The sequence below is a fragment of the Muntiacus reevesi genome, chromosome 16, assembly GCF_963930625.1.
Source record: "Muntiacus reevesi chromosome 16, mMunRee1.1, whole genome shotgun sequence".
Taxonomy (NCBI): Eukaryota; Metazoa; Chordata; class Mammalia; order Artiodactyla; family Cervidae; genus Muntiacus; species Muntiacus reevesi.
In genome coordinates, this window is record NC_089264.1 from 4,906,986 (window position 1) to 4,979,074 (window position 72,089).

Below are 72,089 nucleotides of genomic sequence, written 5' to 3' on the forward strand. Positions count from 1 at the left end.
ATTAACCTTGTCCCACAGCAAATAATTACTAGGGTTTAGAATTAAATACAAGTCTGTCTGAGTAAGTAATGCATGTTCTAACTACCACACCCAAATGTCTCAAAACACACTGAGGATACGTATATACATAAACATAAACATATACAATGCCACTGGATTTACCAAGAGCACATATTTAAGACAGCTATATTGATATATGCAAATCCTGATGTTCAAAATCAGAGATATTTGGGGGAATTGTCACAAAAAACATCTTTCACCAAGTTCTTATAGAACTTTCCCTAGAGCCTCGGTCATGGATTGGCTGATTCAATGACAAGTCACTTTAACGTCTTTTGGACTCAGTTCCTTCCCAATGGCAATTTTAAAGCAGTATCTCAACGCCCTGTTTATCGGACCTCCACCAGCACTGTGAGATTCACAGGACAGGCACTGTTGCCATCACCATACTGAGGCAGGGACTGATCCTCAGAGAAACTCACAGACTTTCCCTCTCCATCTGCTTCTCCCTCAGTTTTGTGAAATTCAGAACATGTGTCTCACGCAAGGAAAACAAATGAAAGTACAGCTAGGAAAATACCTTTCTCTCCATCCATTTCTCTCTGTCCCTCCAGGGCCAAAGTACTACAGAAGTGAGCTTCACCCTCTGTCCTCATAATCGCACTTCTCTCCCTGTTATTATCCGGATCCATGGCACACATACAACAGAAACGATCCCTTAGGTCCAGATCTCAGACCTGCTGGCGAGAGCATCAGTATCTTCTCAGCCTGGTTGCATTGTTCCCCCTGCCACCTTTCCCCCTCATCAAACGTCCTTTGCTTCCTCGGCAGAGCATCAGTGTCTTCTCAGCCTGATTGCATTGTTCCCCCTGCCACCTTTCCCCCTCATCAAACGTCCTTTGCTTCCTCGGCTTCATCATCACTGCCCCTCCTGTGTCCTCTTCCTTCTCGGGTCTCCCATCCGGTTCTCTCGAAGGCTGCGCGTACCCATCCAGCCCTAGAACAGCAGTGTTCTGCCCACGTTCCTTCCTCAATCTTCTCTCCTGGACCGCGTTCCTCTGCTCTCAGGCTTCAAGAGATACCTGAACGCTGCTGACTCCTGATGGATGCATCCAGTCTGGACCGTCTGTGCTAGGAATGTTGTTTCTGGCTGCTTATACAGTGTTGCATCCAGACGTCCCCCAGGCCTCCCGAGCTCAACAAGTCTAAGACAACGCATCCCATCCCTCCTCAAACTGCTCCTCTCTACACACTGTCTCTCTTGGCAAAGGGTGCCGTCCCCTGTCCATGTGCCCCCGCCAGAAATCTGGGAGGCAGTCTAGACTCCTCCTCCTTTCCAGGACGCTCCATGTCCAATCAATCACTAGGTCCTGCTACACAGTTTCCTAAACATCTCCTGAGCTGTCCTAATATTCCAACTGGTGCTTCTACTGCCTTAGTTAGGGCCTAAGTTTTTCTCTGGAAATAAACCTCTTCACTGTCATCTACTTGTCTTCCACAGTGATTCCAGTGGTAACTTTTCAAAACTCAGATTTGAGGACATTTGAAAAGCTTAAAATCTGTCCTTGCTTAAAACCCTTAGTAGTTTCCCCAACCATGCACCACCTACAGAAAGTTCTGGCTCTTTGGGCCTAAAGAGTGTGGTGTGGCCTGGCCTTGCTTGCTTCAGCCACACCTAACTTCTCCCACTTTCCAGGACAAGCCACGCACTTTGACACTTTTCTGACTTTTTCACTTAGTTCTCTCAGTTTTGGGGTCGATCTTCAGAACACTACACTAAAATCTCTACTAAGAGAAACTTTTAAAGGGGAGTCAGCTGCTTCTTTTTCCACGTTCCTACGGAAATAGGCACAAACATATCTTATAGAACTATCACAATTTCACTGATGCTTCTGTCCCCCCGCCAGGCTGTGAACTTCCTAAAGGCCACCATTATGTCCTACCTTGAAACATAAGCACCAAGACATATATGGTCCACAGTAGGCCCTTAGCAGCGGCTTCGCTGGTGACTCAGTGGTAAAGAATCTACCTGTCAGTGCAGGAGATGAAAGAGACCAGGGTTTGATCCCTGTGTTAGGAAGATCCCCTGGAGAGGGATTCTGTATTCTTGCCTGGAGAATTCCATGGACAGAGGAGCCTGGCGGGCTATAGTCCATGGGATCGCAATAGTGAGACTTGACTTAGCAGCTAAACCATCACCAACAGGCACTTAATAAAGGTGCTACTGAGTTCTCCAGTGACCTGTTTCGGACCATATCTCATAAGTGCAGAAGTCATTCTTGCAGATCTTCTGAGCAGAGATCCACTTCCTCCATTGTCTCATCTGCTAAAAATATATGTACAATGATCTCAGCTTTCCTTTTAGCCTTTAAAAATTCTAAGACTTTTATAAAGTGATTTTGGAAAGTAAATCAGTTTAATAAATTCACCTACTGCACTGTTCTCATCCAGGAGACAGAGAACTTAAGGAGTTGCATTGGACTGCTCTTTCTGGTGACCAGGTATGTAAGAACAATATGATCTGGGTAAGGCTGATTTTCATCTTATTATTGTGTTTCCGTGGCAATGAGAAGCGGGCAAGTATTTTTCATGGTTTCATTACTGACGCTGTATCTTCACAAACTGTATGTTCTGAGAACTTAAAATCCAAGGGTCTAAAAACCAAGTTTGCTCTAAACTAGGCTCGCAGTTTCGAAAGTGAGATCACTCAATCACCCAGGTTTTTGCACACCACCCCGCTCGCTTCCCCCCTGTTTTCCTGTGCCTGTGCCAGGTTGCTAATTAGGTAACTTCTTATCATAATTGCCTGGTCAGCCTTAATGGCTTCACACACTGCTCTGCCTCTCACTGGTCCCGCAGGGCCACTTTTCAATTGTTAAAACAGCTGCTGAGTTTCCAACCGGAGGAGGCTCGGTGTGCGCCAAGGGGGAAGCGCTCCCCGGCTGAAGACTGTGGTAGGCAGGCGGCCGGGGGAAAAGTGGGACATGCATGCACAGTTTGCACACTCTGCTCTCCGCCTCCAACCTCGATTTTAGCTGGTCTCCCCACCCCGCCCCCAAATCAACACGAGTTCCCCCTTATGGTGCACCCGGGTCTCCCTGACAGCGCGATGCCCTTGGACGCGTCTCTCTGGGTTTCGTAGCTCTGACCCGGCCTCGCGGGCCTCCTTCTGCTTTTCTGCCGCTGGCTGGGAGGTCAGGAGGGAAGTACGTCTCCCGCGATGCCGCCCGCGAGGGTCTCTATCTAAGGAGCGCTGGGTCGCCGGGTGTGTGTGTCTGTGTGTGTGTGTGTCTGTCTGTGTGTGTGAGCGCGCGCGCGCTATGGCGCGCAGCGGGAGGGAGGGAGGAACTGAGCGGGAGACGGTGGGCAGAGGCGGGAGGGGGCGGGCGGGCAGCGGCGGGGCGGGCGGGGAGCGGCTCCGGGCTTCAGCAGTGACACTCGGGAGAGATCAGCACTCCTGGCTCAGCGGCGCGAGAGAGCGGAGCGAGCCCAGCCGCGCCCCCGCCGCCGCCGCCGGGTGCGCCCGACCCTCCCCGCGCCGCGCTCCAGCCTGGCGCCGGCGTCCCGAGCGGCCGTCCGCCGAGCCCGCAGCCGCTCCCAGCTCCGCCGCAGCCGCCTCCGGCCGCCCGGCCCCCCGCACGCCCCCGGCCTTTTAAAAGGACCTCCCGCCACTCGCGCGCTCGGCCCCGGGTTTCCCCCGGCCCCGCGCTTCGCCCCGCTCTACTTCTCAGCAACTTCGGCGGCCGCGCGCCGCCGGTTGTCGCCCGCCTTTGAAGTTTGCAGCGCCGGCCACAAAGTTGGGACACTTCGGGCGATTTCATTTTTCTCCCCCCTCTTTTATCTGCCTCCTCCTCCAAGTCCTTGTGGTTCCTGAGTACCGGTGTTTAGCATCTTGGCTGGAGCAGCCGGGGACGTGGACTTGTTCGCACACCACACCTCAGGGAGGGATCTTTCCTCTTCCCTTCAGAAAAACATGCATTTTGTAAGGTAAGTAGCGAGGAGGAAAAAAAAAAAAGCCGACGTCCCGCCGCCTCGCCCCTCCACTCGAGACCTGGAGCGAGGAGCGCTCATCCGCGCTGGCTGGTCGGGGAGAGGGCGAGGCGCGTCTCCGGCCCCCGCCGGGCGCTCGGTCCCCGCGGGGCGAGGGCGCCGGCTCTCGAGGAGCTGAGGGCAGCAGGGGCGCGGAGCATGTCCCCGCGGGTGCCCCAGGCGGGCTTCGCGGCTGGGCGGCCCCGGAGGTGCAGGGAGAGCGTGCACAGGCCCGGGACGCGGGCGGGTGCCCGGGGTGCAGCGGCGTCCTGGGGGCCGCCGAGCCTTTACCCCCCGACTTGGCCTGGCCGCGCTCTGTGCCCGCCCGCCCGGAGCGCTGCCGCCGCCCGCCCCGGTTCGTGCCCTCCGCCCGCCGCTGCTGGAAGCCTGCGGGACCCGGGGTCTCGCAGGGCGCGTCTCAGTGTGAAGCGAGAAGCAAGGGCTCTGGCCGGTGCGAGGGGCGGGCGCCTGGCGGACCATCCCGGGGTCTCTGCCCGGCCTTGCCCGGGAGGACCTCCCACCGCTCCGGCTCCTCAGGCGTCCTTGGCGGGTTAAGGCGAGCCTCGTTAGAGAAACTTCCTCGAGCCGAGCCGGGTGGCCCGGTGACCCGATCCCACTTTTGCCGGGAAAGCAAAACTGCCACCGAGGGCACGCTTCTTCCCGCCGCAGATGGAGCGCCCCCGCCCCGTCTGTGCGGGAGCCGGGCTTCGCTCTAGTCCGCCCTCCCTTCGGGGCTGCAGTCCGGCGGCCCCGACTCTGGAACCCGAACGGGCGGCTCCAGGTCCCAGCTGTTCTCTTGGAAGGGGGCCACTTGGCTAACTGCTGGTCTGGGGGTACGCTTTCCGTACACTCTGCTCCCTCGGTGCCCCCTTCCTCACCGCACACCTCCTCCCGCGGAGGTCGAGGCGGGAGGGCTCCGCGCAGCCCCCGCGCCCGCTGCGCGCGGGTCCCCGAGGCCGGCGGAGCTCCGCGCGGGCGCCTCTGCGCTCGGCTCGGCTGGCCTTCCGGCGGGTCGCGGGTCCCCTTCGGGGCGCTGCCCATTTCCCGCTCCTGGGTACAAGTCGCTCCCAGAAACCGAGACCTTGAGCGGGAAATGAACCTAAGAAAATGTTTCTGGGTGTGTTTGTTAATTGGTGTGACAGAATTCTCTTTAGCAACTTACTTGGGTTGGAAATTTTTTTTTACTTCTCATCTTTCGATCCCGCTAAATCGCACAAAATACATGTGCACGTATTTTTCGTTGCTGATCTCTCCGAACACACTAAGCTCTCTTTCCCCCCCTCCACCCCTCCTCCTCCCGCCTCGCTTCCTGAACCTTTTTTTCTTTTCTGAAGGAGGGAATCTCCGCACCTCCTCCTCCTCTCCTCCCACCCGATCCCTGAGCGCCTGTGAGAACCAGGGGAGTCGTCAATGGAAATAAATAGGACCCAGCTCCATTCTCCGCCCCCTTCAAACAAGCAAAATCCTCCCCGGGCTCGCAGAAGTAGAGATAAAACATCCCTCCCGAGGGAGCGGTTGTCGGCATTTGATGGGATTGAATTGTTTTATTATCCTGAAAGACGTGACGGATGGATGCGAGAGCAAAGATGCGAACAGACCAGAGTGTACTGAGGGCGATAGGTATTTATTGCTCATTATTGTTTATTAAAAGTGATAATAAGGCCCGTAACCCTAGCTGAAGGCAGTGTTTATAGTTGGTTTTGATTCTATGTCAGTCTCTTATTACAGTGGTTTCAGAAAGTGAAAACACCAAAAGGATATTAATTCCTCACACTCTTTCTGCATATGGAATTAATCAAATGTCAAAAAGATTCTGTCAGTTTACCAAAGTTTTAACCCATGAACTTTTATAAGGTTGCAGTCATATAAATGTCCTCATTTGCCTCAATTTGTCTTCTTAAAGTTCAAAAAACTTGGCAACATAATTAATTATGGTCCCAATTCCCATTTTCAATCTAAACCTATGTTCAGGATTATATTAAAATATCCCATCATTTATCCTTTAAAAGTGACTCTGAAGAGATTAAATTATTGACAGGGTTGGGGGTGGCTGTGGGGAGCTGGGAATGAGGGACCCAGAAATTTTGAGAAATACTATTTCATATTTCTCTCAAAAGCCCTTCACTTCTTCCTTAAAAAAAGAAATGCTTTTTCCTTTGCACAGTTCTTAACTTCAGTGAATGTACTTAATCTTTACCACACACTCGAAACATAACAGCTAGCAGCTTTGTCCCTATTATTGTTTTCCTTTTTTATGTCAGGGCATTTTACTCATTAAACCTGTATGTTGAAGTCGAAGTCACAGGCTCAGCGTGGCAATAGCACTGTTTTAATTAGTAACTATCATAAAAAAGAAGCTAGAACTCTGTAATGGGCCTAAATTGCTGTGAATTATGTGTGGTTTAAATTACACATTTATTTCAGCAGAGATGAAACCATGAATACAAAACATCTTTTAATCGCTTGCAGAGGCAGCTTTTATCTCTTTAAAATGTAGCAAATTATATAATTGAAAAATACCTTTCTGTGAATGAGAGAAGCCCCCTTCCTCAGTTTATTTGTCCTAAGTTTATTGAACATTCACCTAGTAAAGTATGAATGTTAAAGAGTAAAGAATAATGGCATGTAAGGGAATGCTACATTTGAGGTAGCCACAGTGGGTCAGATAACTTAATGTTGCAACTTTTTCAATTGGTTTCATGAGCCTGGTGATTCAGATTTTCATTTTTTCACTTGGATTTACTGACCAGACTGTGATAGCGGGGGAAATGTGTTGTAAAGCTCCATGATTTGAAACGAAGGTGGGGAAAGATAGAAATAAAGTGTATCTGTGTTATGCTCCTATGTTCCTTTTTCTATTCAGTCTGTCTACACATTAGAATTTTTATTTCAAAGCCAATTGTATTTTTGTTGTCATTTTTAGGACAGAATTTATTTTTCATGTTGCTATGATGGATGAGTAGATAGTAGAAATGGAGCAGTTATGCCTGAATTAACAGATAGTATGAGTAGTATGATTTCACATAATTTGCCTTGATTTATTTACTTTAATGCTCTTCCTAGTCTTCCCCATGACTGGGTGGTTGGTTGCATGTAGTAACCAGGTTGTGCCCTCTGAAACAAATCTGCTCCCTGTCTTGTCAGATGTTGCTTTGGGGGCCAGTGCATTCATAGTGGTAGCCTGGTAATGCCTGAAACTTGCCAACATCAGTAGCCGTTAGGTAGACGCCAGCAAGAGAGCAAGCTCTGTGATCTTCTGTACTGAGTCAAAGGCAAGCATAACCTGCAAAGACCGTTCAGGTTATTCATTTGACCTTGAAACAGTATCTGTTACCTCTAAATATTTGTTTTGCACCGATTATTCTGAAAAATGTAATTTATTCTTCCTTGTTGGTTCACAATTATTTAATAGAAGCAACAGTTTAAAAAGTTTTAGTTGGATAGTCAGTCACACCAATCTGTTGAAACAGATTTTAAAATTCAAGTCCTCCAACATTTAAATACTCCATTTAAAAATACTTTGCAATTTAAATCCTGAGTTAGGCTGAGTTCTATTTTATTTTTCCTCAGTATTGCTCCATTTAAAAATACTTTGTAATTTAAATCCTGAATTTGGGCTAAATTCTGCATTATTTTTCCTCTGTATTGCAATGCAAATCAATACCTAAGATACATACAGTTGTGCTTCCACACGTTCATTTCTACCTAGGAAGAAAAGTAAATACTGCTGTTGTTGTCATTGTGGTTAAAGAAAAAAAAAAAGAATCATATAGTATGACATGGAAAAACAGAATTGCTAATATTTTATTGAGCCACACAGTGGTATATTGACCATAAGTTCAGGTTATATTGCTTGGGAAAGCAGCACCATTTTCGTGAAATCTGTGTTTATTTGGATGTGTATATGTATCTATTGCACTTCTGAGTTGACACCTGAAAATCTGTTGTTCTATATCCCACTGATGCCCGTGCCAGTGTCAGAAGCAGGTGGTTTCTTGGCTGCTTACTTCCTAAACACACTTCTTAAACTCAAAGATGCTATATCTATATCTGTCCCCTCCATTTTGATTTTTTTTTTTAACCAAAAACTGCAAACCAACACATCCACACATTTTAAGCTTTTGAAATATTTGGAGCATATGAAATATATAATATTAATTCACCCAAAATAAAAAAGGCGTTGCTTGTTTTACATTTTAAAAAGTAAGAGTAAGGCGTTTGATCAGCACGGAATAAAAGCAAACTAGCAATACGTCTCTGCAGACTTTTCCCTTTGGGTGAAGGAGCAGATTTGACCACAGAACAGCTGGATATTGGGTCCCATTACAGTGTCAATTTTTTAAAGAACTCACCAAGCTAGATTTGGTTTAAACTTTGCTTTAAAGTCTGCAGACTTCAAGTTTGTAAGTATAGAAACTTCCAAGATTACATGTTATTCCTTCAGTAAGTTCCGGATCCTTTGGAAACTGATTTATTTTAGTAAGTTGGTGAATAGATTTTGGCTTTCATTTGTTCATTTTTCCTTGTAGCAAATTTGGAAATGACACATATTTAATGGTTCATATATTTCTCTGAAGTATTTATTTTCAGTTTCACTTATAAAAATTCTGAAATGACTCTTTTGAGAAAGAAAAATGTGGCAGAGTGTATATAGTTAAATTATCAAATGTCTCTTTAAATTATCCTTTTGAAAGAATTTGCTGCCTTTTGCATAGTTATGAGAAAAGAAAAAATATTTTTAGAAATAATGGGGTTATATAAAGTTTAGAAGGAGCATAACAAAAATATGATTATACAGGATTGAAAATCAACTCATTTGAGTGGAACTCATATGACACGCTCAGTCATGTCTGACTCTTTGTGACCTCATGGACTGTAGCCCACCAATGCTCCTGTGTCCATGGGATTCTCCAGGCAAGAATGCTGAAGTGGGTAGCCATTTCCTTCTCCAGGGGATCTTCCCAACCCAGGGACTGAACCCGGATCTCCTGCACTGCATGCAGATTCTTTCCCCTCTGGGCCACTAGGGAAGTCCAACCTTTTCACTTAGACACTGCCTCTGCAGTGTGGAGATCTCATATATAATAACCAAATAACAAAAATCAAGTTAGCAATATGCACTCATGTTTGTTTTCTAGCTGAAATGATTTCAACCAATAGTCTAAATGGTTTCAGCCAGTACTAAAGGAACTGGCCACTGTTGTAAGTTTTTGTCTGTCCATCTTTCTTCTCCCTAACATGAAATGGAGGTCTTCTTCCAGCTGCACACTCAAACAGCAATGTATTCCACAATCAAAAAATATAGCCAAAACACATGGGTTATATTCAAATGGGTGTTTTACTAACAACAAAAGATTTCATAGCTACCTCTTGCTCTTTGTGGCAACATCCATATATATATAGATCTAGACAAAATATGAAAGTTTATCATTTTCTAAAATAAGTAGTAAAAACTGAATCCATAATTAGAAAGATTTGTGAGGCACGATATCTTCTTTTGGGAATCACCATGATTATTTTTAAAGTTACAGAAACTATGAACAAGTGTTTGTATGCGAAGATAGATAATACCATATCTCGAAAGTTGACAAAATGACAAATGCTATGGTACTTACATGGAAATATTATGTTTAAAAGGGGAAAATCTAATGTAAAAGAGCTTGATTTATTTAGGGTTAATTTCTCCAAGGTAGATGCCTCTTGGAGTAGATAGATGGTTACAACTTATAACACATCACAGTGAAAAGTAAACCCTAGCAATGCATGTGAACCTAGGAGATGGCTTTCATTATTTTCTTTTGTTAAAGTCATATGTACTCTAAGGCCATAGGTATTGCCAACTGTAACATTATGCATTTTATTCCAGCAATAAAATGTGTTCCTGATTAAATTATCAGTCATACCAAACATATACCCATGAACATCAATGTACTTGATCCTTCTTAGTTATCTTGTTTAAAATACATTTAAAAGTAAATAATAAATACTAGTATATATATCATGATTTAAATCTAAATGTTGTTCATATGTTGATAGTACTAGTAAATGTTGTAATTTCACGTTAAATTATAACATTCACTAAAGTTCCCTGATATCAAAAACTTCAAATCAGGTTGATTCAGAAGTAACTAGATCCTGTAAGTGACGAGACATTTGTAGCCAGCAGTGGCGACAGAGATCAGAAACAGCAGTGCTGGCTAAAACGCCTGGCAAACTGGGAGGCCACAGCGGTCACTTGAGGCTTGGCCTCTCCAGGTCTCAGCTGGAGAGCATCTCAGTTCTAGCGCTGATCCTAAAATCGCTCTGAAAATATATTACTTTCTGTAGAAAAATAAAATTGCCTCTTTAATGAGAGATACAAATTTAGCACTCTAACCTCTGCAGTAGCAGAATTAACTGTATAAACCAACAGACCGGTCCGCCAAGACGTGGCCTGAGAGGTATTGGGACCCTGCCTCAAGGAGGTCTCTCGTGGTAATAAAGCATCACCGGAAAAAAATTTGATTTGTTCATTTTTAAAGTAATTTTGTTTTTCACTGCCCCCTATAAATATGAAAATATCCCTGGGATGGGAAACAGGGTAAGCAGCAATTGGCTAATATCTTCCAAAGATGTTAATAGCTAGATAAAGCCAGATTGGAATGTGGCTAGTTTAAGACAGAATTTTAGAGAGGGTATGTCTTGGGCTCTCTCAGCCTCTCCTTTAGACAGCCTGCCTGTAGTATATAGCTCTTCTATGTTCCCTTCCTCTGGTGATCGATGCTCATTTCTTATGCTCTAGATAAGGCATACCCAGGGCCAGCTTCTTGGGCTGCATTTAGGAGACCCCAGTGCTCAGCTGAATGCTCTGCCATTGCTGAAATTCTGTTGTTGCCGTCTTGAAATTCTTTATTTATGAATAAGAGATCTTATATTGGGTCCCACCAACTGTGTAACTCACTTTCATCCTACTTTGGTGAGGATTTAAGACAGAATCTTGATGTCAAGGAATTGGAAAGGACATTTGATATTGTTTTTACAAGGTTAGATCCAATGAATATTTGATTTAAAAACACATCAATATTTGATTTTAAAATATTTTAACTAAAAGATATAGAAAACTCTTTTAGACAATTGAGGCAGAGGTTTCCCATTGCCTCTAAAACTATTCTGACCAGTTGTCCGGTTTCTGATAGTGGCAGCCTTGTAGAGCAGCATTCCCTAACAGCGTGCCTTTCTCCTTCTTACAGAAACACAGTGTCTCATTATGATGAAAGAAGAAAATAGCAGATGCTTTATTTGTATTTACTTTTATGTATAAAGAAGGAAAATAAGTTTTCTTAATATTATTTAATGTATCTATTGAAAAAGACAGTGTAACACCCCATCTCATATGGTCATTGAACAATTTAAAAAATGGCCAAGGTGATAGCTTCTATGAAGTAAAAATAATCTGAAGTGAAAATGACATTCTAATCAGCCTTTACAAGAAGTAAGCTCTGCCCACAAATTAACTAGAAAAAAATTAAAATATGCCATTGCATCCACTGTAATTAATTATGATATTTATCTCAGTATGGAATGGCTTAAGTTATTCTAAATAAATGAAATATATATATATTTTAATCACAACTCTAGGAGATTTGGAGACAGCACATTACGGAGCCAGAGACACTGAAAGGAGGTGAACAGTAGCTGAAAAAGCCTCAGTTAAATTAGTCATCATAGTCTTCAAAAGTATTCTTGATTATTTGTGCAAACATCTCATAATTCCTGTTATCAATAATTAGATCTTGTACTCCATTATGTTCTGAATATTTCAGTATTTTAAGAGTTACAAAAGTCTCATCTTCATGCTCATAAAAACATATACTGTGTTACATTCTGAAATTTTTAAAAATTTTATTGTTTTACAGTGTCGTCAGTTATTAATGTGTTAAAGTTGTTTCTCTGCTTTGGATTTCACAATGCGAATGGAAAAGATTCTATTTATTAATATTATCATAGCCCTTGACTGTTTGTAAGGTAGTTCCACATCTATCATTTTCCTTAGTCTTCACAGGAACCCAGTGAGAAAGTTATTATATCCTGCTACTGAGAAATCTGAGACTCGAGTTTCAGACAAACAGATAAACTTAACCGAACTTACAAACTTTTAAAATAAAGTGATAATTCTTTGGTTTCAGAAGTAAAATTGATAGAAATATCTAAATTTCTTAAAATTTAGATTAATTGCCAAATTAATTTGCAAGGATACAGTCTGCTTAGTTTTTTTAAATAATTTAATGATTAAAAAATACCATTAATATTGTATAAGTCCACAAGACCTTAATCATAGGCTGCCTATGTGCTACATGTTTCTTTGTTTCTCTGTTTTATTTGTTTCTTTGTTTATTTGATATTTGTTTTGATAGTTTCACTTATTAGGAAATTTTCTAGGGGAAAATGATTACATTTTCCACTTTAAAAATCTGTGTTTAAGGTCATGCCAAACAACTTTTATTTGAGAGTAAACACATTCAATTTAAAATAACACAAAGCTTAAGCAAGGATAAGTAGATAAATAACGCCCCACACCTGTCCTTTGAGAAAGCTAAAGGCTTTTTTTTCAATAAGGGGAATTTTTGAAAGTGAAATGGAGTAAAGATTGCCAACTCTGTAAGGTCTGGTGTAAACCTCTCCTGTCTCCCCACATCCCCAAACACTGCACAGATTCTACCCCAGTCACAAAAGGCAAACTAGTTCATCACTTTGCTTTATTAAGTCTACATATAGCTAAGAGTACTGGCAACCCACTCCAGTACTCTTGCCTGGAAAATCCCGTGGACGGAGGAGCCTGGTAGGCTACAGTCCATGAGGTCCCAAAGAGTCGGACAGGACTGAGCAACTTCACTTTCACTTTCACTTTTATAGCTATGGAATCAATTCTTGTAGGCAAATCTCTTTTCCTTTCTTGAGCCCTCCTCTTAGTTACACGGACCAGCCATCCAAACCTAGGTGTTAAAATGGCCTAAGATACACTATTTGTTGTGTCTGATGCATATATGTGTGTGTAACAAAGATTTTAACATACTTTAGAAACAAGTTGTCTGGAAAAAGAATAAAATATTTTCCTCACAAAGTCGAGTCTAATGAGAAAATTAAAGACTAAAAAATGAGTTATAAGTGTGTTAGAGACATATACCCTCTAATTTTGAAACATATTCCAAGTATATATGGTAGGTTTAGTACTGAAAAATCAGTAAGCTGCAGAGTCCGTTTTAACATCAGTAGTCAGTCAGTTCAGTCGCTCAGTCGTGTCCGACTCTTTGCAACCCCATGAATCACAGCACGCCAGGCCTCCCTGTCCATCACCAACTCCCGGAGTCTACGCAAACTCATGTCCGTCGAGTCGGTGATGCCATCCAACCATCTCATCCTCTGTCTTCCCCTTCTCCCCCTGCCCTCAATCTTTCCCAGCATCAGGGTCTTTTCCAATGACTCAGTTCTTCGCATCAGGTGGCCAAAGTATTGGAGTTTCAGCTTTAGCATCAGTCCTTCCAATGAACACCCAGGACTGATCTCCTTTAGGATGGACTGGTTGGATCTCCTTGCAGTCCAAGGGACTCTCAAGAGTCTTCTCCAACACCACAGTTCTAAAACAGCAATTCTTCGGCGCTCAGCTTTCTTTATAGTCCAACTCTCACATCCATACATGACCACTGGAGAAACCATAGCCTTGACTAGATGGACCTTTGTGTTGGTAAAGTAGTCTCTGCTTTTGAATATGCTGTCTACGTTGGTCATAGGTTTTCTTCCAAGGAGTAAGCCTCTTTTAATTTTATGGCTGCAGTCACCATCTGCAGTGATTTTGGAGCCCAGGAAAATAAAGGGTCTCACTGTTTCCAATGTTTCCCCATCTATTTGCCATGACGTGATGGGACTGAATGCCATGATCTTAGTTTTCTGAATGTTGAGTTTTAAGCCAACTTTTTCACTCTCCTCTTTCAATTTCATCAAGAGGCTCTTTAGTTCTTCTTCACTTTCTGCCATAAGGGTGGTGTCATCTGTGTATCTGAGGTTATTGATATTTCTCCCAGCAATCTTGATTTGGGGCTCAGTGGCAAAGAATTTGCCTGTGAATGCAGGAGATGCAGGGGACACTCGTTTGATCCCTGGGTCGGGAAGATCCCTTGGAGAAGGGAATGGCAGCCCATTCCAATATTCCTGCCTGGAAAATTCCATGGACGGAGTAGCTTGGTGGGGTACAGTCCATGGGGTCACAAAGACTCAGACACAACTGAGCGACTCAGCATGCAAAAAAAATAGTAATTCTACACTACAATTATTTTATTATTTCACTAATAATGTGACATTTTTGAGAAGTAAGATTTGAAGTTAGTTCAATTTTAAGATTTTTTTTAAAACAGTGATTTCCAAAAAGTTGGATGGAATTGCACATTTCAGTAGAATAATGAGAGCTATTATAGACATGTATACCACATATTCCAAATATCCTAAATGTTTAAAGCCCTTTAAAACACAATGAGAAATAAGTAAATTCAAATAATGAAAATATTTATACACACACACCCATATTAATGCTTCAGCCACCAAATTCAGTCTTGTAATTGAAAAAACTCTATGTTTAAAATTTATTCACACTTACAAAGGCAAGGACCACAAAGAGGCAGTTTGGAAGCATCTTTTCCTCTTGGCAGGTTGTATCTTGTAATGAACACCCTTGACCCCCAAGGCTCACCAGCTGCAGATTTTCCTCAGTGTTTCCCTTAAAAAGATTTTAATAAGAATGAAAACCACACCTAAATATATCTCTTACTTTTGAGGTGGGGAGGAAGGAATGAAATAATTGTGGGTGTGAATTCCCACACTGGGTCAGTATTCTGTAGTTTATCATCTTTCCAATGGTTCTAGGGGTGTATGTTTGTATTATTTCATCATAATTTGCTATAAACTCTTCATTAACAGTGACTATGAGGCCTGTTTGCATCGTCTGCCTTTTGAGTGTCCTGTTCTTCAATCATCTCTTAATCCAGAAATAATAATGCAGAACATCCCGGGAACTGAGCCTAATCCTCAACTCTCTAATCTCAACACGTGCCTCCTAAAGCCTTTGCTGGATCTAGTGCCTAAAAAGCCTGCGTACACTCACCTTTGAATCAGTTATAATCCACCTTTTTTATTAAACAATATTGGTGTCTTCAGATGAGGCATATCAAGGGTAACAAAGGGAAGAGTAACAGTTTCCTACTGTCTGTGTGATTATTGTTAAAAACTTAACATCTCACCCTTTCCTCTGTGTTTCTAGTCAGTCTCTTATTAAATAGGAACCTAACCTTTTACCTGATCGATTAGGTAAATAAAGGTAGAATAATCTGATGCTGAAACTCCTTCTCGTATCTCTGTTTTAAGAGCAATGCAAAACATGTGTCTTTTGCTGTTGAATAAAATTTTGCAACTAGTTGGAAAGCTAGCTTATAGTATTTGTTAATGAACAGAACCTTCTTTACTTTTAAAAGAGCACTCATGTCTACCATTTTTAATTTTATTATAATCCCGGGAATAATTGTCTTCATTTTGTAGATGAGGGAACTGAAACTCAAAGAGATTAAGTAAGAGGCTTGCACTTTTGCTCAAAGTACAAAAGCCAATAACTGTTCAGTCAGAACTTCTCCAAGTTTGATCCTCTTCCTCTAAGTCCAGGGATTATTTTCTATTTTAGGCAGCTTTGTTAACAGTCCCCAAATGTGAATGAATAAATGAATACATACATAAAAATTGCATGACAGGGGAAAATGGAAGAGAGTAAAAAAACAAACCAAAACTTAAATGCAAGTTTTTTGTAGAAACATATAATCCTGAATTGATAGAAGAAGAGACAGGAGAGTGAGACAGTGAGACGGGAGTCTCTATAAATGACTAGATTGTCAGGAGCCAGGCGGCGATTCCATCCCTGGGTCGGGAAGATCCCCTGGAGCAGGAAATGGCAACCCGCGCTGGTATTCCTGCCTGGAGAATCCCAGGGACAGAGGGGCCTGGCGGGCTACCGTCCACGGGTTGCAGAGAGTCAGACAGGACCGAGCACATTCGCAGACGGTGTCCCTGAAGAACGTTATCTCACCTCTCCACAGGCTTGGCTCTGACTGTACAGTTTGTTTGGGGCCTTGGATCTGAAGGCCAAAGAGTTGAAATACTTTTACTTCATTTTACCAGAACAACATACCCCCTTTCTTCTGGAAATAAGACTAATCTAGTGTTTAACCATGTTCCCTGTTTAAGGTCACTGGTATATCTGTCTCACCCACCTATCACTGGATTATAGTATCGTGAGGACAGTTTTTTTATGTTACTGTTGTGATTTTGTCCTGGGCTCTGGCAGGGAAGCCAAATCCTCTTTGGTAGCAAGCAGGCTTTAATGCTGTCGTATCAAAACAACTGCTGGCGGGGAGGAAGGAGTAAAGCTTCAGGATCATCAGATAGTGGGGAAAATAAAATTGTCCAAAGCATTCATAACGTTTCCTATTTAGCTTTTATTTTCACTTATGAGACAGATTCCGTAAAGCAGGAACAACTGGCCGTGTTGTTGTCACTTGTCCATGACACACCCGGGAAACGTCAGCCGCCTCTGCAGGGAGCTGGGTTCTGCATCACCCCCGTAGGGGGCGCGTGGCTGCGCACTCGGGGTCTCAAGAAGACACAAACAGAATGCAAAATGGCTTGCAGTAGACGTGTGAACGTAGAGAAGTGCACAACTTGATTTCTCTGCGGTTGCAGACACTGGAGTGAAGAGTGCGTGGTGGTTTGCCCCCAGAGAGGGGGCAGCAGTGTCCCAGCCGGGGAGGTGGCCGCTCCTCCTGGCACTGGGGATGTGAGCAAGGCGCCGGGGATGTGAGCAAGGCGCTGGGGATGGTGAGCAAGGCGCTGGGGATGTGAGCAAGGCGCCGGAGGTCGCGGGAAGCGAGTCTGCGTGAGCGGAGGGCTGGGGCCCAAAGGGCCTCGCGTGCACGGCCTTCAGACTCTGCTTCATGGGAAGCATCTGACTTCTCTTTTCAGCAGAGGAATGAAATAGATCTCGTTTATCACGGGGGTCAGCAGTGCTGTGAAGAAGGCCTGAGGAGAGATCCAGGGGACCCTGGTGTGAGAGCAGGCAGGGGAGGGTCAGTAAGAGGACGGTGGGGTGCTGGCCACTGGGGTAGAGAAGAGAGAGCGCCTTTGAGAGGAGGTGTAGCCGGAGAGGGGCAGGATTTGATGGGCCATGCAACGTGGGGATCAAAACCTCAGATAACCTTGAGGGTCCTGGTTTAGCAGCTGACAGGACGAGTGCTGCTGAAGTAATGCCAGTGTGCACCGATTCAAGGGAGCCCTTCAGCGATCTCACGGGGTTTGTTGTCTGAAATGCCAGTGTCTCCGGTACGGTGCCCTTTCAGACAGCAAACTTGGAAACTAAGGTTCAGAGTGGTTCCACGTGTTTAATCTGCCCCCAGTAGCGATGGTACGGAAGGGTTCCCAGGAACAGAGCCCAGATTCAGGTTGGCCACTCCACACCTTGAGGGTTAGATCCCTGGGAAAGGAAGGAAAATGGGTCTGGAGCTAGCAATCAGCCTGGAGCAAGCAGCCAAAAACCATCCCCAGCAGCCTTGAGTGGTCCAGAACGTTTAGGGATCTTTCTAATGCGAGACATTTCAAATTACCTTCAGTTCAGTTCAGTCGCTCAGTCGTGCCTGACTCTTAGGAACCCCATGGACCGCAGCATGCCAAGCCTCCCCGTCCATCACTAAATCCCGGAGTCCACCCAAACCCATGTCCATCGAGTCGGTGATGCCATTCAACCATCTCATCCTCTGTCGTCCCCTTCTCCTCCTGCCCTCAATCTTTCTCAGCATTAGGGTCTTTTCAAACAAGTCAGCTCTTTGTGTCAGGTGGCCAAAGTACTGGAGTTTCAGCTTCAACGTCAGTCCTTCCAATGAACACTCAGGACTGATTTCCTTTAGGATGGACTGGTTGGATTTCCTTGCAGTCCAAGGGACTCTCAGGAGTCTTCTCCAATACCACAGATCTAAAGCAGCAATTCTTCGGCACTCTGCTTTCTTTATAATCCAACTCTCACATCCATACATGACTACTGGAAAAACTGTAACTTTGACGAGACGGACCTTCGTTGGCAAAGTAATTGTCTCTGCTTTTAATATATTGTTTAGGTTGGTTATAACTTTCCTGCCAAGGAGTAAACATCTTTTAATTTCATGACTGCAATCCCCATCTGCAGTGATTTTGGAGCCCAAAAAAATAAAGTCTGACACTGTTTTCCCATCTATTTGCCATGAAGTGATGGGACTGGATGCCATGATCTTAGTTTTCTGAATGTTGAGCTTTAAGCCAACTTTTTCACTCTTCTCTTTCACTTTCATCAAGAGGCTCTTTAGTTCTTCACTTTCTGCCATAAGGGTGGTATCATCTGCATATCTGAGGTTATTTACCTTACTTCCAGCTATAAGCTTCTTGAAAGCAGTAAAATTAAGCAAATATTTATGTAGTGCCTACTTTGTGCAAGAACTAAAAAAGTCTACATAGAGTTGATATACAGAGTTAAAACGTAATTTTTGTCTAAGGTGCACTTTCTTGGGTAAACTCGTTATGTAAGTGTCATGAAGAACTTTTTTTTTAGGGACGAGAAAAAAAACAAAACTAGCTATAATTCAAGTGAGATAAGAAAGTACAGAAGAACCAAAGTCTCTGGTTTTTATAGGAGAACTCTGGTTCTGCCTTATCCGCCTTCTAGTCCCCAGGGAACTCAAAATAGTCACTTAATAAACAGCAGCTCACTTACTGGCAGTGAACAGAGAGCTCAGATAACAAGCCATCTAAGTAAACACCAGGCTGCTGCAATCCTATTAGGAATCTCCCCAAGGAAATTCGGGCAGCATCCTTTTTCTGTCGGAACACCTCTTACTTTTTAAAGTGCTCTGTTCAGTTTCAGGGCTTTATCAGACAAGTGTTTCACCACGTTCCCGCCTCCTTTCCTATCATGCTCTGCCAGCCCCTGGACTAGCTGGGCCAGCCCCAGGGCTTCTAATCCTTCTTTCATCTGATAATGGACCTTGAAAAAAACATGGTGTCGCCCTTCCTAGCCTCCCCCCCACCTCGGGGTTAACATTGGTGAGCTGTTCCCCACCTGAAGTGATTGTCACTGTGGTCCCTGAGGCTTGCCCATGTGGGCGCAAGCCTTTGGGTGGCTGAGGGTTTTACTGTTTGTGACCCCATGGACTGTGGCCCACCAGGCTCCTCTGTCCATGGAATTTTCTGTGGCAAGAATACTGGAGTGAGTTGCCATTCACTTCTCCAGGGGATCTTCCCAATCCAGGGATCAAACCCCAGGGTTCTGAACTGCAGACGGATTCTTCACCGCTGAGCCACAGGATAGCCCAGTTCATGCAGGCAGAATGTGAAGCCTGGGTGATGAAGCAGGTCCTTCCCCTCTGTCTCCCTCAGTTTCCTTGTCTGTAAAGGTCCCTTCTAGCCCCAATATTTGGTGGTCTCTCCATCAGGTCCCTGCTGAAATAGCACTTTCTCAGAGAGGTCTTCCCCACAACCCAGCCACCTCTGCTCCCTCCAGCCTCTTCACTCTCATTTGCATCTCAGTGCTCCTGCTCCGGAATCTTTATGTGGAGTCTCTCTTAAATCCAACAAAGTGTAAGCTTTGCAAGCATGAGAACCTCACGCAAGCATCTTGTTCACTGCGACATTTCCAGACCTCAAGGAGTGCCTAGCACAGAGTAAGTGCCCAATAACTGTTGAATCAGGCAGTGAGCTCTGCAGTTCCACCTTGCTTGCTCTCCTAAAAAGGTTTCTGTTGTCACTGCCTTGTGGATGAATATCACTTTCTATTATATCACTAGAAGCTCGGGTATAAACGATTTCTTTGATCATAACCTGTGGAAGATGCAGCCCATGTGTTCAGCAGACAGAGCTGGCAGAATTGCCAAAGCAAGATTTAAAACCAGGTTTGTCCTGAAAACAGGAATATCTCTGAACTCGGATAATTGAAGTACCTGGTTTTGTTAGTATGATGAGTAGAACTAAAAACACCTTTTAGATTTTGAAGTTCTTTTGAGGAGGTAGTATGTCTGCTCCGAGAGAGATGGAAAGGTCAGAAAGTTTCAAGGTTGTGGCTGATGCATGAATGAAGGGATTGATGGATTCTTAGAATCCTGCTACAGGGTTTTGCTTTCATCTTTTGGTTTTTATCCTTGCTGTCACTAAACACAAAACCAGTAACAAGGGGCTTCCCTTGTGGTCCAGTGGTTAAGAATCTGCTTGTCAATGCAAGGGACACGGGTTCGATTCCTGGTTGGGGAAGATCCCACGCCTGGTAGAACAACTCAGCCTGCAGACCACAACTACAGAGCCTGCTCGCCCTAGAGCCTGTGTTCCGCAACAAGGGAAGCAACCCCAAAGAGAAGCCCCTGCTCCACAACGAGAGCGGCCCCCGCTCGCCACAACTAAAGAAAGCCTGGGGGAAGCAACGGAGACCCAGCACAGACCAAACAAATAGTGACGATCTCGGTTCAGATGTAATCCTTCTTAAACTTGGTCCATTGGTCAATCAGTACTTAGTGAATGCTTAATATGTGTATTACAGGATGTCTGAAAAGACGGCTGACTCTCCTCCCTCAGACGGGTACACTCCAGGGCTCGGCGTCTGTCCAGTGACCCGCTGGGGTCACACCGTTGCTGTGCCCACGGCCTCTGCCTGCCTGTCCGCGGGCGCGCAGCCTGCCCGCCTCTTGCCCACACCTGCGGAGTCCACCTCATCTTGCCCCTCTGTCCTGGACTCCCTCAACTGTTCCCGCACTGTTCGCCAGAAAAGGGCCCGGGAGCGCCCGTTAGGTGACACTTGGCAGGTGTGGGTTCATTAGAAAGTTCTAAGTTGTGTTTTGTCTCTGCATTTGGACACAGCTCATGAAGAGGTCTGGTCACACATGCCAAATTGCAGTGTTTTCTTCTCACATATTCTTCATAACTTCTGTATCTGTCTGCCGTTCTTTCCTGCTCACTTACTAAAAACAACTCCTTACCAGAACTTTTGACAAAGTAGTCGGCCTCAAATATAGGTCAAAGAAACAACTACTGGGGTGGGGGTGTGTGTGTGTGTCTGTGTGTATGTGTGTCTGTGTGTGTGTGTCTATGTGTTTGTGTGTCTGTGTGTCTGTATGTCTGTGTGTGTGTGTCTGTGTGTGTCTGTGTGTGTGTCTCTGTGTGTGTGTGTCTGTGTCTGTGTGTGTGTCTGTGTGTGTCTGTGTGTGTGTGTGTATGTCTCTGTGTGTGTGTGTGTCTGTGTGTGTCTGTGTGTGTGTCTCTGTGTGTGTGTGTGTCTGTGTCTGTGTGTGTGTCTGTGTGTGTCTGTGTGTGTCTGTGTGTGTGTCTCTGTGTGTGTGTGTCTGTGTGTGTCTGTGTGTGTGTCTGTGTGTATGTCTCTGTGTGTGTGTGTGTCTGTGTGTGTCTGTGTGTGTGTGTGTGTGTCTGTGTGTGTGTGTCTGTGTGTGTCTGTGTGTGTGTCTGTGTGTCTGTGTCTGTGTGTGTGTCTGTGTGTGTGTGTGTCTGTGTGTATGTCTCTGTGTGTGTGTGTGTCTGTGTGTGTCTGTGTGTGTGTGTGTGTGTCTGTGTGTGTGTGTCTGTGTGTGTCTGTGTGTGTGTCTGTGTGTCTGTGTCTGTGTGTGTGTCTGTGTGTGTGTGTGTCTGTGTGTATGTCTCTGTGTGTGTGTGTGTCTGTGTGTGTCTGTGTGTATGTCTCTGTGTGTGTGTGTGTTTTGCCTCTCCCCAGAACGTCTTACCACCTTTCCCCAACCTGACAACTGAAATCAATGCACACATCTTGCTTCTTCCCACCCCGGCCTGTGTATCTTTATGTTTCTCCTTTTTCTAATACTTTATCCAGTATAAAAATTAACTCTTAAAAACTGTATCTAAGACAGCCAACACCTCAAAAATTATTTGATGCCAGCTTGAAATTCTGCTTGACTAATCTCCTTTCTCTCTGATTTCTTTCATCTCTCCATTACTTATGTTTTGTCCTTTTCTTGTGTCTGGGTGCTATCTTTGATCCCTCACTCCCTACCTCCAGCTCACCTGCACATCCTGCTGACCCTGCCTATTAAACATATCCTGAATCTCCCCACTCCTTCTGCCGTGAGGTTTAAGCCATCAGCATGTCTACCGTGAACAACTGTAGTAGCTTTCCCTTCACCAGTTCTTTTTGCTTTTACAGAGATGAGTTTGGTTTTTGCTTTAACGATGATCCCTTCCCCCAAATCCATTTTCTATGCAATAGACAGTTTTTCCTAAAACTATGAACCAGACCATGGTTCCTGGCCTGCTTAAAGGGCTTTCCATCATACTTGGGATAGAATCCTAACTTATTCGTATGGTTTGCAAGGCTGTGTGTGGTGTCCCCTTTGCCTTCACTTTCCCCTTCACCTACTCTGTTCTTCATGGACATCTTTTCCTCTCGGCGGTACCCCACACCTGTGCCACCTTAGGGCCTTTGCAGCTGCTGTTTCTGAGCCAGGAATGCTCTTTTCCCTGACATTTGTTTTACTGGCTTCCTTTCCTTTACATCTCAGAATAAATGCCATTTCCTCCAAGAAATCTTCTCTAAATATACTATCTAGAGGACTTCCCTGGTGGTCCAGTGGTTAAGACTCTGCACTTCCAATGCAGGGGGCACGGGTTTGATCACTGGTCAGAGAAGATTTCACATACCACATGGCGCAGCCAGAAAAATAATAAAATATGTAAATAAATGTACATCTAGAGTAGGCATCACCACACTCTCTTTCCCACAGGCCTGTTAATTCTCTGCATGGCAATGAAAGCCAGCCAATAGTGTTTTCTTATTTATGCATCTGGATATTGCTGTCACCCACACAAGAACATAGATTCACAAGGTCACCCCTGTCCTCAGAAGAGCGCCAGGCATGCAGCAAGGACTCATTGCATAGGTGTTAAGGAATAAGATAGTGAATGAGTGATATGGATGTGACTGGACTCTGGTGTCTGGGTATGTAACTTTTGTCTTCATAAGTAGATTATATATTCCTAGGATATTTCTTTTGGATCCTCATATTATTAACCTGGTGGCTCAGACAGTAAAGAATCTGCCTGCAATGCAGAAGACTTGGGTTCATTCCCCGGATCAGGAAGATCCTCTGGAGAAGGGAGTGGCTATCCACTCCAGTGTTCTGCCTGGGAAATCCCATGGACAGAGGAGCCTGGCAGGCTATAGGCCATGGGGTCCCAAAGAATTAGACTTGGCTGAGCCACTAACAGTTTGACTCTGACATTATCCAGTTTGGTTTGGAATATAGAGTCAGAATTTAGAAAAATCTTGTTCTTTTGAGTTTTAGCTACATTGACCATATTTTGGTTTTGGTATCCTAAGAAACCTATGGAGTATCTTCCTGAAAAGTTCCTTTCCTGGAGCTTTACAGGAATTTATTTTATAGGCAGAAATAACTGTAAAAGTATCAAATTTGTAACTGATATACTATAGTCCCAACCTCCAGGAAGTCTACAGCAACCTGCCTCTACTGTGTTAATGATCATTTCCAGGAAAGGAGAATTGGGTTGACTTGTCAGTAGATTTTCACACTGATATTCTTCTGTGCCATTACTGTGCTTGTGGAAACCCTTTGTCAAGGTTCACCTACAGTAGTAACCATTCAGTTCATTAAGTGCATGGCCAACTTTCCATAAAAGCAGGCTGATTTTCCTTCACTCTGAACGTATCCTGTTCTTTCTTGTCTGAGAATTAGATCCAGAGGAACCCAAGTTGTAGTGTGTCCTGGCGGAGCCTCGCTTCTGCGCTGAGCTGCCGGCTTCTGTGAGAGATCGGATGCGCTCACCCTAGATGGACCCACAGCTTCAGGGAACCTTGAGAACAAGCCTCCATCATGGATGGTTCTCCTGCCCACACGGATGTGTCTTAACGCTCAGCCTGTGGTTTTTCCCCTAACCCATGCTTCCTGACCTTGGGGATGGCAGGGGACAGAGATTTTGTGTGGAAAAGAGAATAGTGATTTTTTAAAAAGTATCCTGTCTTGAAGAAATACTTGTCCTTGCCTCTGGGGTCTTTCTCCATGGTCTCAGGCACATGAAGTGACATTTTAAGGACCTTCTTCAGAACTCATCCCAGGAATTTCAGTAATTGAACCATGTTTTATAGTGTTTTATAGTCTTTTATATTCTTTTAGCTAAGTTTTCACACTCTTTAGAAAGGTGCATTTTGCTTTTACAGATCTTTGCCATTAGTTCCCTATTGATCTCTCTTCACCTCTGCATAAGAATATTTTCTTCCTCACTTCTTGCTAGACTGTAAATACTTCAAGAAGAGAGGAAGTCTTGCACAAGTGGCATATCATTCAGCGTCCAGCGCATACAGGGGCTCAGCTGACATTTGTTTAACTCTTCCTGATGCGGTTCTCCATCAGATCAACTCCCTGCCTTCCCTACCTCCATCTCCCTCTCCTGAGTTTAGTTCATTCTTCTCCTCTTACCTCCACTCTGAGGCCTATTCTGTCCTCACCAGTTCTTGGGGATTTTTCACTCCAGCTCTGATAAGCACTTGCTTATAATCTCAGCCACCCTTTCCTCTTGGTAGGTGTTCACTTACTCTTATGCATAATTAACATCAGCTCAACTCAGTGGTAAACAGTGGACTGGTGTGGGTGGGCAGTCAAGGTCACTATACTTTCAGTGTATTTTTGGCATGTTTCACACAGCAGGGACTCTGCTGACCATGACAGTTCATATCCCATCTTCAAGGGAGATGCGATGCTGCTAGGTGCTCTTGGCACATTGCCATGTTCCATTAGCTGAATTTCTGTGGGATGGCGTGAGCCGTTTATGAACAACTTTGGGGAACATTGCACGGGAAGTCATTTCCATTTTGTTGCAGATCAACAGGAAATAAGGCTTAGCTGCCAAACTAAAGTAAGAAAAGCAACCGAGCACATTATTCCTCCCTTAGGAGCTTTCATTACTCCAGGAATCATTAGTTTCTAAGACAGTGAAAATGAGCCCAGCTATCACAGTTGTCACTACAGAGGGAATTCTGATTGGAGGAGGATATTTAGAATCTTGTTTCATTTTTACTTTGCGTTATCTTCTAAATTGCTTTTAAATTTATCATACCTTTGAATCACCTATCAGATGCATTTTAGGAGATTTTCTCCTTCCTGTGGTAAAATGAATCTGGCTTCTTAAATCAAAGACTACTCTCTATCTGTAGTACATTTGTTTTGGTCATTTCTATTGTTCATTATTCTATTGGCATTAATGGTGCTGGAATACACGGTTACTTCATTTTAAAACCTGATCCTCTTTCAAGCTATTCTTATTATGTAGGCTTGGCTATCTTTTAAAATTAAAGTGCCCCAGCCTTGGCCCTGCTATGAACTGCATACCATGAAGATCAGAGGGGAGGGGATGACAGAATGGAAACTTTATTCAGATCTTTGGCATGTTTTAATTTTACATTGCTTTTTCATACTAATTTAATTTCCTTCCAGAATGAAAGTTGGCAGTCATTTAGAGAATGGGTAGAGGAGGTTGGAATCATTGCCACTGAAATGCCTGTGAAGGTCCCTAATCCATAGATTATTGACATAATGAACTCTAAAACCCTTAATAATCATTCCACTCTGTAATGACAGCCTGCATTTAGAGAGCTTTAGCCTATGAATTCTGTGCCCAAGCCCGGCGCTGCTCTATAGGGCCATAGGAGTTAGAAATATTGCAGCTGCATTTGGAGTTATCAGGGAACAAGAGCTTACCCAGCCGGGGCAGAGGACCACTCAGTGCTGACCGGGAGCCCTGGACTTCTGCTTGCTTCTTTCACCCTTATCAAACATGGAAACATACCAAACCACAATATGCTCTGTTTCCCTCAAACTTTCAACCGTAGCAGAGGCTATCTATATTTATAGGGACAACCAATTAATTTCAGTTAATATTCTCATTGTTTGCAAAAGACAGGAGAACAAAACAGCTTCTGGAAATTCAGGTCCCCCACCCTTTTTTTTTTCTAACTTGAGGGAATCTGTAGATCCAGGATGGGCATTTTACTTTGTCAAAGTGCAAAGACAGAGCACCCCCTGGCACCCTCCCACCCCTGCCACAACCCACCCCTCCTTGCTTACAGAACAGATCCTGGCAGACATGGGGGGCCATTCCCCTGACCAAAGCTACACTTTTTTCTTTACTGCTAGATCAGATGCTTCAGATTTATTATCAGATGTGGCATGGATGATTCAAACAAAAACAAATGCCCTCGAGTTTAAAAATAGAAGTTAAAAGACTAAATGTTTGCACTTAAAAAGGAAAATAAAATAACAGAAATCTCTGCGGCAGACCTTTCCTTAAAACTATCCTCACTAAATTATAATCATGCACTTTCCAGCCTCTATAATTAAACATTAGATTTTATTTATTCCAGATGCCTTTGTCTCAAGTAAATTCAGAATCCCCATCCTTCTTTTTGGTCATTGCAAATTTATTTCATGTTTGTGGCAGACACATGGTTGGGCACATTGGATAGTTTTTAAGTGAATCTTAATGACTCAATGAATTTTCTAGTTGTGTACTATGTGTGGCCTATTTATCCTGATGAATCTGATCTTATTAAGTTTTATACCCTGTAATGTCTATAAAAACTTGATGACATTTTTTATAAATATGTTCACATATTCTACGGGAATTTGCAGGACCTTGGTTAATGGGAAGGTGATGGAGAAATTTGCTTTGATCATGTTTCTCCTAGGCAGGTGGAACTGTCACTGCTGTTCAGAGGAATCCACAAAATGAGAAAGGTCACGATGCCTTAATTTATATGACATCTTCTATTCAGAAAGCCTTGGACAGTTCCATGAAACCTGAAAGAACTTTTATTTACTAGACTTGCAAATTTATTACATTAGTAAGATAATGTGACTAAACAGCAGCCTATAAATATTAAAGGCAAGCTTTTTAGTGGTTTGAAATATCGCTCTACTCCTAAGACAAGATTCTCATTTAGGATTTGTGGTTAAATGCATTTAATACATATTTCAAAGAAGTAAAAATAATTAACCAGATTTATTTACTTATTATCCTTGCTTACACCATTTCCAATAATACATTTTTTTTTTCACTAAGTGAATCAGTGGTTTAACCAAGTTGACTATGTAATTGGAGATAAATTTTGCAAAATGACAGTGGGGGAGCTGGTACTGACTCTCTGGGGAACATTTGATTTGCTTTTAGACCTCTTGTGGTTTTTTTGTGGTGACCAGGGTCATCCTGGGTTTTTAGTCAGTGTATTGATAAACTGTTCAAGGTCCCTTTAATTTTTTTCTTGCTTACCATATGACCATTTTACAATTTTCAAGGTGTGTGGGAAAAGGATATGCCAGGTCAATTTGACTATTTCTTTTAGCTATACTGAAAGCCCCATAGAATAAAAAGTTCAAGTTAATGCAAAAAATAAAGTCTTAGAATTATTTGTGTCTTCAGTTATTCGGCAGCTGCTCCACTCCCTACCTCTTTTAGAATAATACAAATGCTTCCTATTTCCTCACTGGCATTTTCTTTAAAACTAGTCCTCAGATCATCTGCTATGGTCCACCCTCCACTTTCCCTCTCTAGGGCCGGCAACAGAGAGCCCAGCAGAGAAGGTGGAAGGGCAAGTGGGAGAAGCAGCTCCAGTCATCACGTCCTCAGACATTTCAAAGCAGTCCCTGTCCATCCTCCTAGAGTGGTGGTGCTCACTCACGTTCCAGAGAGGGGGCAGCAAATATAGAAATAAAGTGGTGTATGTAAAAGGTGCTTCTTTTAGAACCTCTGCTCATTTCCTCTAACAGCAACTTTGACGGTAAAGAACCCATGTGTCAATGCAGGAGAGGGAGAGGTAAGGGACACAGCCAGGTCCCTGGGTCAGGAAGACCCCCTGGAGGAGGGCATGGCAACCCACTCCAGTATTCTTGCCTGGACAATCCCATGGACAGAGGAGCCTGGAGGGCTGTGGTCCATAGGATCGCAAAGAGTTGGACATGACTGAAGCGACCTAGCACGCACGCGTGCTTGCACACACACACCCACACACACAGCACAGCATCAACTAATGGGATTCATATAATGTGTCTGAGTTGTTTACCTTAAATCTGTGTGTGTGTGTGTATCCTATAAACTAATAACATTTAAAGTTATTTACTTTTCAGTGTCCAAACCTCTCTCTACCTTTCTATGTATTTCTAAGTATAGAACACAGGATACATCTCATTGAACAATTATATTTCAAAAATAATTTCTTCTTTGACTGTAGGATGCATTGACACTCCAAAGGATAAAACTGTTTCTCAGCTCCAATAATCTAAATTACAGTAATCTAGGTTAGAGGTTGAGGTATATAAAATCATTTTTCTTTTTTCACCTCAGCCTAGGTAAGATAGGGAGTGTGCCAAATATGGAGAAAGGCTCTGACCAAACGAACAATCTCAGAATTTTGGATTAACATCCATGTACCTGATTCATCAGAACTTTACAACTGAAACAGTTGAAGTCAATCTTTTCAGTTTAATAGGATGATACCACTTAGTTTTTCTGGGCTGAGAATCATTGTGCAACCAAGTTGATCAATCTGTCTAGCAAAAAAAAAAAAAACCCACCTTAGCACCATTCTACTTCTGTTGGAACTAGACCTTGGATTGTAGAAACACAGCAAGATTTCTTGATGTGCAGACACATTTCCTAGACTACCCACCAGATACCCATTACAGAAGTAGTAATTCTGAAGGAGAAATTCTGAGAAATCTTATTTACATTAAACTTTAAACCTCGATGAGCTCTAGGTACCTAGAAGGAACAAAAAGAAATGAAAGGAAAAGTTATGCCATTAGAGGGCACTTTTGTAATCTTAGAAGAAAAGTCTGTTATAGACTGGCTTACCCATGGCTTATTCTTAAGAATATATTTTCCCTTGCTTATTTAAAGTGACTAATTCTTAAGTCAAATGTTTAAGGACTTTTTTTGTAGAGAAAAAAATTCTATAAAATGTCATCCTTTAAACAGTACTTACGTAAAGCTTTAAACTTGAATCAGTGAATATAAATTGTAAAAATATGCAAAATATGTCTGCATAATAGTTTTTTGGTTAACTATAGTCAATGCTTCTTTTAAATACATCTTGCTAGAAAAATTCTGCCCATAACCTGATCAAATTGAACAACTTCTTAGGTTTCCCTAATAACTGAGTATGTTTTTTACCCCAGCAGTAGACAAATGTTATTAGATAACATTCTGAAAACAATAATCCTATAGATATAAGTTCCTGTGTTTGGAGGCTCGTTCTGACTTTTTTCCAGTTGTGTTGAAAAATGATTGACATACATCACTGTATAAGTTTAAGGCATACAGCGTGATGGTTTGATTTACATACATTCTGAAATGATGACCACAATAGGTTCAGTTAACACCCATCTTCTCCTGTAAATACAATAAAAACAAAAGGAAGCATGCTAATTTTAAACACTTTTCTGAAAAGTGTCTGTTTTGCCCATAACTGATACACCAATTAAAATGGTTAAAACTGTTTCAGAAACAGAAAGCGTGGCCTGATAAAATTGAAGCTGTGGAAATATGATTTTGTATAAAGAAAGCAAAAGGTGAGGTTTAGTCTGTTCTCTGCTGCTGATTTTCTAAATAAAAATGTCCACCGGAGCCAGTGAAGCCAACAAGCCAGTAAAGCAACTTCACAAGCAAAAGCTTGCTGTCGAGAACTGTAAAGCGTTTGAGTTTACCCTCCTTGCAAGCTATCAAGTTAGCCTGTCAGAGTTTCCTGGATGCGAGGTGGTATTAGACTCAGTGACAAAGGACTTTATTACTCAGAGCAATAGCAGGAGCCACAGATCCACAGCAGTACCATTTTCTGCCCCTTGCTCCCTGACCCCCGAATCTCACAGGATGATGCAGAGGGGACCTGTGGCACCAGTGCATACAGTGGGGATTGTTACAAGAGAGCAGCCCTGAGCTTAGGGAACTCGGGTTTTCATGATGGGTTATAATCACGCCTGCTCTTTGCTCCAGAAGCGTTATCTTCAAGGCTATGAGCTACACAAACATCCTTGAAAAGATGGTAATCTGGAACAAAGGCAGTCAGTTCTTCTGCTTCCCACCTATGCACAGACAAGTACAGAGTCCCATGGAGAACTGTCTTTATCACTTACTCTGCATAAGCCTATCATCTGAAGTTGTTTACTTTACCTAACATTACATCACTAAGTAGCTGATGCTGAGGAATGTATAATAATCATGTTTATCATAATTTTAAAATCACTCCTGAGACTTTATATTCCTCATATAATGTTGTAATCACTGTGTGATTATACTCGTCCAAGCCTCAATTTGATTATTTTGAGGAGAGATAAATAATATTGCGTACACCATAGGGCTGTTGCTAATATTATATGAGATAATAGATATAAAGCACTTAGAGGAGTGCCTGGCATGCATCACATACACAATAAAATTTATTAATATTGTTCTTATTAATTTAAAATTCATCTCTTATATTTAATAAGAGAAAGTTCCTCCCATGGACAGCTGAGGATGCTGGAAAAATTCTCGCCAGTCATAACTAGCTAGCCCTCTAACCCTGGGACTGACCTAAATATCCCAGATATCCTGGGGCATTGGGCAGCTTGTCCTGTTCAGTTGTGTGCAGTTGACAGCTTTCAGGGCAAATACAGGGCTAATGAGGGAAGGCTGCCTTTGAGTGGTTCTAGGGCAAACACGCCTGAGTATCTCACACACAAGTGCTTCCCTGGCATGTTGGCTCTAAGTTCCTAATAAATATGGAAAGTCAAACTCTAACCATTTCTAAGGCGGATTCTTTATCAGGTTCTTTATCTTTGCCACCTCTTTTACAGGAGCAGCGTATCAAATTCCATTTGGATTTTATATTTCTGTTAGCTACAGGAAGGGGAGGGATTAGGTGTCACGAATGGAGGTTCCATTCAGTTTTCTCCACCATGTCCCTACTTATTTGGAATAGGTTCACTGAGTTTTGATTTTGATCCGCCAAGCCATCTTTCATAGGTATAACGTTTGTCTAAGTAAGTCATGTGAGCTCCCATTAACACCCCCAGCCCCACTTGGGCTCCCCCCTCCTTGACAATCAGCTGGGTATCTGAGGGGCAGATTATTTAATGAAACTTAAAGAGACCTGGTTTTATTCCTAAAGTGAAAGTGAAGTCACTCAGTTGTGTCTGACTCTTTGTGACCCATCGACTGTAGTTGGCCAGGCTCCTCTGTCCATGGGATTTTCCAGGCAAGAATACTGGAGTGGGTTGCCATTTCCTTCTCCAGAGGATCTTCCTGACCCAGGGATCAAACCCAGGTCTCCCACATTACAGGCAGACTCTTTACCGTTTGAGCCACCAGGGAATCTGCTGGCTATTTGGGAAGAGGATTTTAGTGTTCAGTCATTGTTCATTTTCAGATTTTAGAAAAACCTTCCATCCAAACCATTCATAAAATTGAGGTTCAGAATGTGAATTGAATTGCCTAAGATAACACTTCTAATTAGGAGCTGAAACTAAAAAACCAACTTTCTTAATATTTGGTCATTCAATGGCATTGAATTTTCATTCAATCTCAATGCAATTGAGAAATAAGGATGGGAAATACGAACCTCTATTTCTTGAGAGATTATAGAGGATAAATGTTTGGGCTTTGCAGTCAGATTCTCCTGGGTTTATATCCTTTCTCTGCTTATGTTAAAGGAGGCTTACTCTTATGTAAGAATAGTACATACTTCATATGGTTCCTGTGAAGATTCAATGCAGTAGTGCAGTTAATGAACTTAGCACCGGGTTTTGTGCATGCATGTGGGTATGCTCAGTTGCTGTCATATCTGATCAACTCTCTGTGACCCCATGAACTATAGCTTGTGAGGCTCCTCTGTCCATAGGATTTTCTGGTTTGCCATTTCCTTCTCCAGGGGATCTCCCCAACCCAGGGATCAAACCCACATCTTCTGCATTGCAGACGGATTCTTTACCTCTGAGCCACTGGGGATGCCTGCATATTTTTCACACAGTAATTCTTAAATACTGCAGATATTTTATATGGAAAATTGCAGAGCAATGATAGATAACGACTTTTGAAAAAGCAAGTTAAATGAACTTTCTGAGCAAGCAAGCTCACTGGGAAAAATTACTTCTCAAACTCTAATTAAAAAAAAGAAAAGCATATGCCCTTCAAAAAATATGTTCAGTTGTATGAATATATTTTTGGTAGCACTCAAAGAAGGATAAAATTAAAGTCAAGTGATGGTTTAAGTAGAAGTGACCTCATAGCTATAGCAATGGCCTTTTAGAAACAACTGGCATTCAAATCATCTCAAATTATTGCAAATATTTGCATTTGACTCTTGCACTATTTAAAGTGCTTCAATGTAAAAACGATATATTTCCCTAATGCTTGAATTCGCTGATGTATGTTGTCAAAGAGATAAGGGAAAACAGTTCCTTTCAGAGGTTTTTTCTGAGGAAAACCGGCACCAGATCCTCAAAGGAAGCAAAGCCTTTCACAAGCAGTCGATGTGAAAAGAAACTCACCTACCTGAAGCTTCCTGTTGGGAGGACACATGCAGAAGATGATGTCCTTGAAAACATCCTTCCAGCAAGGTGCCCTAGAGGGTGATCCATGACTGTTTATGCTTTTTATTGAAAAGTCAGTGATTAATGCCAAAATGTAACTCAATGAAAACACTAGACTAGGGTGGTAAATACATAACTCTGATGGAGATTAAGGCAAGTGACCTAACTATAGAACTTCCCAATGGTCTTTCTTGATTTGAAGTGGGCATCCATGCCTGCTTTTTAATATGGTGAAAGTTTATATATAAATGTTGTGTTTAAGAGTCTGATAAATCTGTAATACTAGACACTGGCAAATAGCTCCCCTTGTGATTTTGGACAAATTGTTTCACCTATAAGAAAATTAAACTTATTTTAAAATCTCTGATTTATGAAAATTCGGTTTGTGAACTAAGAATATTTCTATATATGTAGGATTCTTAGTCAAATTTTAAGGAAGAATAGAAATAACCGTGCAGTGGTAATTTTCTGGTTCTCAATGGGTCTCTGTGATTTATGTCAAGTTTCAAGCTTTGAGACAGTTGTATGGAGATATCTATAATGACCACTTCTGCCATACTGAAGGGGGGATTTTCTGTCTCAATACCCAATGAAGTTAATGCACCAAGGGTTCTTTTGTTTCAAAATCTGTTTAGTATCTGAAATTCCGGTGAATTCATCATCAACTCGATGAAATACTTTGAAAAACAAACCAGCAAAGTTGCCCTCAAGCTCATGTGTATGTATCCAAAGTACATAATACAGTACTTTCTGTCGAAACCAAAAGTGTTAACCATCAGAAAGTTTGCAAATTGCCCAAGTGTTTTGCCTGTAGAGTTAACATAAGCAATTATTTCTGTCGCCCCAGGATGGTGCCTCTGCGCTGGTGTATGCTGTGGCTGCTCTTACCACTCAGCTCAAGGACCCAGAAGTTGCCTACTCGAGATGAGGAACTCTTTCAGATGCAAATTCGGGACAAGGCATTTTTTCATGATTCGTCAGTAATTCCAGATGGAGCTGAAATTAGCAGTTATCTCTTTAGAGATACACCTAAAAGGTATTCTCCCTGCAATACTTCCTTTATCAATAAACTCATAAAGGGTGTCTCTAAAATAGAAAGTAAACTTTTAGACTTACTTATTTTAGATGATTTGCAATCAAGCTCTGAATGAAAGTGAAAGTGTTAGTCGCTCAGTCGTGTCTGAGTCTGTCTGACCCCATGGACTGTAGCCCACCAGGCTCCTCTGTACATGGAATTCTCCAGGCAAGAATCCTGGAGTGGGTTGCTGTTTCCTTCTCTAAGGAATCTGCCTGACCCAGGGATCAAACCTGGCTCTCCTGCATTGCAGGCAGATTCTTTACCATCTGAGGCAACAGGGAAGCCCAGTCTCTGAATAGCATTGTGTATTTTTCTCTAAGTAAGAAAAAAAAAATAGTAGTGCCACTTCTGGTCACCAGACAGCTCTTTGATTCTCACTGATGGTGATCTTTGGGTGGAAAGATCAGATTTTCTTTTCTTCTGGGTGGTAGGAAATTTCTAAGTATGACTCTGGATGATAAATGAAATTATTTAATACATGTGATTCTTCAAGGGTTTGCATTGTCTTGTAAGGACATTTCTTTGCTCTATATGATTGCGTTTTGAAAGCATCAAACCAAACAGTGATGAGAAGTGACTGCTCATTTATCTTCATGCCAACATCAACAAATTGAGTTCATATAATGCTTCTAAATATTTTGACCTTTAAAAATTACATATAGATCATACAAATAGATATATATATTATATAAACTACATATATTTAAAGTGATTTATTTTGCAGTGCCCAAACTCCTCTTTATCATATTTCAAAAACAATTTCTCCTTTTAACTTGGGCACCTTGGTATTCTGAAGGATAATACTATGTGTCATCATCAGCAATTCATTTTCCAAAGATTGAGGTATAGCAGATCATTAGGTCATTTTTCTCTTGTCACTTCAGTTTTGGTTGACACTAAGAATGGAAGGTGGTTCTCCCCTTCCACTGAGTGGCAAAGTCATGTTGCCATCTGCACAGTCTGAATGAGAGTAAATAATAAGTTTACTTGTGACTGATGTGACCTGTTGTTTGGGTATCATTTCGGCACCACCTGAATGAAATTATTCATTTTAATGAAGGTAATAGATTAGGAAATGATTTGTCAGTAATACATAAAATAATTATGCTCTTTCAAGGACATTCATAAGAATAAATAAAGGTACCAAATGCAAGGATAATTACACTGAAGGAGCTTGATGTCTTACAGAGGTTTAGTCTGTGAAAACAGGGGAGGGCAGGGAAGGCCGTTTTAATGATTCAAATTAGTCCTAAATAATCAGCTGAATTCATGCCAAACCATTTTGCTTTTTATATCCTTTGTCTGGAATTTTTGAGTGAATCCAAAATTTTCTTTAACAGTTTCTTTGATTTCCCACATGGACTTGCACACTGCTTTGCAGCATTCTTGAAAAGACAGCGTTCTTTATTATGTAATCATATCACTTAATCAAATAAACAGTTTATCCTTGATCTTCCAGTCTCTTAAAAATTAAATGGGTTTTGGTTTTAAGAGCTATCTTAAAATTACATTTTTTCCTTTCAAGTAGCATGTTTTTATTATAAGATTTCAGAACCCACCCTGTTTTCAGACTTTTCATCTGTTCATTCTTTTGGTGTTTTCTTCCCCACAAATAATGATTGGGGACTTTGATATCTACATTTGGATGTAATGTTAACTTACACTAGTTAAGGAGTTGAAGCCACAGTCATTTCTAGAGCTAAAATATGTGACAGGAGATACGCATAGGCATTGTTGACATTACAGCTAAAGATGAAACTCCAGATAAAGTTTGGCAGCAGAGAACAGCAAAAGAAAACAAATTCATTAATTATTCTTATGTTTATACAGAAATTCCAGAGTCTAAATGGTTCATGGAGTGTTTATCCCTCAGCTCCGGCATTATAATTTGGAGCATATTTATCACATTTCTGTCTCTCTCACTAGCCAGTGAATACCTGAAGCTCATAAATCATATTGTATAATCTCTAATTGCAGCTCCCTTCCACAAGGGTGCTGTGCATGGTAGACAATACATGTTTGTCAAATTGCTAAAGTTTATTCAGATTATCTTTTATCCCTAAATCATGAGTGTTTCCATATGAAGATGTTGACTTACAGGGCCTCCCTGATGCTTTGTATGTATAATGATTACCTTGTGGAATGCAGGCATTGTTTCCTTTGTTATTGGTTGCTCATGGCCTGTATTCAGGTTACTAAGACACAGTTGCTTACTTTGGGAAACAAACTACTTTCTTGACTGAAATGAGAAGAGAAGACAATAAATGAACTTGCACATGGATTTCAGCACAGGTTAGCTCTGCTACCCATGTAAAAACCAAAAACAAAAGCAGAAAATTTTGAATACCTTTTATATTACATGATGCTAAGGAAATTATTTTGTCTTACTTAATTCTTTGCAATGTAGATAAGTTCAGTTGTGTTTATGTGGTTAATATCACCTACACAACCTGGCCAAAGGAACAAAACTCTACTGTCCAAATCTGACTGAATTGAAAACTAAGCCATTTGACACACATCTTTATGGATGCTTAAGGCACATAAAATTTCCGTACTGTGAACAATTCAATCATCTGAGTTATTTTGTCTGGATGATTGTCTATCTTTATTCTGAACAAGTCATTTTTACTTTCTAGGGGCTTCACTTTATTTGTCCTTTTACAGCCCTAACTCCACTCCCCAATTCCTAATTCATCTTTGAATAGGGGTGGGGGGGGACATATATTTCCATTCAGATTTTGTATCTTCAGGTAGATTCTAAGCATAGGTATCCTCAGGCTAGAATAAAGTGGGTGTTATGATTCTTCTGTTCTATTTATTCATTTAGTAATTCATTCATTAAAAAGGTTTATCAAGACCTTCTGAATGCAGAAATCTGTGCTAAATGCTGGGAATAAAATGACATGGAAAATGAACCCTAAATGGGCCTTTGTGGGGAAAATGACATAAATCAAATAATAATATAAATGTATATTTATACATTACACAAATTTAACAGGTGCCCCAAGTGAAAAGTATAGGACACTCAAGAGTATGTGAGAGAACCTGAACCACACCCATAAGAGAAAGTGAAGTGAAGAAGTGACATAGAGTAAGGGCATGCACATTAACTATATTTCAATTTAAATTATTTATTTTTTCATATTTATTAGTAAGGACTAAAGAGTGTATTTCAGGCAGAGAAAACATCGCAGTGGCTCAGAGATGGGGTTAAGTCTGGAAAACAAAAGAAGCCCTCCGTGGTTCAAACACAGAGAGCAACAGGGATGATGGCAGAACACTGATGCTGGCAGAGGTCAGGCCCCCGAGGGATTTCCAGGCTCTCTGACCAGTTAAGCACTTTTTCCTGAAAGCAAAAAGCTAAGCCTATTCATTAATTAATTCAGCAGATATTTATGAAGAATTATTTTGTTTCCTAAGTTTTGAACCAAATGCTCTGCCCTCTTGTAGTTTGCATTCTAGTCAGGAGAGGTGGAAAATAAAAAAAAAATAAACAAAGGCATATGTAATGCATCAGGTATTGATACAAGTGCTTTGAAGAAAAATGAAGAGTAGAAGGACTTCACGAGTAAGAAGGTAATATCTTCTACAAAGAGTCAGAGTAGGTCTATGGCGAGATGGTGCTTGAGAAGGGACCTGATGCAGTGGCTGAGCAAGTAAGGTCAACAGCTGGAGGATGAGCCTCTCAGGTGGCTGTTATTCAGCCGCTCAGTGGGGTCTTCCTTTTTGTGACCCCATGGACCGCAGCACGGCAGGCTTCCCTGGCCCTCACTATCTCCCAGAGTTTGCTCAAACTCGTGTCCATCAAGTTGGTGATGCCATCCAACCATATCAAGCTCTGTTGTCCCCATTGCCTCCTGCTCTCAATCTTTCCCAGCATCAGGGTCTTTTCCAGGGAGTCAGTTCTTCACACCAGGTGGCCAAAGTATTGGAGCTTCATCTTCAGCATTGGTCCATCCAGTGAATATTCAGGGTTAGTTTCCTTTAGAATTGACTGCTTTGATCTCCTTTTAGTCCAAGGGACTCTCAAGAGTCTTCTCCAACACCACAGTTCAAAAGCAGCAATTGTTCAGCACTCAGCCTTCTTTATGGACCAACTCACACATCTCAGGTGGAGGAACAGCAAGTAAGAGGCCCTGAGGCAATAGTGTGTCATAAATACTCCAAAGAGAGCAAGGAGCTGAGTAAAGAAGGGAAAGGATGGAGGAGACAAGTTTAGAGGCTTGGTTGGGGACCCAGATCATGGCAAGTTCTGCGGCTTTTACTCTGAATTAAACAAGAAGCTCTCGGAGGGTTTGCAGCAAATGTGTTCAGATTTAGGCTTATAAGAATATCACCTTCTGAAAGGAGGTAAATAAACTAAGGAGGTCAAAGTAGAAATGAGACCATTCAGAAGGCTACTACAATGCTCAAGAAAGAAAAAATGATGACTTGGATCTGATGTTAACAGAGAAAGTGGAACAAGGTGAGGGAGTCGCTATGTTTTCAAGACGAAGCCAAGAAGTGTCTGCTGATTCAGTATATGTGGAGTGGAAGAGAAAGAAAATATCAAAACATCTAAAATGTTTGTCCTGAGCAACTGGAAGATTAGGGTTGTCATTTACTGAGAAGAGACAGACTGCAAGAGAGGCTGATTGGGGGAGAGAGTGAGAAATTTGAATTAGACACCCTAAGTTTGACATTTTCAGTAACATCTGAGTGAAAGTGGCAAGAGGATTTGGTGTGGTCGCTACGTTGTGTCCTATTCTTTGCAACCTCATGGACTGTAGCCCACCAGGCTCCTCTGTCCATGGACTTCTCCAGGCAAGGATACTGGAACAGGTTGCTATTTCCTTCTCCAGGCCATCTTCCTGACCCAGGGATAGAACTCCCAGTCTCCTGCATTGCAGGTGGCTTCTTTACCAGCTGAGCCACCAGGGAAACCCAGCAAGAAAATAGTTGTTTCTAAAACTTAGTTAAAATTCAGCTTCCCTAGTGGCTCAATGGCAAAGAACCTGCCTGCCAATGCAGGAGACAGGTGTTCGATCCCTGCTCCAGGAAGATCCCACATGCCATGAAGCAACTAAGCTCGTGCATCACAAGTGCTGAGCCAGCGCTCTAGAGCCTGGGAGCTGCAACTGCTAAAGCCCAAGTGAGCTAAAGCTCAAGGCCATGCTCTGCAACAAGAGACTCGACCTCAGTGAGAAGCCTGTGCTCCGCAACAGAATGCACTGCAACTAGACCAAGCCCACACATGGCAACAAAGACCCAGAGCAGCCATGAATGCATTAATTCAATGATATGGAAAAAAAGAATTCAGGCTGACCATTTAAATTAGGGAACCATTAACATACAAGAGGTTAAAGCTGGAGCCCCGGTGAGCTCACACAGGGCATGCGCATGGGTAGAACAGAGCGTTCTGGCACAGGGCCTTGGTTCACCAGGGGGGTTAGAGATCAGGGAGGAGAGAGGTACCGCAAAGGAGACTGACAGAGCAGACGGGCATCGGGGTCAGGTTGGGAGGCTGTTGGGGTGGATGTGGAGAGAATCTAAGACAAGAGATACTGAGGAGGTACAGTCTCTAGGAGGTAAAACTAATCTTTTGCCATGAAACCAGTGAGGAAACTGGTATCCTCCCTTGCAAGATTATAGGCTTTGAAAGATAAACGTAATCATCTAAATTATTCAGAGTAAGAAGATATAGCATTGTTATACGTAGGCAATATTTTTTATTCTCCGTAAAAAGTTCTTTTGAGACCATTTAAAAAATCTGAGGAGAATGTGTAGAGCAGAATGCTTTAATCTTTTAAAATGTTTTAAAATCACTCAACTCTTATGACATGCTCAGTTGTGTCCGACTCTTTGTGACCCCATGAACTGGAGTCCCCAGCCTTCTCTTGTCCATGGGACTCTCCAGGCAAGAATAATGGAGTGGGTAGCATTCCCCTATCTCGAGAATCTTCCCAACCCAGAGATTATAACCCAGGTCTCCTGCACTGCAGGCAGATTCTTTACCGTCTGAGTCACCAGGGAAGTCCAACTTTTAAAATCACTAAGTTATTTACATTAACAGTAAATCTTAGTGACAAAGAAATGTGTCTTTCCACTGACTAACACAGTACTCTTTACCTTTTAAAAATATTTCTCAAATGGTGATTTGAGAAATCACCTCTCCAAAAAAACCTCTCTCCAAAAAGATATGGAATAGTAAAGCTGTGAATAAAAGTCACTAATGTAAAAACCTGATGCGAAGAGCTGGCTTATTAGAAAAGACCTTAGTGCTGGGAAAGATTGAGGGCAAAAGACAGGGGCGGCGGTGAAAGAGACGGTTAGATAGCATCACTGACTCAATGGACATGAATTTGAGCAAACTCTGGGAGATGGTAAAGGACAGGGGAGCCTGGCGTGCTGCAGTCCATGGGGTCACAAAGAGTCGGACATGACTGATCGACTAAGCAACTGAACAACATCAACATTGTAAAAACGTGAAGACAGTGTTATTTTGCTAGAGATCAACATGCATTCTAGAAGGACATTGCTGTAAAAATGATCTTTTGGAATAGTTAGTGCCTTAGAGTGCCCTTAGTATCTTATAAATTTATCACTACATTTATGGAAAATGCAGTACCTATAGGGTAATGTCCCTGGAAATTCCTTTGTTGTGACTTACATTGCACTGTCAGGGCCTGGGCTAAATAACACCCCCAAACTGGGTTAAGTGTTTATTCTTAACCCAAGTAACACCTAATCAACACATTTTGGTTCAACATCTACTTATTTCATACCATGTTGATGGTAAATCTGGTTGCCGGACTTTGGGCTATGGACTTCCACAATTAATGCTGAAAGTATCATGATTTGTGTCAGATAACCAGTTTGATTTTCTGTTAAATGAACACAAATTAAACCAAGTGATTTTCCCAGTAATCTTGGTTGTTCGGTGTGAGGATAGTTGTCCCTGTCTGAAGTGGTCCACTCTCGCACAGGTATTTCTTTGTGGTTGAAGAGGACAACACTCCGTTGTCCGTCACAGTGACGCCCTGCGATGCGCCCTTGGAGTGGAAGCTGAGCCTCCAGGAGCTGCCAGAGGAGGCAAGCGGGGAAGGCTCAGGTGAGTCCCCGCAAGACCTGGTCCCAGACCTTGGGATGAATGGGTGGCTGAAAGACATGAGACATACAGCCTTCTCTCCATAAGACAGAATAGCATGGATGCATCGGAGAAGTTGGGCATTGAGGAAGGAGATGTGGGAAATGGGGATGACATCAGATGACCATGATTTGGTTAAAAAAAAAATGGTGAAGAGAGACAGGTGTGGGGACTGAAGGAGCAGGGAAAGGCAAGAGGTTCAGATTAGCTTCCCTGGCTGTGGTTTGCAGTCCTGCCTGAACCTTGGAATCACCAGTGGGGCTTCAGATGCTGGATCCTGCCTCAGAGGTTGTGATTTAAATGACTTGGTGTGTGATCTGGACATTGGTGTATTAAAAGCCCCTGTAGGTGATTCTCATATGCAACCAGGATGAGAGTATCTGATCTCTGGGGAGTAAAGGGTAGATAGGAAGAGAGAACAGAAGGGCATTTAGCACCGCCTGGAAGTCCAGGATGAAAAGAAAGTCAGAAGGAGGAGTAGGTTAGGCATTTAAGGAAGATTCAGATGATGGAAAGCAAATAACGAGTACAAAGAAATGTGTAGAGTCTGTCTGAGGCCCTGGGTTGATGCTGCCCACAGCATCCCCCCAACCGCTTAAGGGGCAAAAGCATCCTAGCTTTAAGTAAGGTTTGAGACTGATGATGTGACAGGATGTTAGCAAGCTGGATACTTACAGTGATGGGGGAACTGTAATTAGGAAAATATTGAAAGAGCATATGGGGAGTGATGAGACAGGTAGAGAAAAGGAATAGTCATGTGACGACTGTGTTCATCACATGGTTTAGGGCCATGAAATTCAACACACCTCACTCAATCTGCGGTGCTCAGTTGGAAACCATCTACTTCACTCTGGCTGTGCAGTCATTTTCTGGGTCCTCTCGCTTATGTGCACATTGATGTCTGTGTGATATCTGATATTAACAGTAACAAAAATAAAGGAAGACATTTTAGTTTCAATGCTTTCCCTTCATTCCTCCTGGGCAAGTGTTCTACACATTGAAAATTATATCCTCTTACTGGTGCTTTATAACCTATATTCTAATGAGACTGTCCGGTCCTACAAACAAAAGTGAAATTAGCGAAATGGCTAGCCGTCCAAGTGCAAACTGGTAGAATCTTTTTGGTAAGCAGATTGACAGTAGGGATTAGTCTCTAAGAGGTTTGCAGCCTCTGACCTAAAAATTCCACTAATTGGAGTCTATTCTGAAGAAATCATTTAAAATCAGAAAGCCTTACATATATAAGAGCATTATTATAATGCTCAAAAGTTAACAACTATTATTTCTATTATATAATAATTAATGAGAAAAAGGGAGGTTTCTCTAGATATGTATATACATGATAATGTTATAAAGTTACAGAGAAAAATAGAATAGTTTCAATTGCATGAAGCATGTAGAAGAAAACCTGAGAGAAATCAAGGACTGTTAATAAATAACTATTAATAAAGGATCATATATTAATGGGTAGTCTTTTTATCTTCTTGTATCTCCCAATTTTCTACAGGAACATGCATTCTTTTTATAACGGATAAAAACTAAATTGAGTTGTTTTACAAACACCATTTAAGGTCGTGCACATGTCCTTACGTGTAGACTGTGCCTCTTTTGTGTCTTTTAGGTGATCCAGAGCCTCTGGATCAGCAGAAGCAGCAGATCATTAATGAGGAAGGCACGGAGCTTTTCTCCTACAAAGGGAACGACGTGGAGTATTTCATATCTTCTAGTTCTCCATCTGGTTTATATCAGTTGGAGCTTCTTTCAACAGAGAAAGACACGCATTTCAAAGTGTATGCCACCACAACTCCGGAGTCTGACCAGCCCTACCCCGACCTGCCCTACGACCCGCGAGTCGATGTCACGTCCCTGGGACGCACCACGGTCACCTTGGCTTGGAAGCCGAGTCCCACCGCCTCTGTGCTGAAGCAGCCCGTCCAGTACTGCGTGGTCATCAGCAGAGAGCACAACTTTAAAAGTCTCTGTGCGGTGGAAGCCAGGCTGAGTGCGGACGACGCTTTCATGCTGGCCCCCAAGCCCGGCCTGGACTTCAGCCCTTTCGACTTTGCGCACTTCGGGTTTGCTGCGGAGAGCTCGGCGAAGGAGCGCAGCTTCCCGCCGAAGCCTTCCCCCAAGTTAGGGCGGCAGGCGCACTCGAGGCCCAGGGCGGACATTCAGAAGGTCTGCATAGGAAACAAGAACATCTTCACGGTCTCGGATCTGAAACCCGACACGCAGTACTACTTCGACGTCTTCGTGGCCAACAGCGACAGCAACATGAGCACCGCTTACCTGGGCACCTTTGCCAGGACCAAGGAGGAAGCCAGACAGAAGACGGTGGAGCTGAAGGACGGGAAGGTCACCGACGTGTTCGTTAAGAGGAAGGGGGCCAAGTTTCTACGCTTTGCCCCAGTCTCGTCCCACCAGAAGGTCACCTTCTTCGTTCACTCTTGTCTGGACGCCGTCCAAATCCAAGTGAGGAGAGACGGGAAGCTCCTTTTGTCCCAGAATGTGGAAGGCATCCGGCAGTTTCAGCTGAGAGGCAAACCAAAGGCCAAGTATCTCATGCGACTGAAGGGAAACAAGAAGGGTGCATCAATGCTGAAAATACTGGCTACCACCCGGCCCAGCAAGCAGTCGTTTCCCTCTCTTCCCGAGGACAGGCGCATCAAGGCTTTCGACAAGCTCCGCACCTGTACTTCAGTCACGGTGGCTTGGCTAGGCACCCAGGAAAGGAACAAGTTTTGCATCTACAAAAAGGAAGTGGATGATAATTACAATGAAGACCAGAAGAAAAGAGAGCAAAACCAATGCCTGGGCCCGGATACGAGGAAGAAATCAGAGAAGGTCCTCTGTAAATATTTCCACAGTCAGAACCTGCAAAAAGCTGTGACCACAGAAACAATTAAAGGCCTTCAGCCTGGAAAATCTTACCTGCTGGATGTTTATGTCACAGGACATGGAGGGCACTCGGTGAAGTATCAGAGTAAAGTCGTGAAAACCAGAAAGTTCTGTTAGTCACCTCGTATGGAGATGTATCACATAGAACTTCAGGAGAGACAGAGCCGCATTAAGTAGAAACTGACTACTGCTCCCCCAGCTAAGAGAAGTTGTGACCTATACTTGTACCATGGAAGGAAGGGTATCATCGGGTGCATGTTGAAGTTTATGTAACTGATTGCTGGAGGAGACTTGTTCTAGTGTGCCCCAGTGGTACCGCGCCTGTGTCTGATGTCCGCTGATGTCAGAGAGAGAGGACGTCTTGAAGGAACTGCCATCCCTTGCTTTGACCACTGCATGAACTGCTTCTAAATTATTTTATTACCTAAAAATTTAAAATATGCCATTCATTGCACACAGCCACAAATGAAAATCATTCCTCTCAATAGATGCTAGGAGATATATATATATATATATATATATATATAAATTATTTTATAAAGTCTTGTTTTAAATGTCCGTGTTTCTATGATTGTAAACTATTAAATTCTTTTCCTGCTAAAGTACAGATCTAAGTATATTAAGTGGACAGCTCTTTAGTCAGTTATATTGTTATTGTAAATTCTTATCTTGAGTAAAATGTTTAAATACTATATGTATCTCATGTACAAAGTTGACATACATTATATTCATGTATATAAAATTAAAGATATTAGATTATATACTGATCATTTTCCTAAGTAGCAACCTTGGTGTATTCAATTTCTGTTCTGTCCCCAAAACTGTGCCTTTATGTAATTTGGCACCAGATTTGACCCTTTTCTAGCAGAAGGCATGCTGCATCTCTCTAAAGTTATTGGGACATTAGAGAGTTACTGCAACTTGTATTTTTATTTTGAATAGGAGCTAGCTGTTGAGACTTGAAAGCACGCCAATAGACTTAAAAGGACAAGCCCCGAATACTATAGCTTGAGAAGTATTCCTTAATGACCTAAAATACATTACCTCTATTTTAAAAATGAGCATCTCTTTTAAGTACAAAAATTGGGATATGACAGAATTTTCCAACTGCTTGAATGTTAGCAAAATAACTGTTTTGATTTCTAGTGGAAGCAGTGGAGCAGCCATCAGTTAGGACTGTAATGAGGAAACTGGAAGCAACTGTTTTGTAACATCAATGGTCTCATACTTTTAGCTTTGATAATTTATGAATATTTAAGAAGTAATTTACATATAAGGTAAAATGTAGGCAAATCATAATAGAAATCATTTATCAAAGTTCTGCACAAGGGGCAGTTTTAGATAGTTTCACTCTCCACAGATTCTACACATGAGGTGTCATGAGGATTCACAAGAGTCTGGAATTTAAGTCAAGTAGGCTATGTGGCTTCGAGTAAACTTGTTACCTCCCATTGTCCCTCTTTCCTATTTATAAAATTAGGTGTGGTAGATTTGGATAAGATGATGTTACAGGATACCTTCGATCATATGACATTGTCTTTTGTAGAATTCTGTGATTCTAAATTATAAAATGTGTCTGTAACTACAAGTGGGGCAGGTGTAATTCCTTAACCACAACCTTTCACCTACTTGCTGGACTACCTTTCACACGGTGGGCATGCAGGAGCAGCATCCCTATGGAGTATAGAATCACTATAGCTTGGGGAGTGAAAGTGGTGGTCTTTATGAAAAGACATCATTAGTAGAAAACATCCCCCCTAAAAATGTGTCCTCTAATTCCTGAGTGTTAAGGTATCAAAACAAAATATATTATATTTGTATGAAACAGTTTGATACCTGAAATAACTTTTAAAAAGGAAGAAAGAACACCTCCACAATGGCTATGTAACTAACCAACTTGAAAGAACTTTAAAACTGACACTGTCTCAGAGATGTTCTATCCTAAGTTATAAATTCAGTGCCTTTGGAAGGAGAATCAACTTTCTCATATTATTCACAAATATGTTAGTATAGAGCAATGTGCTAAATGGGACTACAGTGAATCAAAGAGTTATTGCAGCTTCTGAAGGTGATGGGCTTAACTCTCAGATATTGCTAAAGGCCTGGGAACCAGGCCAAGTCAATTTAACCAAGCCTTTACTTTTCAGCCAGCTGGAATGGTGGTTTCTATATAGTCTGGATATATCAGAAAATTCTTTCATGGTCCCAGTGAAATTTCCCTTTTAAAAATTAAAGGAAAATTAAATACACATTGTGAAACTTCTATCACTCATAAAAGAAGAGAGAAACCTATTAAAAACAAAGCTCTATTTCCTGATGTGTTTAGATTTTAAGAGCATTCAGGTGAACTGAGAACAAGAAAGGAAAATTTGTTCTTAATTAATAAAAGAACTAGAACATAGCTAATATGAAAGCGCCATATTTTCTCCATTAAGCTCCAGAATAGCTATATTGAGAACAGGGCATTTAGAATCCCAAGAACAGTATCATGGAGGAGAAGGGATCTTTGAGGACATTTCATTCAAGTTCAGTATCTTTAATTTTTAGGTTCAAAAGTAAATTGAAGACCAGAGAAATGAAAAGAAATTTCTTATAGTCAAAACAAGTAAGTAGTGGAATTGCTTTGACTCCAAAATGCTTACTAGAATATAAATCACCAATTCTTGGTGGTGGGGGGAGTAATTTAAGGATCATTTTCCAAAAGGAAATAAAAATTTTTTTTTATTTATGATTTCAAAGCAACTCGTTCTTACAGACCATTTCAAATTTCCTTAAGAATGTGTGTGTAACCTTAACTGACAACTTCAAACTTGTAAGGAAAAAAAAAAAAATACTATTATTTTTAAGACAGAAAGTATTCCCATCTAGATTTGCATGTGCACACAAAGTGAGGCTGTAACATCATCAGTCAATTGTTTTAACCTAAAACTATTTAGAATCTATTTTAAAAAAGTATACAGTGGGTGACTTTCCTAGTTAAAATACTTTATAATCAATGTTTAGATTAATTTTTAAGCATGTATCAAAGGATTACTGCTGGAAAGGACGTATACATTGCTCATTTTAGTTACTAAGAATAAACTTGAAAAAGTTATGATTTTTATATCCTGAAAAGCTAAACAAAGAGTGACTTCAAATAAAAAATTACTCAGAGGAACTTTAGAGTTTGAAACCACTTTTAATGGTTCTGAATAATTCATCTTCAATGAAAACACATACACACAAGTTTTGAATACAATTCAAGGAAATTGTTTGACCTGAAACAAATTGGGATCTCTTCCAACACTTTACTAACACCTCTTAGAGATCATCTAGTTCAACTCTCATTTTGCAGATGAGAGTGTTGAGGCCCAACCAAGACGAGACCCCAGACAGATCCCTGCCCTCTCCATTTAATGATCACCCAGTGCATTGTAAGCATGTCTTCACAAGGCATGCAACAGTTTACCCAGACTACGCGCCTTTGCCTCTCTTCATTGACTGGCTTCAAAATAAAACTAGCATCTAACTTGAGGAGCAAGGCCATTTGGAGCATCTCCATACGCTTCCTTCCCCACTTAGATAGAGTGCAATTGAGGTAAAGTCAGCTGGGAAGTCAATTTGGGTCCTCCCCCCAGGACCAAGCAAACTGACCATGGCCAGATTTCAGCTGTCCTTTGTTTGAAGTTGTTTGTGGGACCTGGGAGACATCAGGGCACACTCATCATCGTGTTTCTCCCAGAGAGTTTTGGCCAGAAAAATTTGCAGTGGCTTGGGATTTGGGTATCTGTTATTGTTTTGAAGGTGGGAAATGGGAGAGATGAGAGCAGAGAGGAAATGGAGTGTGAAGGGAAGTATGTTGTTGTTTAGGTGCTAAGTCGTGTTTGACTTTTTTTGTGACTCATGGACTGTATGTAGCCAGCCAGGCTCCTCTGTCCATGGAATTTTCTGGGCAACAATACTGGAGTGTGTTGCCATGCCTTCCTCCAAAGGATCTTCCCAACCCAGGGATCAAACCACATCTCCTGCATCTCCTGCATTAGCTGGTGGACTCTTTACCAGTGAGTCACCAGAGAAGCCTTCCAGAAGAAAGTATAGTTTTTCTGTACTTTTCTTTCTCTAACTGGCCTGAGATATCAAGGAAGGTGAGAGAGCTAACATAGCCTAATTTTATTAAGAATTTGGATTCTGTCCAACACAGAACCTGACACTACAAATTTTGACTTAGATCACCATCCACTCTATTAAAATCGTATTGCACTATTTGCTAGGAATGACTGATCATGTATCTGGGCAAGATGTCCTTCATTTCTATTTATTTGCATTCCTCTTCCTCCATCTTTGAGAACTAAGTTTAGTAATCAAAGTTTAGAGATGAAGTTACCTAGAATGACTTTTCATATCTACCCTGATACCTCTTTCAGATATTTTCTAATATTCTTTTAAAGTATAAAAGAAATTGAAGGCTATCAATCACCATCATGGGAAAATAGATGGTTCCAAGATTGAACAGTGCAAGGCCTTAATTACGTTTCTATATTGTCCTTATTCAAATACTAACGAAGATCGTGTGGCATCAAGTGTCAGAGGGGAGGAGAGTCTTACAAGGGGAGACACCTGAGTCCTTGGAAATAATTCCTTCGAAAGCAGAAACAAGAATGAATATGACTCCTCATCCCATTGCCCTACAGGAGAGAATTTTCAGAAAAATGTAAGGTTTTCTGGAAACTTTTAGAAACTTACAGGCTAGAAATTTTGAAGCAGAAATACATCAAGCAGCCTCCCAGGATGTGGACATGTCCCGAGACTTCAGAATTTGAAATAATTTTATAAATTGAGACTAAGGTGTAAAACAGAGAAGTCACAGCATATGGGTTCTTGTTATGGGTGATGAGATCCAGATAGAACAGTTAAAAAAAAATAAAAGCCATCTTACAACTATTAATAAGAGAAGCAATGAATGCATTGTTTTGTTTTTGAGTCCAGTATTATTGTCAGAAACTGGTGAACTTTAGGAAGAAAAATGTTTCCAGTCTCTCTCTTCTTGTATAAATACTGCCAAGATTAATACCCAATCAAATGACCATAGTTTGGAAAGGAACAAACGTTCATTTCTTGTCCATAGTTAGCCCTTGAGGTAACCTTCCTACGTTGGGTGAATACAGCAGCACAGAAAAACAAAAACAGTTATTTTAAGATACACTTGACAAGACCCTTAAATGTGCATATTTAATTATGTCCGAGTGGACAGGATTTTGCTTCTGAGAAAAATTATTTGTGATAAACAGCTCCAAGTATATTAATACATAGCGGGGTTCGAGGTTTGACTGCTCGATCTTGTCTCTTCCTATAAAATGAACTCGGACCTATAGAGAAAGTTAACATATGGCTACTTTTACCATGCAGGCTGGAAAAGCTCCCCAATGCCAAAGCAGCAAGCAGGTTTTGGAAGCTGTTTGTTACCCTTGAAAACCACAGTGATGTCTCATAGGCCTCTGCCTTTATTTGACCAATTCTGTGCCCTTCTGTAGATCCATATGACGAAAATAAGTGGATTGTGGCTGAACCATTTAAGAGTTGTAAGAACCGATATAGCTTTCTGTGTTAGCAGTTTGCGAAGAGTGAGTGGTGTAGTCAAAAACACAGCCTGTTTCCAGTGGCTGGGTCTCCATGTATCAGCAGCCGCAAGTGGCCTTGGTGACAGTTAGGGTCTCCTGGTGCTTCCGAACAGAGTACGAACTTGACTCGAGGCTGGGAAAGAGGCGACTGAAACAACTGAGAGACAAATTAATATACATATTTTTTTAAAAATAAAATTCAACCAATTTTACTGTGGTAATATGCTATTTTAAAAACATGTTTTTAAAGAATAACAGACTCTTTTAGCTATTTTTAATGGTAGTATTGAATATCTCCTTCCTGCTGAATAAAGCTTGCCATTCTTCCTTAAATGAAGAAGCCAAGAGCTAAATTACAGGTTGCCCAATTTTGCCTTTTTTCCATCATGCACATGATCACGGGTTCTCTTGGCTTATCCATTGGTGATCTTCAGGTTTGGAAAAAGATGACAAAGATATAAAAGCAGAGTAAGAATCCAACACTTAAATTTAAATTACTTGCATTTTGTGCAAGTTCTGTTGACTAATGGAAAGAGCTGAACTTCAAATACAGCTGTGTGCTGCACAAACTTGACTGCTCTGAATACTGAACTCTGGTTCCTCTGCCAATTCCATGGGCAAGAATTCCGGAGGCCTGAGTTGAAATGTGCAGATAAATACTCAGTGCTGGAGTTCTTGGTGCCAAAGCACACAGAATACTTACCTCTGCTATGGAAATCTTGGAAGAACAGAACTTCTGTTTTTAATATCTCTGAGGATTTAGAGCAGTTCTTAGACGACTTATTACCTTTCATAAAACTGACTCCTACTTTAAAAGTCTCTTGGTGGCTTACCTATATTAAAAAGAGGAAAAGAATACTTTTTGATTCCACTGAGTTTTCTCTTCTCTATTGAATTTAAACAAGCTAATAAGAGAAAGGACAGCAGTGGAAAGAGTGTAGAAATGAGACTTCAGATGTGTGGGTTTTTTAAACTTCTGTGGTCTTAAGCTTTTTCATTTGTCAAACGAGAAGGGTGATGATCTCTAAGATTCCTTTTGGAAAAGCAGGGAAACTAACAACCTTTAAGCTCATACTGAGTGCCAGGCATGTGAAATACAATTACTTAATCCCCATAACAACCCTGAGATGAAGACATTATTGTATTCTCCTTGAACAGACAAAGAACAAAGAAACTACATAACGTGCTCAAGGTCACGAAGACTAAAAACTGGACACACCTCTAGCTCCAAATGTATGCATCTTTCTGTTTCCATCTGTGTGGTGTGAGCTCTAGAGCTTATTAGTGAACTTTTGGAATAGAATACGAGGAGGAGAAAATTCATAAAAATGAGGAAAGCTAAAACATATTCAAAGGTTGGCCTGGACATTTATCAACAAATTATCTTGGACATGGATAAATATGAAGAGCTAGAGACAGCAGAGAAATAACACACAAGGATCACTAAGTTCCTCTTACTATATAGAATTTCTCCATTTAATGATGTCTTATAGTGTATCACAACCTTTCTTGGTGTTTGTTTCTGTATCTCATTATACAGAACTTGCTGTAATGCTTACATATGGTAAAATGTATCTGTAATGTAAGGCCAATAAACCCTTATTTAATACGCTTGTGTTTTAGCATATAGAATTCTCTGTGGTTGTTTGGGCTTTTGTTTTGTACATATTCTCTTTCTTTTGTTATAGGTTTTTTTAAAAAAGAAATTTAATTGGAGGATAATTACTTCCCAGTGTTGTATTGGTTTCTTCTGTAAAACAACGTGAATTAGCTATAAGTGTACACGCATTCCGTCGCTCTTGAGCCTCTCTCCCACCTGCACCGCCATCTCACCCTTCTAGGTCACCTTAGAGCTCCAGGCTGCGCTCCTTGTGTTACGCAGCAACTTCCCACTAGCTCTCTATTCCACAGCTGCAATGTACATATTTCAGTGCTCTGCTCATAGGAGATACTTACTGGGCCTTTATTACATGCCAGGCCCTGAGCTGAGTCATAATGTGACAATCCACTCGACAATCTTTTGAGGGAGATATTTTCCATGTTTTACTGATGAAGAAACCAAGTGTCAGAGAGGTTAAGTAACTTTCCTAATATGACACAGCTAATCAGGAGCACAACCCACCATCAAATCCAGGCCTACAAATAAAGCCAACGCTAGAAGGGGTGATTCTCACCTCCTGCCTTTGGGAAAGAACTTCTGATTGTGCTTTGCAAGTAATCCACTGGCACAAATTTACTTTTAAAGTTTGCTGGACTTGTGCTCATAAGGACTTGCTTTATTGGCACATTGAGTACTTGCTGACAGTCTCCTGATTCACTTCTTTATGCCTTTGCTCCCATATAAATTTTTCCTATGTACTTGGCATTTAGGAAGCTCACACAACCACCATTATAGTCTCAGTTTGGAAGCTGGTGAACTCTGTATCCTGCCTGGGAAACAGCAGCTGATGGGAAGATTCCAGTATCACCTTTGGGATCAGTGAGTTAGCTGATATGGCTTCTTTGGTTGAAATCTTTCCTAGACAGTGCCAGGAAGAGAGGAGGGCTCTGTTGTCCCTTTAGCCCCTCCCTCATTTAAAAAATATTTTTTTTTCTAATTGCTAAGGTAGGGTTTGTTATAAAAACTAAAACACAACCTAAAAACTTTCTAAAACATAACTTGAAACTTCACTCTAATTCTATTCCCCAAAGAAAACTATTTTTAACAATTCTTAGTTTACATTGATTTACATTCCAATACTTTTTCCTTCCCTGTGTATAAACTAATATTTATTATTATCATTCATTTTTATCAAATATGAAATTGTGCTAAACAGTTTTGCAACTGGCTTTTTTAATTGAACGTGGTATTTCGGCCCACATTCTGTGTCAGCTTGAGCTCATTCTTGGTTGTTTTTCTTTTATAGTTTTAGTCATATTTTTATTTATTTCAACATACCAAAAATATTATCATTTCAAGTGAAATTAATTTTTACAATTAAAATGCTGTACATTCTTTTTATCAAACCCAGCTTGGAAATTCAGCGTGTCTGTTACTCTTACAGCGCACCTCACGTAGGGCTAGCCACTTTTCAAGCACGCAATAGCCATCTGCACAAATCTCCATATTTGCACAGAACCACACCTCTCCTGCAACATGCCTGTAGTGCATCTGCAACTACATCTGCAGTTTCTCTGCCAAACCTTCCATACCATCTGCAATCACACCCACAGGTCAAGGAGCCACCCTTCTTGATCTCATTCTCTTTTTGAATTGGAGTATAGTTGCTTTATAATGCTGTGTTAGTGTCTGTTGTACAACAAAGTGAATCAGCTCTATGTATACACGTATCCCCTTTCTCCTGGGCCTCCCTCCCTCCCTCCTGCCCCACCCCCACTCACCCACCAAAGTTCCCGCAGAGCACCAAGCTGAGCTCCCTCTGCTCTGAGCAGCCTCCCACTAGCTCTCTATTTTACATATAGTGGTATACATATGGCAGATTCCCTGGTGGCTCAGACGGTAAAGCATCTGCCTGCAATGCGAGACCTGGGTTCTATCCCTGGGTCAGAAATATCCGCTGGAGAAGAAAATGGCAACCCACTCCAGGACTCTTGCTGGAAAATTCCAGAAACGGAGGAGACTGCTAGGCTACAGTCCATGGGAATGCAAAGAATCGATACAACTGAGCAACTTCACTCACATGTGGGGCTTCCCCGGTGGCTCAGTGCTAAAGAATCTGTCTGCATTGAAGGAGATTCAGGTTCGATGCCTGGGCCAGGAAGATCCCCTGGAGAAGAAAATGGCAGCCCACTCCAATATTCTTGCCTGGGAAATCCTACGGACAGAGGAGCCTGCAGGGCTACAGTCCATGGGGTCACAAAGAGTTGGACAGGACTTAGTGACTAAACCAACACTGCCACGTACGTCAATGCTGCCCTCCCAGCTCGTCCCACCCTCCCCTTCCGCCCATGACCACATGTCTGCTCTCCACATCTGTGTCTATTCCTGCCTGTGGATGGGCCTAGAGTTTGTCATACAGTGAAGGAAGCCAGAAAGAGAAACAGGAATATCTCATATTAACGCTGTATGTAGAATCTAGAAAAATGGTACTGATCTCCTTTTTTAAACATTGGTTCTTCCCAGACATTCTCCTCAGATGTGTAAAATGTGTATCAATATGAACACACAATGATGGTCTCTGTCAGTTACATATTAAACCATCCTCAAATTCAGGCCTGAATCATCACCGACGTCTCCTGTGTTCATTATTGCATAGAGGCATCCTCTCCCAAGTGACAAACTCTCTCTTTGACCTCTCATTGGGCTTGTCTGAGCTGCCTAGTCCTGGATATTCCATTTCCATCCCAGGAGGGCCTGCATAGCCCAGTGTTATCGAGAACCCTGATAGCTCAGTTTAGCAGGAATCCTTTACCCTAGAATCGGAAGACTGGCCAAACTTCTCATCCTTCCAGTTAGTTAGTCACTCGGTCATGTCCAGCTCTCTGAGATCCCAAGGCCTGTAGCTTCTGTAGTCCGACTCCTCTGTCCATAGAATTCCCCAGACAAGAGTACTGGAGGTGGTTGCCATTTCCTTCTCCAGGGGATCTTCCCAACCCATGGATCAAACCTGGGTCTCCTGCATTGCCAGCAGATTCTTTACCGACTGAGCTACTAGAGAAGCCTCTCATCCCTTACCACCCCCCAGATAATAACTTATCACCCCAGCCTGCTTTCAGCAAGTATCTCAGTAGGTCAGTTTAGCAAGAATCATCATGCATGTATGCTAAATTGCTTCAGGTGTGTCTGACTCTTTGCAACCCCATGGATTGCAGCCCGCCAGATTCCTGTGTCCATAGGGTTCTTCAGGCATGAATACTGGGGTGGGTTGCCATGCCCTCCTTCATGCCCTTCCTGACCCAGGGATGGAACCTGCGTCCTGCATAACCTGTATTGGCAGGCGGGTTCTTTACCACTACTGCCACCTGGGAAACCCAAGAATCACCGTCCTCTCCTCATAATTTTTTCTCCCCTGATCCCTCTTCCCACCCTGCTCTTTGACTGTATATCCCCACTTGTCTTTGTTGTATCCAGAGTTAAGCCCAATCTCTCTGTGCTACACCACCCCATCACAGAAGTCCCTACATCTACTGCAACAGTGCTGAAAACAGTCTACCTACTATTTGAACAAGTATCAGAGTAAATTTTTTTAACACTCATAAATACTTTCAGACCTTGCCTTTTCTGTAGCCTCATCAGTATCTCTGTGGGCATACTCACCACAGTGTGGAATACTGCTGAGGGGTTCACATACACATGATGCTGACAATCAGGCAACTATATTCAATTGTAATTTCAAAGGAAATGTTTCTAAAGCCCAGTTTAATTTTTTTTTTTTTTGTTAATTTCTTCTATTTTTTCCCATTTATTTTTATTAGTTGGAGGCTAATTACTTTACAATATTGTAGTGGTTTTTGCCATACATTGACATGAATCAGCCATGGATTTACATGTATTCCCCATCCTGATCCCCCCTCCCACCTCCCTCCCCACCCGATCCCTCTGGGTCTTCCCAGTGCACCAGGCCCGAGCACTTGTCTCATGCATCCAACCTGGGCTGGTGATCTGTTTCACCCTTGATAATATACATGTTTCGATGCTGTTCTCTCTAAACATCCCACCCTCACCTTCTCCCACAGAGTCCAAAAGTCTGTTCTGTACATCTGTGTCTCTTTTTCTCTTTTGCATATAGGGTTATTATTACCATCTTTCTAAATTCCATATATATGTGTTAGTATACTGTATTGGTCTTTATCTTTCTGGCTTATTTCACTCTGTATACTGGGCTCCAGTTTCATCCATCTCATTAGAACTGGTTCAAATGAATTCTTTTTAATGGCTGAGTAATATTCCATGGTGAATATGTACCATAGCTTCCTTATCCATTCGTCTGCTGATGGACATCTAGGTTGCTTCCATGTCCTGGCTATTATAAACAGTGCTGCAATGAACATTAGGGTGCACGTGTCTCTTTCAGATCTGGTTTCCTCAGTGTGTATGCCCAGAAGTGATATTGCTGGGTCATATGGCAGTTCTATTTCCAGTTTTTTAAGAAATCTCCACACTGTTCTCCATAGCAGCTGTACTAGTTTGCATTCCTACCAACAGTGTAAGAGGGTTCCCTTTTCTCCACACCCTCTCCAGCATTTATTGCTTGTAGACTTTTGGATAGCAGCCATCCTGACTGGAGTGTAATGATACCTCATTGTGGTTTTGATTTGCATTTCTCTGATAATGAGTGATGTTGAGCATCTTTTCATGTGTTTGTTAGCCATCTGTATGTCTTCTTTGGAGAAATGTCTGTTTAGTTCTTTGGCCCTTTTTTGATTGGGTCATTTATTTTTCTGGAATTGAGCTGCAGGAGTTGCTTATATATTTTTGAGATTTATCACTGATGAACATAGATGCAAAAATCCTTAACAAAAATCTAGCAAACAGAATCCAACAACATATTAAAAAAATCACACATCATGACCAAGTGGGCTTTATCCCAGGAATGCAAGGATTCTTTGATATCTGCAAATCAGTCAATGTAATACACCACATTAACAAATTGAAAGATAAAAACCATATGATTATCTCAATAGATGCAGAGAAAGCCTTTGACAAAATTCAACATCCATTTATGATTAAAACTCTCCAGAAAGCAGGAATAGAAGGAACATACCTCAACATAATAAAAGCTATATATGACAAACCCACAGCAAGCATTACCCTCAATGATGAAAAATGAAAAGCATTTCCCCTGAAATCAGGAATAAGACAAGGGTGCCCACTCTCATGACTACTATTCAACATAGTTTTGGAAGTTTTGGCCACAACAATCAGAGCAGAAAAAGAAGTAAAAGGAATCCAGATAGGAAAAGAAGAAATGAAACTCTCTCTGTTTGCAGATGACATGATCCTCTACATAGAAAACCCTAAAGACTCTACCAGAAAATTACTAGAGCTAATCAATGAATATAGTAAAGTTGCAGGATATAAAATTAACACACAGAAATCCCTTGCATTCCTATACATTAACAATGAGAAAACAGAAAGAGAAATGAAGGAAACAATACCATTCACCATTGCAACAAAAAGAATAAAATACTTAGGAGTATATCTACCTAAAGAAACAAAAGACCTATACATAGAAAACTATCAAACACTGATGAAAGAAATCAAAGAGGACACAAACAGAAGGAGAAATATACTGTGTTCATGGATTGGAAGAATCAATATTGTCAAAATGACTATACTACCCAAAGCAATCTATAGATTCAATGCATTCCCTATCAAGTTACCAACTGTATTCTTCAAAGAACTAGAACAAATAATTTCACAATTTGTATGGAAGTACAAAAAACCTCGAATAGCCAAAGTAATCTTGAGAAAGAAGAATGGAACTGGAGGAATCAACCTGCCTGACTTCAGACTCTACTACAAAGCCACAGTCATCAAGACAGTATAGTACTGCACAAAGACAGAAATATAGATCAATGGAACAGAATAAAAGCCCAGAGATAAACCCATGAACCTATGGACACCTTATCTTTGACAAAGTAGGCAAGGATATACAATGGAAAAAAGACAATCTCTTAATAAGTGGTACTGGGAAAACTGGTCAACCACTTGTAAAAGAATGAAACTAGAACACTTCTAACACCATACACAAAAATAAACTCAAAATGGATTAAAGATCTAAATGTAAGACCAGAAACTATAAAACTCCTAGAGGAGAACATAGGCAAAACACTCTCTGACATAAATCACGGCAGCATCCTCAATGACCCACCTCCCAGAATATTGGAAATAAAAGCAAAAATAAACAAATGGGATCTAATTAAAAGCTTTTGCACAACAAAGGAAACTATAAGCAAGGTGAAAAGACAGCCCTCAGATTGGGAGAAAATAAAAGCAAATGAAGCAACAGACAAAGGATTAATCCAGTTTAATTTTTATATTATAAAATTATTATTCAATATTATATTGAATTATATAAATATTCAATATTATATGCATATTCAATATTATAAAATCAATATTATGTTGATTTTTATATTAACATTTATATCTAACACTCTTTGGAAGGATCTGTGTTCCTGCTCCATACCAATCAAATTGACATTAGCAAGGAAAGCTGAGATCCCATGTAGAAATTGTCCCTGAGTCCACATGACATGGAGGTTGGGTTAAAAGCAGGCCATCGCCTGCCTTCTCTTTTATGGACACCCTCAGAAACCTCCACCCTCCACCCACTTAAAGCAATGAGAGTAAGGAGCCAAGTCATTTCAAAGCAGTGCTTCAGTCTACATGTGTCTTGAATTGTAATCAGTTTTGTGTGAGGAGTAAGAATAGTGAGGGAAATGTCTCTTATGTATTCACCCAGTGCTTGCAAACAATTCTGTCAGGGGGGGAAACAACAAACATCTTCAAGCCACCTTGAGACTTTCTCCTCCACAGGCAGCTCTTTGGAGTGTTAAGATAGGGGACTGAACTGCGGGCCTCAGTGAGTGCAGAGACTGGGCCAGCGAGGGCAGGATCTGGATCCTCTCAAGATCCTCTCTTCTCTGTTGGGAGCTGGAGCAAATACCTTTAAAAATCCCATTTCATGCTCATTATAAATTCTGGTTAAATGAAGTAACTATAAGAAGTAAATTGAAACTACTCTCAAGGGATCCATAGAAGACTGAACTAAGAGTTGGAGAGTATTTTTAAAGACTATATAATAAAAATGATTATTGAATCTGCATTTTGTGTAAGATAAAATATAAACCTATGTCAACATCTGGTTTCTTTTACAAGTTCTGATTTTATATATATATTTGCAAAAAAAAATCTTTATGTATCTACATAAATACACAGAGGATATAAAGTTATTTACAAAACCATATATGGAATATAAACAAAACAATATTTGTCTTGGATTTATGCTTTCATGTCCCAGAATGAGAATGTTTTTGTCTTTGTTTTATTTTCTTATAATGATTTTCTTTGCTTCACAAAATTAATCAGAGAGATTTCCTTCTCTCTATATCCTCAGAAACAATTTGCATACTGCTAGGAGTTATTGGTTCCTTGATAAAACACACTGGTGAACTATCTGGTTCTTTTTTCCTTTGAAGCAATGTGATTATTTATTCTATTTACCAATAGTATTCACTCAGGTTTTCTATTTTATCTTGAAGCAAAATTTAATTTGTATTTTCTTTAAAATTTGTCATTTTACTTAAATTTCCAAATGCACTGTTTCAAATTTGTTCATAGTATTATATTCTTTAAATATTTTATATCTTTATCATTTTATGTCTTATTTCTTCCCAAGAGCTTGTCAATTGTTTTAGTCCCCCCGCAAAAACAGTTCTTAATTTTATTACTCTTTTAAATTGTTTCTTTATGTTTTGTTAATTTCTAATGTTATCTCTATCGGTTTCTTCCTTCTGCTTTCTTTGCATTTAATTGCATGAGTTGATCACTTAGCTTATTTATTTTTACTCTTTCCTTTTGTAACAGTACAGTTTAATGTATGCAAATTTTAAGAAATCATTTAGGAAGTCAGGGGATCCCAGAAGGGAATATAGATTTTGGCCAAAGGATCTAACTGTCTTACAAATGTATGTGAAACAACACCATGGAAGGGGCAGGTTGCTAACCTAATTAACTTTGCAAATGAATGGAGTTTGTAACACTAAGAGCAGAAGAAATATACACGAGCACTATAGTCCAGCTGGTAGAGTTGCTTCCCATGGGAGTAAGTATTAACAATTCTGATGCTGCTGTAAATAAATACTAGAATCGGACAATAAGATAAATGTATTGCAGATGGGGGAAGCAGAATTCTCAGGTTGGAATAGGAGTTTACTGATAAACAAGGAGAGGAGTCTAGAATGATCCATATGATGGTGATGAAATAGAGCTGGAGCATAAACTCATATTTAGAAAAATATAGATATGGTTGGTCACATACAGAAAAATGTATCAATATGTGTATATATGTGGATTAGTACTGTTGTTGTTCAGTCGTTCATTTGTGTCTGACACTTTGACACATGGACTGCAACATGCCAGGCTTCCCTGTCCTTCACTGTCTCCCGGGGGAGACTCATGTCCATCAAGTCAGTGATGCCATCCAACCATCTTGTCCTCTGTTGTCTCCTTCTCTTCCTGCCTTCAGTCTTTCCCAGCATCTGGGTCTTTCCCAATGAGTCAGCTCTTCAAATCAGGTGGCCAAAGTATTGGAGCTTCAGCTTCAGCATCAGTCCAGTATACACACATATATTTCTATACTCTGTCAGTGAGAGAGCATAGCAGAAATGCCACCTCTGTAGCAATAAGCACAACTCTCACCCAGATCTTGGTTTCTGTCTTAGTTAAATGGAACTTGCTCCCCGTGTTCTCAGCTTGCCTTTTGTGTGTGGAAAAACGTAAACCAAAGCATAAGTTTAATCAGAGAAGTGAGAAGATGCAGAAACAAAGGAAAACAATCCAACAAGATTAATAATAATAGTTTAGTCATCAAGCATAGTCAGGGGGCTTTAGCTCCTCATTACAGGCTATAGATAATACTCTGAGCCTTATCCTTGGAGTTATATCATAATCAGTGGCCCCCAACTTTTTGGTCACCAGGGACTGATTTCGTGGAGGACAGTTTTCCCACGGACCAGGGGTGAGGGGGATGGTTTCAGGAAGATTCAAGCGCATTGCATGATTTGTACACTTCACTTCTAATCTAAGGCTGCCACTGATTTTACAGGAGGTACTGGTCTGCCTTCCAGTGGTTAGGGGTCCCTGTTACAGATACCGAAATCCTCACCAGGTGGACAGTTAACCACATAATGACCAGACTGTAGCCATGACTTGAGCTGCTATAATTCCCATGACTGTCAGCGCTGACTGTGCTGTTTATGCATGTAGCCCCCTCCCTCTGTCTATAAAAGCTCTTGCCGGCATTAAAAATAAAGCAAACTTTCCTTCAAAGCAACCTTACCTCTTTATTGGACCCCACTTTTGGGAACAGCTTTGGCGCCCACACGGGGCGACTGTGCTCTCGCGATATTTGGCTGCCCGGGTTTCCCCGGTTGAGCCGCAGCCATGACACCACGCCAGGAGAGCTGTGAAGAGCTTGCTGCCTCACGGCTAGCTGGCCCTGAGAGGGAGATCGTGGGGGTAGTTCCTAGCAGCTGCCGAAATCTTTCGTTTCCGGGAGCCTCCCTATTTCTCACCTGCTCTGCTTGGCACTGGTTACCAACTCATGGTTTTCCTTGGTGGCAGAGAAGCGCGCACCTGGACGAGGTGAGGAGCGTCGAGAAAGTTCGCCGATGTGCATCCGGGCAAGCGTCCCATCTGCGCCCCGTGTCACAGGGGCATTTTGCAAATTAGTTCTGACGTGTGTCTGATACTGAGAGTCATTTGAGTTAGGATAGTGTATACCCGCCATCCCCTTAGTGGATTTGTGACATCTGTCTTCTGGTGTGTGAATGTGCATTCCATTTTTGTGACTGGTATTCTTTTGTTTTTTAATTGGAGGATAATTGCTTTACACTGTTAACGTTAGTTTCTGTTGTATAGCAATGAGAATCAGCTTTATGTATTCACGTATCCCCTCTGGAGCCTCCCTCCCCGCCCTCCCACCTTCCCCTCTCGGTCATCACAGAGCTCGGAACTGAACACCTTGTGCAGTACAGCCCCTTTCCACTAGCCTTCTGTTTCACACACAGTAGCCGTGTATATATCAATGCTACTCTGTCAAATCGCCCCACCCTCCTTCCCACAATGTGGCCACAGGTTCAGCCATTCTCTATGCCTGTGTCCCTATTCCTGACCCTGCAAATAGGTTCATCAGTACCATTTTCCTAGGTTCCACATGTGTGTCTTGCATACTAAGTTGCTTCACTTGTGTCTTTTTGCAACCCTACAGACTGATGCCTATCAGGCTCCGTTGTCCATGGGATTCTCCAGGCAAGAATACTGGAGTGGGTTGCCATGCCCTGCTCCAGGGGATATTCCTGACCCAGGAATCAAACTGTGTTTCTTACCTCTCCTGCATTGGTAGGCAGGTTCTTTACCATCAGCGCCATCTGGGAAGCCCTTGTATCAGCCTTAATATATGATACTTGTTTTTTCTCTTTCTAAATTACTTTACTCTGTATGACAGAGCCTAGGTCTGACAGACTCTAGATTCATCCTTGCCTCTATAAATTGATACAGCTAGTATGGAGAACATTATAGATATCCCTTAAAAAACTAGGAATAAAACTACCATGTTGATGTTCAGTTGCTAAGTCCTTCACTATTTCCCAGAGTTTGCCCAAACTTATGCCCACTGAGTCAGGGATACTCCAACCATATCATCCTCTGTCATCCGCTTCTCCTGCCTTCAATCTTTCTCAGCATCAGGGTCTTTTCCAATAAGTCAGCTCTTCGCATCAGGGGGCCAAAGTATTGTAGCTTCAGCTTCAGCATCAGTCCTCGCAATGAATAGTCAGGGTTACTTTCCTTTACGATTGGTTGCATCTCTTTACTGTCCAAGGGACTCTAAAGAGTCTTCTCCAACACCACAGTTCAAAAGCAGCAATTCTTCCATGCTTAGCCTTCTTTGTGGTCCAACTCTCACATCTGTACATGACTACTGGAAAAAACACAGTTGTAACTATATGGACCTTTGTTGGCAAAGTGATGTCTTTGCTTTTTAATACTCTAAGTTTGTCATAGCTTTCCTGCCAAGGAGCAAGTGTCTTAACTTCATGCCTTCAGCCACCATCTTCAGGGATTTTGGAGTCCCTCAACATTTAAACTGTCACTGCTTCCACTTTTTCCCCTTTTATTTGTCATCAAGTGATGGGACCAGATGCCATGATCTTAGTTTTTTGAATGTTGAGTTTTAAGCCAGCATTTTTGCTCTCTTTTTTCACCCTCTTCAAGTGAAAGTCCTTCAGTTGTGTCCAACTTTTTGCGACCCCATGGACTATACAGCCCATGGAATTCTCCAGGTCAGAATACTGGAATGGGTAGCCTTTCCCTTCTCCAGGGGATCTTCCCAACCCAAGTATCAAATCCAGGTCTCCCACATTGCAGATGGATTCTTTACTAGCTGAGCCATAGGGGAAACCCAAGAATACTGGAGTGGATAGCCTATCCCTTCTCCAGCGAATCCTCCCATCCCAGGGATCAAACTGGGGTCTCCTGCATTGCAGGTGGATTCTTTACCAACTGAGCTCAAGAAGCTCTTTAATTCCTCTTTGCTTTCTGCCATTAGAGTGTTATCATTTGCATATCTGAGGTTGATATTTCTCCCAGTGATCTTGATTCCAGCTTGTGAGACATCCAGCCCAGCATTTCACATGATTTACTCTGCATCTAAGTTAAATAAGCAGGGTGACAATATACAGCTTTGACATACTTCTTTCCCAGTTTATTATCTCCAATTTTCTTGAAGAGATCACTAGTCTTTCCCATTCTATTGTTTTCTTCTATTTCTTTGCATTGTTCATTGAAGAAGGTCTTATCTCTCTTTGCTAGTCTCTGGAATCTGCATTTGGTTGGGTATATCTTTCCCATTCTCCCTTGCTTTTCTTCTTTCCTCAGCTATTTGTAAAGCCTCCTCAGATAAACTACTTTGCCTTCTTTCATTGGGATGATTTTGGTGACTGCCTCCTGTATAACGTTACAAACCTCCATCCGTAGCTCATCAGGCACTCTGTCTACCAGATCTAATCCCTTGAATCTATTTCTCACTTCCACTGTATAATCATAAGGGGTTTGATTTAGGTGATACCTGAATGGCCTATTGGTTTTCCCTACTTTCTTCAATTTAAGTCTGAATTTTGCAATAAGGATTATGATCTGAGTCACAGTCAGCTCCCAGTCTTATTTTTGCTGACTGTATAGAACTCTCCATCTTCAGTTGTAAAGAATATAATCAATCTGATTTCGGTATTGACCATCTTGTGATGCCCATGTATAGAGTCATCTCTTGTGTTGTTGGAAGAGGGTGTTTGCTATGATCAGTGCATTCTCTTGGCAAAACTCTGTTAGCTTTTGCCCTGCTTCATTTTGTACTCCAAGGCCAAACTTGCCTGCTACTCCAGGTATCTCTTGAATTCCTACTTTTGCATTCCAGTTCCCTGTGATGAAAAGGACATCTTTTCTTGGTGTTAGTTGTAGAACATCTTGTAGGTCCTCATAGAACCATTCAGCTTCTACTTCTGCATTAGCATTTGGGGCACAGACTTGGATTACTGTGATATTGAATGGTTTGCCTTGGAAATAAGCAGAGATCATTCTGTCATTTTTGAGATTGCATCCAAGTATTGCATTTCAGACTCTTTTGTTGACTACGAAGGCTACTCATATGACTACTCATAGTTATATGGAAAATCCATAACCCCTGCCTAATCATTGGAGAAGGCAATGGCAACCCACTCCAGTACTCTTGCATGGAAACTCCCATGGATGGAGGAGCCTGGTAGGCTGCAGTCCATGGGATATAGAAGAGTTGGACATGACTGAGTGGCTTCACTTTCCCTTTTCACTTTCATGCATTGGAAAAGGAAACGGCAACCCACTCCAGTCTTCTTGCCTGGAGAATCCCAGGGACAGAGGAGCCTAGTGGGCTGCCCTCCTCTATGGGGTTGCACAGAGTTGGACACGACTGAAGCAACTTAGCGGCAGTAGCAGCAACCTAATCATGAGAAAATCATCATACAACTTTCAATCATTGTCTCAAAATGCCTGAAAACTCTCAAGATCATCAAAAACAAGGAAACAGCCAAGAAGAGTTTAAGAAATGGTGAGTAATTGTAATGTGGTATCCTGGATGGAATTCTTGAAAAGAAAAGGGACATTAGGTAAAAACTAAGGAAATATCAGTATAGTATAAACTTTGATTAAAATAATGTATCAATATTGGTTTATTCACTGGTTTCCCAGGTGACTCAGTGGTAAAGATTCCACCTGCCAATTTAGGAGATGTGGGTTTAACCCCTGAGTGGGAAAGATCCCCTGGAGAAGGAAATGGCTTTACACACTCCAGTATTCTTGCCTGGGAAATCCCATGAACAGAGAACCTAGTGGGTTACAGTCCATGGGGTCACAAAAGAGTCAGACATGACTTAGTGACTAGACAGCAACAATTGGATTATTCATTAAAACAAATGTGCCATACTAATATATAGGCTGATAATGAGAGAATTTGTGTAAGGGGTATGTAGGAACCTTCTGTACCATCTTCGTCTTTTCTATCCATCTGAAGCTATTCTAGAAATAAAGTACATTAAATAATGTTGTTTCATGACCTTAGAAAAATCTCCAAAATGCTGCCAGCACATATATAGTATTGAAAAATTGTTTTCCAATAAACCCAAGTCTTCTAGTTCTAAATATACCCCTAAGTATCTAAATTAATGTATCCACTCTGTGAAGTTGCTAGATGTTTGCTGAATGAATGAAGGAGTATATAAACCATTCTAACACTGAAGGCAGTATTTTTTATTAATTCATTCACTCAATGAATATTTTGTAAGTGCCCTTCATGCACTAGGCACCATCCTGAGTATTGGGTATATAAAAGGAAAAAAAAAAAAAAAACAGACATGTTCACTGCCTTCCCAGAAAATCTAGTCTAGGAAACACTAAACTATTCTTCCTGAGAACCAAGTGGAGGCAAATGCCTCTTGAGGTTACTTTTAGCTCCAGCAGTAGCAATGTACAGCCAGCAGAGAGAAGCCCCCAAATTGTCTGAATCCCAAGTATTTTAGCTTGGCAAGGAAAGGGAGTAAAAGACGTTTGCTTCCTTAGAAGCAGTTTCAATCATTGAGATTTAAATTTATATAAAATAAGAAAAGGAGAAAGAACCAATACAATATAGCCTTGTTTCTTAAGGATTAGGAGACTATGAACCTGATTCTGTTTGCATATCGGTTAAAAGGTAGAATTTCTTCCCCTCTGTGTTTCTCACCTGGGCTCGACATGCAGAACCACAGTCATGGAAGCAGATGGGAGCAGCGGAGAACATGGACATAGAACACTCAGTCACAGCCAAGAGCCAAGGCATTGCAGGGCCAGTTTGTTATGACGTGAGCAGCAGCTAGACTTTTGCACAGGATTTAGGAAGGAAATAGAGCCTTCTAATGAAACTTATAGACATTTAAACCCATCTATATTGACTACATTCAAAGACATACTTCTTTGAAAAGAAAATAAAACAAATTAGCACGAGTTTTAAGTCAGAGAGCCTTAAGTACCAATGCCAGCTCATCCAACCTACTAAGAAGGTCACCTGCAACAAATTGGTTAGTTAAGCAAACTGCCTGATTACAGTTCAACCGATCCTTGAACTCAAGTCTGACTCCAACATAAAGGTCCTTTTTAGCTTCCCAAAGCTGCCTCCCTGAGCAGAAAGCCCTGAGAAACTGGGCAATGCCACCACGTGTGGTCAGTTCTCTGTCCCTGAGAAAGGAAGGCCTAGAATGTGTGTAAAGAGCCACATCTTGCCATGAACTTTTTGGTGAATTAAAGTGCTTAGTTTCTTCAGGCCTCAACAGGAGTGATTCTCTTTCATTTTGCAATATATGATGGAATATTCAAGAAGTGGATCAACTGTAAATTTGCCTGTAAAAAATAAGCTCAGGTTTTCTGTTTAGTCCCCAAACCTGACTTTTCTCTTTTCTTTTGGATTTTACATTATTTTACTACATTGAAACCATTTAAGAAAATCTGTGACACTCTTGGTTGACACAACAGTGTTTTGGGTACTCATCCACAAATCTGGACTGCTCATTTGAGAGATGATCAATAAGAGCAGGTTTTAGGTAATTTATCCAAATTCAACTATAATCTTCATATAAAAGAATCATGAAGAAAAAAGTATATAAGCCCTCTTCAAATGAGGGGGCAGGAGTTTTCTTTAAAATATTCTGTATAAGTTGAGCAGTACAAAAGCAATGACAATAAAGAATAATATTACATTCCCAATGTAAGTCAGAGAATCAAGATAACATATCCTTCATAAGTGGGGAATGTATACAGGGCTTATGAGAGCCTGGGCTGAATGCCATCTTGCCTTCCCAGATTTGTGACGGGCAGTTTATGTGAAAGATTATTTCCTATTTAATCAGGGATCACACACACTCACTGGAATCAGGTGCTGCAGAGAAGTCTGGATCAGCAACCTCAACCAAATTAAAGGCTCTGTTTTCCTGCATGTGTTGTTGTTGATTGCTTGGAAAGCCAGTATTTCCAGTCCATTTACTTTAAATTCATTTCTCTCCAAGGTGTTATTTTGCATGGGCAGCACTCCTGTGTTACCCCTGGCACAGCTGTTGGTTTCTCTGTGATTAAAATCCTTGTGGGGAGAGCAGAAAGCTGGCCTTTTAAATCGTTACTCATTAGTTTGGCTTTTCATTCCTATTGGATCATTGTTTAGGCTTGTCACAGGGCAACTTTCATTAGGGTCTTTTGGCTGTGATGGTGTTTTAACAGAGCAAATGGGATTCAGAAACCCAAGAAAATATCTTTTCATCATTTTCAACTGATAAAAGAAAGATGCTACCAAACAAAAAAAAAACCCTTTAAGCATGTTATTTCAGCTGTATTTAATATTTAATCTTCAAGTTTAGGTAAAGGCTATTGTTTAAGAAAATTCTGCAAATATTGAGTCAAAATTTTAAAAGAGTCAGATGAGTTTTCTACTAGGTATTGAATCTAAGTGCCAGAAACTCAAGAATATGGAAACTACTTCTGTGCTGTTGACTTCCTTCCCTTGGTTATGACATGAGCTTTGATTGCAGATCCAAAGATACAACTCTAAATTGCTGATTTGGGACCAATGAAATCCTTTGATTTTTACTAATTTTTACCTCAGTCATCTCTTCCCAAATTCAAATACCATATTTAAATGCCTATTTAGGTTATATGTGTCTATCTATAGGGCTTCCCTCATGGCTCAGATAGTAAAGAATCTGCCTGTAATGCAGGAAACCCGGGTTCGATCCCTGGATGGACAAGATCCCCTGGAGAAGGGAATGGCTATCCCTTCCAGTATTGTTGTCTGGAGAATCCCATAGAGAGAGGAGCCTGGCAGGCTACAGTCCATGGAGTCACAGAATCGGATATAACTGAGCAACTAAACCTGCATATGTCTATCTATATAAAGGTCCTTCCCAGATAGCACAGTGGCAAAGAATCCACTGCCAATGCAGGAGATGCAGGAGACCCAAGAGGCATAGGTCGATCCCTGGGTGGGAAAGATCCCCTGGAGAAGGGAATGGCAACCCACTCCGGTATTCTTGCCTGGAGAATTCCATGGACAGTGGAGCCTGGTGGGCTACAGTGGAGCCTGGTGGGCTACAGTCCATGGGGCTGCAAAGTGACATGTCCTATATATCCACCTCTAAGTTTTTATCTCTTGTAGAAGCCCACTTCTAACTCTAGTTAGATGTGTTATTGCTTAAACAGACCAAAGATAGCTCCTACCCCCTGTGATTCTGCTCTGGACTGACCTTTTTCCCCAAGACATTAGGAAAGCCTGGTACCAAGCTTTCACACATAGTTAGATTATACCTTGGTGCCATAAATAAACTCAAGATTGCTGACACCATTGCAAGCATCAGGATCAAAAGAGGAAATCTCATTGAAACTAAACCTGATTTCAGATAAGAAAACTCTGGCCTTCAATTTTTTTCTTTTTGTTGACATTAGTTTTACTAAAGTTTCCTCTTACACTGCCTTTGCCTTCTTTTAAACCAGAATGAAGCCCCCCCCCCCCCCCCCGCTGCAAACACAGCTATAACATAGTCTTAAAAAGTGCATGCATTTTGAAGCTATGCAAATTCAATGACTTCTCAATGCTTATATCACAAAATAACAATAGAAAATGTATTATTTTGATAAAAGAAGAAAAAGTATGTATTAGTAATAACCTATACATCAGGACCTGGAAAACTTTACCATTTAAATGTATTATTCAAACATTATACTCTACCAAGAGCCAACTAAAAATGACTATTTGCAAATAAAAGGTAAATACCCCTCTTCTGGGTCTGCTTAATGTCATGACTTGAGCTTCTGTGATTAATTTCTTTAACACATGCCTGTTCTAAGAAGCTTATGCAATGGTCCTGCTATTTCAGTCATCACTTATTAAAAACATTCTGTGATCTTCCACATTTATAATATAGATAATGTGGGTGCCTTGAAACAAGAGCTGTAAATCTGCAATGTTATGAAGCAGATGGGCTCAAATGATGAGAAATGAACAATATATCCTGTCAACAACACAGAAACATAGTAGAAACACTCTCATCCCTCCGCACCAAGTAATTTCTAGCAAGTCATAAAACCACAGAGAAAGATCACTCTAGATAATTAATCCTGGAAGAGCTCTCTCAGCTAATCCAACCACCCTAAGTTTAAAGCTAATGAGACAGTCTTAGAACGATGAAGCAGGTTGCCTAGGATCAGACAGCAAGTTACAGAGGCTCTTCTACAATATTCTACAATTCTACAGTATTCCTTTGTTTGGCTCCTCTATTCACTAGCACAATTTCAAAATTAGCAAACTTTGACCTGATGGTCATAATTATTTCTCAAAAGTATTTTCAATTATCAAAACTTCATACAAATATAAATTTCAGATTTCAATGGTAAATTTGATGGTCAGGAGGATAGACTTCTACTCCCCTACATATTTCCAATTCACAATAACATTGATCATTAAACATATGTGAAGCATGAATTCAGAAATAGCATATACTGATTCACTAAAACAACATTAAAATGAGATATTGACCTATAAATCAGTTTTCTATTTTAGCTGTACTTTAAGACTTTCCATGTCTAATCAGTGTCTCTTTTGGTAAACAATTCTGACCCGCTCTTACTTATTGAGGGTCTGAGGAGTAATAATCATTAATAACAGCTATGTGAAACTTACAAGATACTGGTTGGTTTGCAGGCCTCTGGATGAGACTAAAGGCATTGCTTGCCAAAACTAAAGGCAGTGAGGCCTGATGAGTGCCAGCACTGGGGCAGAAAGGGAAACGCTACATTTCCCATCCTTCAAAGTAAGAACAAGCCACAAGCAACACAACAGGGGAAGGATGGGCTCCTCAGAGACAATGCTGCTGAGGATTTTGGTCACGTGGGAAGTAATGCAGAGGACTTGCAGAGCAAGAGCAAGGTGAAGCCAGCCCAGGGCTCTGAGTCTCCCACGTTACAGGGGTTTGAGTGAGAGCCTGAAACAGGCCAGGGGTAGTCTCTTACACCACTGCAAACAGTCAGGAGTGAAACTGGAAGCTTTTGTTTTTGCTTTGTTTGTTTTTCCTGTCTCTAAGATGTAGATTTGAGGGACTTCAAATAACATTAGTGGGTCAAACCAGAATCTTAGTGAGAAGCTAATGGCATGGGCTGCTTTAGAACTAAGTATAAAAGTTTATAGTACAAAAGATATCCTTTAATTTCCTTCTAAATGAAGATATAAATCTAACCTAAAAGGAGAGTGGAGGGTGAGATGTTTTATTGCTCTGCTCTTGAATGCCAGAGCAGGATTGTTAGAAGGGAAGCATTGGAGTGACAATTAATGCAACTTGGACCAAGAAAAAGAGAAAGAACAAGTTCTACTAGGAAAATTCTTAAAATATTCAACCCCAGAAGTATTAACATTTCAATGAAAGGGGGGGAACACTAATGTTACCTAACAGTAACTGTGAACTTTTCATTTCCTATACAGCTGGGTGCTCTGCCCCAAGGGTATTGTGAAACTTATAAAAGGGCATAAACGGTTCAGAGGCCAGGCTATACGGATCAACATCTAGGCTGCCAGTCCTGAACTGGGAATCAAAAGCCGAGGGGCTCTGCCCAGGTGGAAACCTCACTGACTGAGTGAAAGTCACCTCCTTGTTCATGACCTTCACTTCCTCGGTGTAAAAGGAGGGGTTCTTTTGAATAATAAAATAAAATTCTATGATTCATAATGTAAGTAAGTCCATGAACTCTTTACTTGCCTGAGATCACTAAAAGAAATATTTGGTGAAAGTGAAAAAGCAGAACAAAAAAGCAACATTTTATGTATTCAACCATGTTTAAGTCAAGAGAATCTTATTACCATTTGAATAGAATGATATAACCTACTTGAATAGAGTTTTTAGCAAACTAGGCAAAATTTAGGAAATGCTTTTCAGGATTGGAATCAGATGTCTTTCCTGGATAATAAAAACTTCCACTATGAGCATTATCCAAATGTTCTTTCATATTTCCAATTTGAAGCTATAAAAGAAGTCTTGGACATTTCAATGTCCAATTTCTTCATCGCATAAAACCTGAGACACAATTTTTCATTCATATAGCACTTCACCCTATTAAGTAAATACTGTATCATTCAGTACTTCCTATAGACACAATTTGTCATAAAAATAACTTGATAATATTATTCTTAACCTAGAAAAGTCCACAATAATTGCACCTTACATATTTTTACGATGAATCACACTTCAGAGCAGTCACTTACTTATTATTTTACTTAGTTGTAACAGTCCCTTTGTCACACAGGACTTTGACCCCTACCCTTAAGTCAGCATAGTAAGGCTCAGAGACATTCAGCGGCTCCCAGGAGGGCACACAGCTGAAAGGAGAAGTGTTAAGATTGTGCTGAGAGGTCTATTATCAAATCCAGTTCTACTTCTCTTAATTTTCAGTAGAGTGCTCTTGTCCTTAGAATATGAGCTCCACAGGGCAGAGAGTTTTTTTGTCTCTTGCTTACTTCTCTTTCCCTAATGCCCAGATGAGTGCCTAGCTAGCAGGCAGCCAACAAGATTTTATTGAATGTACTATTGCTGACTTTATTAATATAAAGGTAATACACAGATGACAGTGTTTAAAACAGAAGAATTGAGAAAAGGTACCAGTATTCAACCATTCAAAGGCAATCACTAATGACAACCCACTCCAGTACTCTTGCCTGGAAAATCCCATGGGTAGAGGAGCCTGGTGGGCTGCCGTCTATGGGCTCGCACAGAGTCGGACACGACTGAAGTGACTTAGCGGCAGCAGCAGCAGCAGCGGTACATTTCTTATCAATTGCTTCTTTCTCATTGTATCTTTATTCATATTTTAATTTTATGTTGTACTCTGTGATTATGGCAGGATGTATTAGATGTATGCGTGTATGTATGCATATTTATTTTGTTGTTATTTTAGATGCTAAGTTGTGTCCGACTCTTCTGCAACCCCATGGACTGTAATCTGCCAGACTCCTCTGTCCTATTGGGATTTCCCAGGCAAGAATACTGGAAGCAGTTGCCATTTCCTTCTCCAGGGGATCTTTCCCACCCAGAAATCAAACCCGTATCTCCTGCATTTCCTGTACTGACAGGTGGATTCTTTACCACTGAGCCACCAGGGAAGCCTGTATGTTTATGTATATGTACATACACACAGATATACATATATAAAATTTGTATTCTTTCAAGCATACTTTTAGAGAAGCTATCATTCTCAATCCATATAGTTGAGATGGGCTTATTTTTCTCTTTCAAGAGCAATTAACCCTAGTCATGGTGATTGGTTCAGCAATTATTTAGGAAAAAAATCAACAATAATAATTAAGCTATTATTTATTCTGTGCTTACTATGTTCCAGGAATTCTAGTAAATATGTATTAGTAAATTGCATGTATAAT

The 72,089-nt window shown here is 41.3% G+C and overlaps 1 protein-coding gene across 1 annotated transcript; it reads left to right on the forward strand.

The window, feature by feature from the left end:
- Positions 1-3,454: 3,454 nt before the first annotated feature.
- Positions 3,455-46,202, forward strand: NDNF (neuron derived neurotrophic factor). Its single transcript, XM_065907308.1, has 4 exons — positions 3,455-3,987; positions 33,547-33,735; positions 40,743-40,867; positions 42,525-46,202. Exons 1-4 carry the CDS (start codon positions 3,974-3,976, stop codon positions 43,916-43,918), a joined length of 1,722 nt encoding a protein of 573 aa, XP_065763380.1. The 5' UTR covers positions 3,455-3,973; the 3' UTR covers positions 43,919-46,202.
- Positions 46,203-72,089: the final 25,887 nt, after the last annotated feature.

Bases quoted from the DNA above. Each gene is read 5' to 3' on its own strand.
- NDNF (XM_065907308.1), top strand. The intron at 33,736-40,742 runs GTATTCTCCCTG...ACTCTCGCACAG, and splicing joins TTTAGAGATACACCTAAAAG to GTATTTCTTTGTGGTTGAAG. The intron at 40,868-42,524 runs GTGAGTCCCCGC...TGTGTCTTTTAG, and splicing joins GGCAAGCGGGGAAGGCTCAG to GTGATCCAGAGCCTCTGGAT.